General features: G+C 38.0%; 4 protein-coding genes across 11 annotated transcripts; 3 read left to right on the top strand and 1 right to left on the bottom strand.

The window, feature by feature from the left end:
* Nucleotides 1-960: 960 nt before the first annotated feature.
* LOC103719482 (aluminum-activated malate transporter 10-like) lies at nt 961-3,371 on the top strand. The gene is made up of 5 exons (XM_008808747.4): nt 961-1,511; nt 1,690-1,830; nt 1,975-2,247; nt 2,356-2,615; nt 2,693-3,371. Exons 1-5 carry the CDS (start codon nt 1,172-1,174, stop codon nt 3,152-3,154), a joined length of 1,476 nt encoding a protein of 491 aa, XP_008806969.3. The 5' UTR covers nt 961-1,171; the 3' UTR covers nt 3,155-3,371.
* A 4,477-nt stretch (nt 3,372-7,848) lies between these two features.
* Nucleotides 7,849-17,463, top strand: LOC103719459 (zinc finger HIT domain-containing protein 2). Of its 3 annotated transcripts, XR_605971.4 has the most exons (7): nt 7,850-8,011; nt 8,508-8,689; nt 9,063-9,135; nt 9,693-9,846; nt 14,675-14,716; nt 15,775-16,831; nt 16,958-17,463. XR_605971.4 is itself a non-coding variant. In XM_026809379.2 (6 exons), exons 2-6 carry the CDS (start codon nt 8,613-8,615, stop codon nt 16,638-16,640), a joined length of 1,212 nt encoding a protein of 403 aa, XP_026665180.2. In that variant the 5' UTR covers nt 7,849-8,011; nt 8,466-8,612; the 3' UTR covers nt 16,641-16,918. The 3 variants fall into 3 exon arrangements, 2 of the variants coding, with proteins under 2 accessions (XP_026665180.2, XP_008806932.2); XM_026809379.2 differs by lacking the exon at nt 16,958-17,463 and having other exon boundaries at nt 7,849-8,011; nt 8,466-8,689; nt 15,775-16,918; XM_008808710.4 differs by lacking the exon at nt 16,958-17,463 and having other exon boundaries at nt 15,775-16,918.
* Nucleotides 17,464-19,237: 1,774 nt separating this feature from the next.
* LOC103719463 (plant UBX domain-containing protein 10-like) lies at nt 19,238-37,239 on the top strand. 6 transcript variants are annotated; one of them, XR_005509694.1, is made up of 6 exons: nt 19,238-20,317; nt 30,317-30,487; nt 30,590-30,793; nt 31,765-31,826; nt 35,488-35,674; nt 36,292-36,443. XR_005509694.1 is itself a non-coding variant. In XM_039121845.1 (6 exons), the coding sequence occupies exons 1-6, from the start codon at nt 19,502-19,504 to the stop codon at nt 37,031-37,033; spliced, it is 1,605 nt and encodes a 534-aa protein (XP_038977773.1). In that variant the 5' UTR covers nt 19,244-19,501; the 3' UTR covers nt 37,034-37,239. The 6 variants fall into 6 exon arrangements, 5 of the variants coding, with proteins under 5 accessions (XP_008806940.2, XP_038977773.1, XP_038977782.1 ...); XM_039121845.1 differs by lacking the exons at nt 31,765-31,826; nt 36,292-36,443 and adding exons at nt 36,526-36,656; nt 36,938-37,239 and having other exon boundaries at nt 19,244-20,317; XM_039121847.1 differs by lacking the exon at nt 31,765-31,826 and adding an exon at nt 36,526-36,656 and having other exon boundaries at nt 19,283-20,317; nt 36,292-36,420.
* On the bottom strand, nt 36,714-51,917 carry LOC103719462 (bifunctional fucokinase/fucose pyrophosphorylase). Its single transcript, XM_039121841.1, has 7 exons — nt 51,521-51,917; nt 49,175-49,454; nt 47,391-47,758; nt 46,275-46,401; nt 43,984-45,000; nt 42,909-43,633; nt 36,714-37,576 (listed from the first exon to the last, which is right to left on the bottom strand). Exons 1-7 carry the CDS (start codon nt 51,839-51,841, stop codon nt 37,181-37,183), a joined length of 3,234 nt encoding a protein of 1,077 aa, XP_038977769.1. The 5' UTR covers nt 51,842-51,917; the 3' UTR covers nt 36,714-37,180.
* Nucleotides 51,918-52,947: the final 1,030 nt, after the last annotated feature.

The raw sequence follows: 52,947 nt of genomic DNA, 5'->3' as shown, positions 1-52,947 counted from the left end.
TATGATTTTTGTTTGTAGAAATTGTGCCACCCAGCCAGCCATCTAGTAAAAGGCAAAGGGACGCTGCAACAATTTTCTTCTAATGGATGAACCGCACTTGAATGCGCTCTCTCTCTCTCTATCTATCTATCTCCTCTCTCATATTAATGGACAATTTTAGTATTTGGATTTGCGGACTGAAATTTCAGTACCGTTTGTAACTTCTAAAATCCACTGTTATTAGGAAATCATCCATAATGCCTCCATTTCTCTCAAAGGGAACGTACTTGGAAGGCACCATCGACAAGATTTATTGGCTTCCAGAAGTCACCTTTTATACTGCACTCAATGAGGGCTTCACCATCAAACAACAGGCTATCTCGAACAAACCTCGAAGTGACTCAAGGTCCTAAGCTTGATTCCACCATGGAGACTGGACCTTCAAACGGTTCGAGGGGACCATTCTCCCATTTGCCTCTCTCCATTCTGCGTGCGTCTTTCCGCGCGCTTGCGCTCCTCGCTTTGGCGAGCGCGCCAAAGAGCAGCTGTCTCATCTACCACAGCACGCAGCTTCATGAGCTGACATGTCACATCCCTGCTGGTCCAGAAATTTGGTCCCATTCGACCAAGCAAAGGGCCCTAGCAAATGTTCATGCGACACATCAGCAGCATGGCTGCTTGCTGTACAATAGGGCACAGATGATCTTGGCTAAATGCTGAAGACGTGGAAGATCACCATGTCATGATGCCCGATTTTAGATGCCTTTTTTGTTTTTTTGTCCTCAGCGTGCCCCAGCAAAATCTATGTCCCATTGCCCATCTATTCTCCACCAATTTATGTAACATATCACTTTCCGAATATGTTATTCCATCTAGCACCCTCTCCATCATTCCCTTGGCCTCCTTACTAGTACACCCAGATATTATAAGTTCTCCTCCCCGCTTATATAAGTCTCCAGGCAGCCCCCCCACCATTAGAAGATAGGGAGGTCCCTTCAAATTGCAATCTTGAGCTCCCTCACCACGCCACTCCAATCCGCATCTCCGACTTCTCTTGTCATTTTCTCAGGGAATAGCCCCACACACGTACGAATAGGGTCGCTAAGACAAAGGATATACAGTCCTGGTGTACGGCCGACGTCTCAGCAACCGAACCTGTTTGACTACCTTGGGTGCCTGGGACAGGGTGGCAATGGCAAACGACAAAGAAGCGTCGGGTGGTTTGGAATGGCGGGTGACGGTCCCCAGTGGATCGTCGGTGAAAATGGAGTCGGAGTCTGGCGTGATCAGCAGGGCATGGACATGGTTCGCTGGTGCTGTTTTGATGGCGAAGTCAACGGTGTTCGGCTTCGGGAAGAGTGTCTGGAAGATGGGAGTGGATGACCCGAGAAAGGTCATCCATGGATTCAAGGTGGGGATCGCGCTTTCTCTGGTGTCCATCTTCTACTATACCAGGCCCTTGTATGATGGAGTTGGCGGAAATGCCATGTGGGCCGTCATGACAGTTGTAGTTGTATTCGAATACACAGTAGGTAAGCTCATAAGCATAATATACGTTAAGCATATCATCAGAGGGATGAGTCCTGCATTTTTTTTTTTACTTGTTCTTTAACAAATGTGGCATTTTTGCATCTATCATCATTTGTTAGAATCGCTACCATCACTTATATGGGTTTAAGTGACAGTTTCCACTACCATGCACTGATGCAGGTGGGTGCTTGTACAAAGGATTCAACAGAGCCGTCGCAACGCTAAGTGCCGGTGGCCTTGCGGTGGGCATCCACTGGATTGCGAGTAAGACAGGAGAGAGAGTGGAGCCCGTAATTCTTAGTGCTTCAGTCTTCCTATTAGGTATGTAAGAAGCATTTTTATATACTATATATGCCATTACTGAAATGATCAAGCATAAGCTTTAACATAGCGGTAAGAAATGACCTTTTTATGTCACACCAGCACTACTAGTTGAATACTGACGTATGACTTTGCGGACATCAGGTGCAGCTGCAACCTTTTCCCGGTTCATACCGACCATAAAAGCCCGATTTGATTATGGTATAACGATATTCATCCTCACCTTCAGCTTGGTCGCTGTCTCTGGCTACCGTGTGGATGAAGTGCTCGATTTGGCACAGCAGCGTTTGTCCACCATCGCCATCGGGATCTTCATTTGCCTACTCGTGTGCATTCTGATCTGCCCCGTTTGGGCCAGCGAAGAGCTTCACCTCCTCATCACCAGAAATATGGAAAAGCTTGCAGAATCCTTGGAGAGTATGTTCTTCCTTAACGCTCAATGCACAAATATACATGAACCAGCAAATCCCATAAATAAGCAAAATATCTATTTTTATTTGACTCTCGATACTTCAACACCTACAGGCTGCATCAAAGAATATTTCATGGAGGATGGAGACGTCGACGGAACGAATTCATGCTCCCAAAAGTCACAGGGTTACAAATGTGTTCTAAATTCGAAGGCATCCGAAGATTCACAGGCTAATCTAGCAAGATGGGAACTTGCTCATGGCCGTTTCGGCTTTCGCCATCCATGGAGCCAATACCTCAAGGTTGGAGCCGCGATGAGGTACTGCGCTTACTGTATGGAAGCCCTCAATGGTTGCATCAATTCGGAGATTCAGGTAATATTTGGACTCCAAGCCACCGAGCTTAATAAGATTGCGACACTAGTCTAAAATTAATAACTGATCAACAACAGGCACCTAAGTCCACAAAGAAGCATCTGAGAGAAGTTTGCATGAAGCTGAGCTCAGCGTCCTCAAAGGTCTTGAAGGAGTTGTCGAGCTCCATAAAGTCGATGAAAAGGTCTCAAAGCATAGATTTTTCAGTTGAAGAGATGAGTAATGCAGTGGAGGAGCTCCACGATGCTTTAAGATCATTTCCTAACCAATTTACACAAGAAGCAGACGAACCGGCCGTAGAAGCAACTGAAGAGAAAAAGCACTCCATCTCGGTGACTACTACCTTGCCAGCGATAGAACTGTTGCCGTTAATCACAGTAGCATCTCTGCTGATTGAGATATCAGCTAGGATTGAAGGGGTTGTCGATGCTGTCCACACCTTGGCAGATCTTGCAGGCTTTGATTCTGTCGAGAAAGAGAAGCCCCTGTCTCCAACACATCAAGAACAACAAGACATGAAAGCCATTCAAGAGGTCTGAGGACTCGTTAAACTAGAAGCGAACCAGATGAGTCTCTGGTTGGCTTAAGGGGAATATAGGAAGAAAGATGACGTGCTCTTTTTCTTTAAAACCTCTCAGCTGTTAACTAACTGTTTTATCCTGGCACCCTGTCCTTTTACACGTTCTTCTTTTTCCGTGAAGTAAAAGGAGGCCAAGCTATCATTATTATTAATGAAATGAAAACCTGTACGTGTTATGAAATGGATGTCAGGAGAGAGTGCCTGCGAGTCTAGGCGAAAGAAAGAGAAGTTGGTCCGGATGCATTTGTCCCAGCCCCTCATATAATAATATCAGTGCTTCCTTTTAGTTTGTACGACTTGTTACGATTTATTGGATTACAGCAAGCAAAGCACTCCGGAAAGAACAGCTAATGTTGGTGGCTCCCCCTCATGGATACCGAGTTTTTTCTTTTATTATTATTAATAAAGAACCGGTAATGAGAGTCGCTATCATGTTCATTCCTCTAAGGTGCCGCTTGAATACATGCAACTCTGAACTTTCCAGTAATTAGGTTCACAAAAATACGAGACTACTGGATTTGGAGTCTACTGCTTTTTTATTTGTGGGAATTGCACTAATAGCAACTGGCTTTCCATCGTTTTGTTTACCTGGAGCTGGAAGTTGCAGCTGCAGCCGAGATAATGTGCAGAACTGACTTTGTTGCAATTTGTTTTCAAATACATCGATTGTTATACAAAATTTCAGAACCCAAACACTAAAAAAAGGCCATCTTATACAATTAGATTCACTAGCATCCAATTACAAGTATCCGTTAGAGTATAAAAAGTGATAAAACGCTCAAACAGAGCACTCAAGGCTGAGGAGTCTCTGCAACCTTCACGCACAAACAGAGCACTCTGTACAACCAAGAACATAAAAACAAAACAAGACGTCTTCAATTCAGAGTACGCCAGTCCGACAACCTCTGCACGCCCGGAGAAAAACCATAGATGGTGATGGTTTTCGGTGTTCGTACTTTAATATAATACCCAAAGTAAAAGGGCCTTTTAATGGTGATGCATGATGGCCGTATCACTAGATTTGTTCGGACGCAAGTTTATATGTACTATGACATGCTGAAATATTATGATGCAAGAGGTATAAATGAAACCTCTAGAAGTTTGAACGAACTTACGATGCTGACATCACTTGCTTGGCTGCATGTGTACGACTTATAAACTATTAAATTTTTTAATGATTTAAGGAGTGACATTTTTCCCAGTGGTTGGTGATTGTACTACTGTGGGCAGGAGAAACTACTGCAGGTTTCCTTTACGGCAGAGATGGCACTAGGTTTTAAACACGAGAAAGAAATACAAGAAAAGGTACGTAGAAGAAACAAGTATAATATAATCGTGATTGGTGATGGACACGAGACATTCCTCAAGGAGCAAGGATAAGTATACTTTTTCCTGAATCTGTTGGTGGTGGTCAACTTAATTGCGAGACTAATCGCCACTTAAGTCCATCCTCACCTTTCTTGTGAGACGCACCAAAATAGCCACTTGATAAAGCCACCAGCATTGCTCTAAAAAAGAGCACGGTCAAAAATTATGTGCAGAAGCATGAAGAAGAATTCGAATCAGAAAAAAATGCTTCGAGGCCGGCATGTTGCATGGCTCAGCGGGTTGGTGGTTTTTTTCTTTTTATTATTCTCCTTTCGAGTATATTTGTAAGGGTTGGTGGTTTATACCACCAATTCTACGTGAATTGTGCCAGTCCTACCAATCTGTTCATGCCACAGGGAATGCTAGAAATTTGTAGAGATGGATCCCTATTGCTCTAAATTTTAGTATACATCAAACTACTCTAAATTATTCCTTGTTTATATTTTGTTTAAACTTGTTGGCATGAAAAGGTTTATTCCATGCCGTATTTCTTGTTTATGTTTTTTTTAAACTTGTTGGCATGAAAAGGTTTATTCCATGCCTTACTTCTTGTTTATATTTTTTTAAAAACTTGTTGGCATGAAAAGGTTTATTCCATGCCTTACCTCTCTGTGTGTGTGTGTGTGTGTGTGTGTATTAGATAGGGGAGAAGACTCTTAAAAACCAAGAAAAAGGATGGAATAGCTACAATCTAAAAAACTCATATCCGGCCATCTGGTAGCCTATTTATTTTAAAATTCTGGGATATAGAAGAAGTGCAAGCCCAAAATATACTAATTTTTTTCTTTTTTTTTTAAAGTATAGAGAGTGAGTAAGCACTACCATGAGTGAAAGAAATGCTGCAGCTCTTATTAGGTGAGCCAGTGATAACAGATAGTCTTCAGTCCAACATGCATCGACTCGGCTAGTACTCAGTCATATTTGCCAAATGATTGGCAACCTAATTTGCCTCCGCTAGAATATAGACACCTGAGAACTGTGTCTTGGAGTTTTAATTAAAAAATAATTAATTTTTTTAATTTTTAAATTGTAATTGTTTTAAATGCTTTAAATTATTTTTTTGTGAGATATCTTTTTTAGAAGAGTAGTGATCCTTCGAAAAAAGATACGGTATTTTCGTGATGTATCTTTGGAACCTTTAGAACCATCGCGTCTTTTATGTCTTCTGGATAGAGTCTATAAATGGACTCTTATAAGATTAATTCAAAAATAATTCGAACTATCTCTTTTTTACTAGTATTCTGTCTTCTAAGAGTTTCTTCTGTAGACAGAATTTTTCCACCCTTCAATTATCTACTTCCTATTTTTTTAATTTTTTAAACATCTAAAGAAGTCGGTCGGATCAAACCTCCACAACGATCGTGCTTGTCAGAGGATGAGCCAGATTGTTGTATCTTAGGGACAAGATTGCCGCAAACCTGCACGTATGAGGCGAATCACATTATATATCACACTTCTCGATCCAGACAAGCTCTTTTCAATCTTTTATTTTTTTAGTAGATTATTTCTTTATGATACTTTTATATAATAAAGATAAAGTAGTTTTTAGCTAAAATATTTTTCTAAGACTGTGGAAGTGAAGAATTCTTTCTTTGGGTATTTCTCAAAGCTAGGTGAAGAGAAGTATCCTTTCCATCTATGTTTCAGAATCCCCTTCTTGCAAAATTTTATCTATGTGAAATCTGTCCAAACCGGGTCGTTAAAACTGGGTCTATCGAATTTGATGAAGTTTCTGGGTCCAAATTTCCTGAGATCTGATATCAGACCCATGTCCAGCCCATGGGATTTGATGTTGGATATGGGCCAAGTCTAAGGCAGGTCAGGTTTGGGTTGGATGCTGCTCTTACTTGGCCTATGTGCACCTTCTCGAACTGATGCGAATGCGAAATCTGATCACCGGAAACTATCATGGAGAAGGAGCGGGAAGCGACCTTCTCCGCTTTGCCCTCCTTCGTCTTCTTTCTTTCCTCCTCAATTCTAGGGCTCGGCTTATTGCCCTAGCTTCAGCTCCAAGGTACGCGATTCCGCCCGCTTCATTTTTTTTTGAATCAGGAGTGAAATAGAGAAAATACGCTAGTTTGCATTTGTTTTTTTGATGAATTCTATAAATATATATAGTAATCTTGCTGGTAGCCTATTTATTTTAAAATCCAAAATATACCATTTTTTTTTCAAAAAATAGAGAGCGACTAAGCACTACCATGAATGAAAGAAATGCCGTAGCTTTTATTAGGTGAGCTAGAGATAGCAGATCGTCTTCAGTCCAACATGCATCGACTCGGCTGGTACTTAGCCATATTTGCCATATGATCGGCAACCTGATTTGCCTCCACTAGGATATAGATACAAGAGAATTGTGTCTTGGAGTTTTAATTAAAATAATAATTATTATTTTATTTTTAAAATTTTAGTTGTTTTTAAATGCTTTAAATTTTTTTTTTGTGAGATATTTTATTTAGAGGAGCGGTGACTCTTCGAAAGAGAATGTAAAAGATACGGTATTTTCGAAACAGACGTATCTTTGGAACCTTCGGAACCATCACGTCTTTTCCGTCTTCTGGATAAAGTCTATAATTGAACTTTTTTGAGATTAATTCAAAAATAATTCAAATTCTCTCTTTCTCACTAATATTTTGTCTCTCAAGAGTTTTTTCTACAGATATAGAGTTCTTCCACCCTTTAACTATTTACTTTTTATTTTTTTTATTTTCTGAGCATCTGAAGAAGTCGATTGGGTCAAGCCTCCACAGCGATCGTGCTCGTTAGAGGAGGATCAAGCTGAGCTGGGTTGTCATATCTTAGGGACGAGATCGCCGCAAATATATACGTATGGGGCAAATCACATTATAGATCATCCTCCTTAATTCAGACAAGCTCTTTTTAATTTTCTAATTTTTTCTAGTAGATTATTTTTTTATGATACTTTTATAAAATAAAGATAAAACAATTTTTAAGTAAAATAATTTTCTAAGACCGAAGTGAATAATTCATTCTATGGGTATTTCTTAAAGCTAGGTGAAAAGAAGTATCCTTTCCGTTTATGTTTCAGAACCCCTTCTTGCAAAATTTTATCCATGTGAAATATGTTCCAAACCGGGTCTTTAAAACTGGGTCTATCGAATTTGATGAAGTTTCTGGGTCCGATTTCCTGAGATCTAATATCAGACCCATGTCCAGCCCATGGGCTTTGATGTTGGATATGGGCCAAGTCTAAGGCAGGTCAGGTTTGGGTTGGATGCTGCTCTTACTTGGCCCATGTGCACCTTCTCGAACTGATTCGAATGTGAAATCTGATCATCGTCCTCCGCGAAGCTCCTATATCCTCTCACCGGAAACTATCATGGAGAAGGAGCGAGAAGCGACCTTCTCCGCCTCGCCGTCCTTCGTCTTCTCTCTCTTTCCTCCTCCATTCTAGGGCTCGGCTTATTGCCCTAGCTTCAGTTCAAAGGTGCGCGATTCCGCCCGCTTCTCCTCTTCTAGGGTTTTCGCTGCTTTTTTCCGCACTATTATTTCCATAAATGATGAAATTTCGCAGCTGGGATATTTTTTTTTTTTTTGATAATTTCGGACCTTTTGGTTTCTTAGCTTTTTGGATTTGGTTTGGTTTTGGTTTCTGTTTCTGTTCTATAGTAAACTGAATTCTTGAGACTTCTTTGTTTGATTCTTTGCTTATAGAAAGAATTTGAAAGATTAGGTATTGTTGAGTTATAAATTTGGTATAGCCTTAAGTTGTTTTCTAAATTCTTCTCTAAATTAAGCTTTATAGTTAAAAATATTGCAAGAATGTCATTAAAGATGACCCATTCACCTGGTAAACAGGAAACCAAGGATCAACGCTGATTTTAATTTGGATAGCTAAAAACATATATTTTTATTATTTCGTACTGGCTGCATATATTTAGGTATCGAGAAATAATGAATCGAATAAACTTTGTCACTTCCAGAAGCCCGACCAGAGTTCCAGGAGCACCGAAGCCCTGGAGACAACCCTAACCTTATCGAGTGGCAGCCTCAGGAAGCGAAGTTGTTGTAGCGGTGGAAGTCAAAAGATGGAGGACGTGGTGATATCCGAAGCTACTCCATCTACATCATCATCCTTATCCGATGCCAGGATAGTTTGCCGAGTGTAAGCTCTCCTTTTCGCTTGATTTCAATCACATTTTCACTCTCATCAATAAGGGCTCTTGAGATCATTAATTGGATACATGTTCTGGAATTTCTCCCAATTTTGACAGTTTTTTTGATGTTTCTTTCTCCAAATAGGTTCCTTTTCCTCCCAACATCATAGCAAGAAAATAAAGAGACGTCTAGAGACTTTTTTTTTTGGCATTCTTGAATATTTGTAGTTTATGAGCTATCATGAATTACCTGAGTTATTTAAAGTCTAAATGGTTTTCTTGGCATAGCCAAGATGGACATTTATGAAGAAATTGACTGATTTTGGATGCTTGGACATGCAAGTTGACTTTGAGGTTGTATCCCTTGTGTTGTTCATACAGATGCCAGAAGCAGTTTGCACAGTATACTTGCCCTCGATGCAACTCACGTTATTGCTCTCTTCCGTGCTACAAGGTGAGATGATGCGGATTGTTGATCATATCGTGATTTTGTTTATGTTTGCTGCATTGCTTTGTTTTCTAGGGCGCTAAGTTTGTGTTTTCCCACTTTGATGTTATAGAGGCATTGCAAATTTTTGTACACATTAAGCATCTCGAGTATGTAATACTTATTTGTAATGCATGTTTCATATAAATTTCACATGCAAAGTTCTTATTGACACACACATGCATACGTACATACGTACATGCATATGTATGTGTGTACGTACATAAATAATACTTACATATCTGTGTATGTATAGATCTTGCAGATCGTTGTGCAAGGTAGCAGTGTTTGAGTGACCTCAAGCCTTTAGGAAACCTAGAATTCATGTACTTGACTTTCTAAGTGTATGCAACTAAGGAATAATGCTCTTAGATTTCCCTAAAGTTGGGGAAGATTTTTGAAGAGGGTAAAATACAATGTTTGACATTCATAAAGGCATTCAACTCTAGGCATATTTTGTGTTAACTATATGACATAATTCTAGACTATATATTTGTGTGACTTCTTCTGTTTCTGTACGGCAGAGGCATAGCCTTCAGTGCACAGAATCTTTCATGCGTGAAAATGTCATGGAGGAGCTGCAGCAAATACAGCCAGAAGATGAGACTAAGACGAAAATGCTAGATATTCTTAAACGGTTCCACTCAGAAGAAGAGATGAATTCTGATGATGAAGATGGTATGTTCATTCGAATGTAATTTCCCCTCTTGTAGGTTTCTAGTTATTGTTTCTAGAGCATGAAGTATGTTTTGGTCCCATTATCCTACTTTTATTAATGTGGTCTTGTCATTCTAAGCATCTTCTTATTTTTATGCCCACTAACACGATCTAGATCTTCCAAATATTTAATTTATTACTGTGTCTTCTACCATCTAATTCTTTTGGATTGAGCTAAAAGATTAGGTTGCGTTTGGCATTGCTGTCACTTTGTTTTAAAAAGAAATTAAAAATAAGAGTTATGTTTTCATTTTTTTCAGATTTCTGATAACAGAAATATGTTTAGTTGCCACTATTTTTTTAACAACATAAAAAAGAAATAGCATACGAAGGAAGGAGCAGTTGGAGAGCATGGAGGGTATGGGGCCTTGGAGGCGGTTCTCAACAAGGGAGAGGTAGCGGAGGGAGGAGCATGTGGCGGTGGAGAAGAGGGAGCTAGGGATGGGGCCAAAGAAGGAGTTAGAAGAGAGGTCGAGGGAGTGGAGGGAGGAAATGTTGCTGAGATCTTCCGGTAAGTGGCTGGAGAAGGCATTCCGGCTGAGGTCAAGGGAGTGGAGGCAGGGGAGGAGGGAGAGGCTGACAGGGAGGAGGCGGAGAAGTTGTTGTTGGAGATGCTGAGGGAATGGAAGAAGGGAAGGCGAACTTAGGGAAGGAGACGAGTCGGGAAGAGTTGGGATGCCTGGGGACTTCTTCCCAACCTAACAAGTCACTTTTTAAAAAAAAAGTGGAAGTGAAAATTTTTCACTTCCACTTTTCCAGAAATAATGGAAGTTACTTCTATAAAAAAATAGAAACAGTGAACCCAAACAACTTTTTTTTGCATCAGATTCTGTATTTCTACTTTAGAAAAAAAGAAACAGGATAAAATGATACAAACAGGCCCTTTGTATATGATACTGATAGATGTTATAGTTTTGCTTGGTCAAAATCAAGAAAAATGGCATTGTTTATCGGGTATTACCTCTGGAATACATGATTTCAAACATAGTGTTACTCTCTGTTATATGCAGATCTGAAGTTTATCCCAGATGTAGAAGTGTTTTTGCCTTATTATTTTTAAAATTCAAGCAATGTGAACTTTATTTTACAAACCATTTCACATATCTGAAAGAAACAAAAGAGTACCGCTGACTTTGGTCACAAAGCTCAGATGAAAAGGAGGGTTCAATTTAGGATGATGTGATGGAGTAGAAGAATGGATGTTCAACTTTTATTGTTTAGGAAGCAGAGCAGTAACGTGTCTATCAATTTATGGTATTTTAGCAAATTAAGGAACTATTAACTTAATTGAGCAAAGCAATCTGGAGAAAAAGAAGGGTAATGGTAGAGAAAAGACATGAAGTTTGTTAACTTTTTGCCCAGGGGAAAAATCACTCATCAGCCTTGGAACTGTGAGTTTTTCATAGCTATATCTATACTACTATATAAAGTGAATTCTTGCAATGTGTGAGGTGTGTCTAACTGTCTGCATTTCCCCCACTCTTTTTTCTATCCTGTGCATCTCCCCACTCTACTTTTCCCGCAGCATGTGTTTCCTGCCCTAGCCTCTCCCTTTTCCATGTTTTAACCATAAAGGTTTGAGTCCCTCTGCTAGCATTTATTACTTTCTTTATATTAATTTTGTATTTTAGTTAAATTTAAAAATGACATATGCAAGCATGTGCCACATTCTAGTTCTCCATAATGCTATATTGGTCTTCTTGTGACACTTCTATGGAGAACATGGAAAATGCTTCTTAAGTCTACAAATAGATGATATAGTTGTCTAAAGAAGTATATGGGAAAATGCTCTTCACTATAAAATGACAGTATAAATTTCTGGAGGAAATGAAGATGGTCTTTGGAGCACAGACTTAGAATTAATGACATGTCGAGGTTCTATGAGTCTGCTTACTGGTAATTTGAATGTGCTCAAATAATCACAAGTCTCTGAATAGTTTGGTCTTTTAATATCACTACGTTATTCTGTTCCTGTGACTAATCTCCCTTCATCATAAGTTTCAATGCAGGTTATGGTTCTGAGTTATTTCCTTATGTTAGATAAGAGGTATAATCATGTGCTTTTATCATGACTATACCAGAGAATGGGGTCATACTTTTTTGTGCTACTAAAGGCATGCTCTGAATATTGGTTTTGGTCTTTTATGGTCTTTTGGCAACCAGAGAGTCCAGGGAAGCAATATGTTAGAATGACAAGCCTGTGTTACCTAGACACATGGCGTTGTACCAAGTGTGCAGGTTTCCCAAATTTTCCAACACATCAAGCTCCAAAAATCTAACTCTTGGAGTATTCCACATTTATGATACTTCAAGCTTCAAAGGAAAGCTGACATTGTACAGTATAAATTTTATAACCAATTCAATATTTAAATTTAAAGAAAAGTTGAATAGTAGACCAAGTTGACTAGTCAGTGGTACTATTTATGACAAATTAAGTTTAATGCTTGTATTATATTTAAAGAGAAGAAGGAAAAATGTGTAAGACTTTGCGGCAGTTGTCTTGATACTTGAAACTAATGCTATTTACTATTTGAAACTGATAAGATCTAATGTGCCATGACTTACACTCCATTGTCTTTTTATAAGATGCTCTATGAAGTTGTGCCAAGTGCTGACGGTTCCAGCCATCTAAGGAAGTACTCTGTTTCTGCAATGCCAAGTTTATGGAAGTGTTGCCCACTAAAATTTTTGAAATTTGAGTTGTTTTCGTAATGCTGTGACCAAGGATTGCCAACTGGTACCGGTCTGCGTCGGTACCGGTTCAGACCAGTTTGAACCGGTACCGAACCAGCCACAGTGCACGCGCGGCATGCTCCGCTATGGCATTTAATGCCGCAGCATACTGTGACATTGGCATTTAATGCCGCAGCACACTGTGACATTGGCATTTAATAATGCCACTATAGCTACAATGGCATTAAAAGTCACAGCGCGCCGCGCACTCTGAAAACTGGACTTGGTGCGGATTTGCACCGAGTTTTGGCCGAACTGGACGGAATTGGTCCCGAACCGGTTCCGCCTTGTACTGGTCGGTTGCGGCCCCATAGGGGCCGGAACTATTTTCTGTGGGATCGGTCGGCGCCGGTACCGGTTCGGTACGAGCTGAATCGGCCGAACTTGTTCAAGTATAAGGACACTGCAGTTGTCTTGATACTTAAAACTAATGCTATTTACTATTTGAAAGTGACAAGATCTAATGTGTCGTGACTTACACTCCAGTGTCCTTATATAAGATACTCCATGAAGTTGTGCCAAGTGCTGATGGTTCCAGCCATCTAAAGAAGTCCTCTGTTTCTGCGGTGCCAAGTTTATGGAAGTGTTGCCCACTAAAATTCTTGAAATCTGACTTGTTTTTGTAATTCTGTGACATACTTTTTGCAAGATTAAGGGATTGAAGAAAAAGGTCATTGAATTTCAATATGAAAATTCTATTGTTTCATATTTAATGAATTTGAAAGACTATATATGTTTGTTTTAGAAAGTAGCAAAAAACTATACTAGGCAAATTTCTGAGTGCAATATATGAATATAATTTGAAAGTTAATAATAATAAAATCCTTTACAGATGTTCTCATTAGGGGAATGTCTGCATGAACCGGTGAACTTTGATTTTTTCTTTTTGCTATACTAAAAGCTTGAGTAAATGCTCAAATATGCAAAAATGCGTATTTAAAATAAGACAAATTCTACTATATTCTTGCATTCAAAGCATGAACAAGGGCTACATGTGATTGTTAGGAACAGTTGTCAGTTTATTTATGCATGGGTAATGCTAGAAACCTAGAACTATTGGAAGATTGCCATGCTCGGTAAAATATGTATGTTACTACTTCCTACCAAGGATTCACAGATTACATGTCGCTAGCATGGGATGTGCTGCCCATGGTTTGTGTCGCTTTGAGTTGAAAAATAATAAAAAATAAAATAAATGACTTTTGGCTTGGTGCTGAGCCCACATCTACTTGTGCCAAACGAAAAGGTCGCTAAGGGATGGCATGCTCGTAACCTGGTATTAACCCAGTGATTGTACTAGTTTGTCATAGGCCAGAACACCATGTGGTCACTACAATGAACTTGGCCTGTTCTTATGACTATTCTATGTCATTAGTTTCAGAATAGCATCTTGACTACTATTATCTAAATATGAGAGTTTAAGAGCTTGATGCTTCCTTCTGTCTATCTGTGTTTTTGTGGGCACTCGTGGTGGTAATTAAGGGATTAATTATATCAATGGCATAAGAAGATTGATCATTGCTTTTGTGCCTTGGCCATATATTAGATATCTTTTTTTTTTTATTTAGCAACTGATTCTATCCTTGGCTGGCCAGGAAGGAACCCTATAACTAGGTCTGGAGTTTTGTATGAGCAATTCACTTTGCGGTGTTCATAGATGTGTATGCTTGTACGTAGCAGTTCACTCACTTAGTGGAGTTTATTAAGATTTTCATTCTTCAATTTCACTCTTTTTTTTACATTTATTGTATATAATGGAGTTATATGCTAGGGTTTATGATGTACCTTGCAATGTGGTCCAATGTGGTCTCTTGTACATACGTTGCGAATGAAATTAATTGCTCCTCACTTTTCATTGTTTAACACACCATCAGCACATTACATTGAACAATATGGGCACACTGCACTATAAGTATTATCTTATTTTTTTGTGTGACTATTTCCTTGCATATGGAATTGTTACAAATGCAAGAAATAGAGTTGGTTAGAATGACAGTACTCTTGAAATTCTAGAAACTTTAGGATTGAGTTCTGACCATGTTTGGTCTGTTTTCAGAATCCATGCTATCTGAGGAGACTATTCAGAAAGTTGTGTCTGGTATGTTGCAATTTCCTTTCTCATGATTAATTTGTAGTTCATAATTGCAAAGTTTCCATCATTTTTCTTGTGACTGCCTATTCTTCAAAATGAAAAGTTGTGTATGTCAGAAGCAAAAAGTATGCCACTGATATGATTGGTGACCAATAACAGTTTGCTTATAACAAGATATAACAGCTGGGATATGCTAGAGAAATTCATAGTCAGATTTTTTGACTAGATTGGGCAGATGAGTTACTGTAATTTGAAGGGAGCACCATATTTGTTAGTTTGTGTCAGTTCTTATCTCAATCTTTCTGGAGCTCTACTGTGGATCTGCACCTTTTCCCTTGGGTTGGTTTCTGAAATACAGAATTCCTAGTGTAAACCAAAAATCTAGTTCATCCTTTATTTCACCATGCTTACAAACCTACGGGGTCTAAAACTTTACACGTAATTCATAATTTGTAGAAAGTGATGAACTCATAAATTCAATGAAGGAACAAATAGAGGTTAAGCTGGGGATGGAACACAGAAGAAAGGAAGAAAAGAAAAGACATGGCATTCCAAAATCAATAAAAAAATTTAACAGAAAATATGAACAACTGGCTCAAGTCTCAAGCACTGGTACTCCTTAAAGAGATACAATATATATGAATCACCATCTTTTTCTGTTAATCTCAGAACTCAAGCGAAAAGAAACTTATACTTTTATATGAAATTCTAAGATGCCTATCATTAACTAGAGAATGTAATGTATAGCTAGAAAGTTTCTCCACAATACAAGATCTGGGGCTTAGTCTCTGTGTCCTATGCCAGGTGTTGGCTATCTTGATTCATGTCCACATGTTTACTGCATTGGTTGCTGAGAAGCTTTCAAGAAATCCTCTTGTTTAATTTCATTTTTGATCCTTCAATATGGACAGTATATTTTATTGCTAATTCTTCAAATGATGGAAGAATGACACCATTAACATGGGATTAATCAACTATAAGTCTGCTGAGTGGTGACTATTTTCTATCAACATATTTCAAAAGGAAAACCAAATTTAACTCATTTTCTTATTTTAATTTTTCAGGCAATGAAATCAGACTAGAAGATCTTTCTGCTGATGAAATCAAGCACTTTCGAAAAGCCCTAGCATCTGGGGAGCTCAGCAGACTGATTGAGCCATGGACCCCATGGTGGACAAAGCCTTCTGCAAGATCCATTTCTCTTAGCCCAGAGGGAAGCCAGCTTGTCAAGCCACTTCATGAGCATGAAGGAACTATTGCACAACTCTCTACTACTCCAGAGCCTAATCTTAGAGAGGTTCCAGCTGGGCCAGAAAATCCTTTGCCACCGCTCAGGCAGCTGACGCACACGGACCCATCTCCTCTTCTAGCTGTTCACTTGGTTGATGTTCTATATAGCTATTGCTTTACCCTGCGCCTTTACAATGGGGATTGGCACTCCGACCCTTTTGGTGCTGCCACTACAATCTTGAGCGTGTCAAAGGTCTTGGGTGATGATGCGCGGCCCGAGACTGTGGCGGAGGCACTCGGGGCTTGTTTGGAGCAGACATGCTCAGCGGTTTACAGGCATACTGGAGGCTTTAGGTTTCGCATTGGACTTCTTGATGATATCATCAGCCTGCTGCATCTAGGATGCAGTGCGCTCATCTGTTCTCTCTGTGATCTCCAGAGGCTTATTCAAGCAGGTGAAAGAATGCTTAAATCTGAGAAAATGGGGAAGGCAGAGAGAAGCAAGAGCAGCCGGAAGCTCCACTCTGCTGAGAGGAAGGTGTATTTTTTGATGTGTTGGGTTCATGATCAGCCAGGAGAGGCCTGGTCATCATTGGCAGGAATTGTGGAAGTGGAGAAAGCTTCTCTCTCAGAGTCAGGTTACAGAGGTAAACCTGTCAAAGGTGAAAGGAAGGCAATGCCTCATATCGAGGAGGTTTAGCGTGCCCTTGAAGTGTTGTAGTTCTCAAGAGATTGATGTTCCATTAGTGGACCCACTTTTGTTCTGTCTGGATGCTAACCTCAGCAACAGAATGATATATTACCGTAACTTTAAATATTAAGTCATACGACGGCAGCAGGTGGATCCAAGGTCAAGAAAAGTTGCATACTTCCACCTAGTCTTTCTGTTGGGTATGGCGGTTCTGTTCAAAGATGATGAATGTACTTATCACTGATGCACTTGATTAACTATGATAGATGATAGATGGTTTTTCAATATGGGTAAACTACTTACAAAAATTCTGCTTACTTTTACAGCATAAATAGGACACAGGAATTGCTCTAAAATTCGCAACAAATTATGTCAGTTCTTATGAGTAGCATGCAAAATTATCAATGGGTGCTTTTGGTACTGAGGGTTGGGAGCAGCTCGGCTGTTGCAGTGAGCAGTGCATGCAGAGTCGACGGCAATTTGGTGCCACAGCTGGAGTCCATGTGCCCCATTAGCTTAAATTTCTGCATAAGTAGGTTGTAGATGTTTGAGATTTGTTCAATTTATTTGCTGTAAGGTTGTAGATATGAGTTCTGATCTTTCCCTTAGTGAAGCCTTGATGGCAGAGTTGGATGGAGAAATTTCTGTGGAACAAGATCCAATGGTAGTTCAAGCAATTGTTGTCCCTAAGGGGGGACGGAGATTCCCATTGAACCAGTGATTGTTGGGTTTCAATTTGGAACTTGAGGGCCAGCGTCCAGCTTGTATATTAGATATTGTTTTTAAAGAGAAGTGCTCTTTAGTTGCATATCTGAAGCAATTATTATGCGGCCGTCTTGAGTTTCTCTGTCCTTTTATTTTGGAAATAGAGAAGAAGTTTGCAAAATAATTGTCTTGCCTAAGGTCAATGTAATTGCAAAAAAGGTCTATTCCTACAAAAGAAAGCCATAAGACTGCTGACAAATGGTGCCATTTTTTCTTGATCTGGCAAGAAAAGGGAAAGAATGGTGTCACTTCTGGAAAACTTCACTGCTCCACCTTTATTTTCTCTCTGATATGTTTAAGATATTGAAGGGTCTCCATTGAATAACTAGATGGGAGAGTAATTCTCCTACCTGCAAAAGCAGCTCAGGTTTCTTGTCATCCATGTTATCTGACAAACTAAACAGCACTAGATGTCTTGCAAGGCAACTTAATAGGATTTCCAGAGAATATAACAGTGGCTGATTTTTCCTTTCCTTTTTCTTTAAAAAAAAGAAAACTTCAGATAGGATCTTACTGCATTCAGTCTCCAACTACTTGATGAATTTGTCATGCTATAGTATCATCTGCTTGTGGTGTGGTGCTAGATTGGTGTTAACATGGAGGTCTTTGGAAGTTCTTGTTACTCACACCAACCCTCTAGCGGATGGCACCAATCCCCTCTTGCCATGCTGGACAGGTAACTAAGCAGGTAAAAAATTGGTGCATGATGACACTACTCTTATTGTAACTATTTTTCGCTTAGTCTGGAGAATGAGTTGTCTATGGCCTTTCCAACGGAATCGTTGCTTGAAAGTGTCGCCTTTTCTACCCTCTCCTCGATTTCTTGCTCCCTGACGTCTAACGTCCCATAAATGTTCATGAGAACCTTCTGGAAAAGAATAAATAGATGAGAGAAGTTCGGCTATCCTACATTGACTAAACATCCGCTGCATCAGTGGGGTATGAACCATTGATGAGAAGAGCTTTGGTTTTGTTTTAGATTAGTTTGGTTATGACATGGAAAATTGCATGCAAGGTGTATCCATATTATATAACATTCTTTTTCAGAATCTAGAAAGAAAATTATTTATTGGACATTAAAACTTCGATCATTAAAATCAATTTCTGGTCGGGTAGCTTCACGATAATTCTGTAAAGTTTCTACATAATTTTCTCCTGATTGAGTGAACATATGTTACAATTGTTCATTCTCTTCGAAGAATCTTTGTTGTAGAACCTTATGTGAGATTTTCATCTCATATAGCCCTTTCCTTTTGTGCATAGTATTAAAAAATAATTTATAAAATAAAATTTTGATTATTTTTATGATGAACTAAGAGGAGACGGTATTTTTATAGCATGCATATCTATTTAGCTAGGAGAGATTATTCTTTCACCAATAGAAAGAGCCATATCATCTGACTCGACCACCATAGTAGTATTATTACTCAAGAACGCCTAAAGATTTAGCGTTCATGGTGAAAATATAGAAAACCTTTTTGAAGCTACAAAACATTAATTTCAATGATACCCTCCAATTTAAATAAAAATTATTTATCTACTGGGGTTAAGCTAGGCAAAGTTGCTCCTTCGGATGCCAAACATGCTGGAGTACTAAGCTCAAGGCACTCAGCTTAGAAGTTCAATTTGAACAGGATTGTGCCTTTTATAGGAAAAGAAAGAGCCACCTTTCTTAGTAGGAAAGCACCATTGGATTTAAAGGGGGAAGCGCTATTCTTCAAAATCATATCCAAAGCTCTGCACATCATTATGAAATTTAGTATTACAAAGGATGACTTTTGAATACGATTCAACTCAGTTGGAGCCCAAGATAAATGAGAATTAGAGCACGGCAATCCAGCCTAATTAAGCACCCTATCAGCCTATCTAAATTCTAGAACTTGGAATTCATATATGTATCGAACAGGACAAATTATATATATCAGACCATCAGGGAGCCTGGCCCTGTGTTTGGCACTGGTCTTCTCTCTCCCCTCGTAACTCCCTTCATTCCCTCTCCTTTTCTTTTCGCTTTCGCCAAGAAGAGTCTTCCCTCTTTGTCCTGCTTGACCAAACCCTAACCCCCGGGGACCCGGGGATCGTCGCCGAGGGATCGAGAACCGGCCATGGCGGAGGGCCTCGAGAACAAATTGGCCTATTTCCAGGCCATCACTGGCCTCGACGACCCCGATCTCTGCACCGAGATTCTCTCCGCCCACAACTGGGATCTCGAGCTCGCCATCTCCGATTTCACCTCCTCCTCTATCAATCCCTACCCCAATTCCTCCTCCTCCGCCCCCGCCGCCGTCGGCGGCTTCGGCGACGGCGTCGGCGGCGGTGGTCCCAATCTGGCCGAGTCCTCCCTCGCCCGCCATGATTCCGGCGAACCCGACCCGCCCGGCCTCGCCTGGAAGCTCATCACCCTCCCCTTGTACGTCGTCTCCGGCGGCATCGGCCTTATCACTGGAGCCGTCGGCCTCGGCGTCTGGATCGCCGGCGGCATCGTCTCCCGCTCCCTCAACCTCCTTGGCCTCGCCGCCCCCCGTGGGCCCGAGGCCGACCGGTTGGTCCCCCTCTCAGCGTCCGCGGCCGAGGCCGCGGAGTTCGTCGCGGCGTTTGAGAGGGACTTTGGAGCGGCCGGCGCTGGGGTTCGGTTCGTGGTGGAGGGTTTCATGGACGCCCTCCAGCGATCGCAACGGGAGTATAAGCTTTTGTTCGTGTACCTGCACTCGCCGGACCACCCGGACGTGCCGGCCTTCTGCTCGGGATGCCTGTGCTCGGCTCCGGTCGCGGCGTTTGTGAACGAGAACTTTGTGGCTTGGGGCGGGAGCATAAGGAGGACGGAAGGGTTCAAGATGAGCAACAGCCTCAAGGCATTTCGTTTCCCTTTCTGTGCTGTTGTCGTGCCCTCTACCAACCAGCGCATTGTGCTCCTTCAACAGGTACTTTCCTTTTCCTTGTTGGAAATTATGGAATTTGAAGATTGGTTTGCTTTGATCTTGCTAGATTTGTACATTTAAATTATCTTCCTTGATGCTCTGGACCACGGATTTGGTTGTATTTCCTTGGATTGTTACGTAGAGTGAAGAGGAGATGGCAGAATTTGATGAAAACAGGCACAACCATCAACTATGGGCAACATGAATTTGAGGGTTCTTCGACAAAATTGTTGGAATAGGTGTTTTGAACCACTTACACATAATGTAACATATGTGAGAAGCTCTGTATGTGTGAAATATTTTTTATGTTATGATCGTAGCGACTGTTCTACAACACTTGCCAGGATTTATGAATTATGATATAATTTTTATATTAAAAGGCAGTCAATATATTTGCAGAATGTTCATATTTACGTTCACTCTTGTATTGCTCTTCTAAATCCTTATAATGGTTAAGGCTTTTGTAGTTATTATGACATTTGTAATGGCTATGAGTGCATGTTTTAGACATTCTATTGGGGAATACTCTTTCTAGGTAACCTTTTCCACCACCTGTCAGCGTTGTGATGTCCAAAGGAATGGGGATCTAAATGGGTAGATATATTTTTCGTCTTTTAAAATTATGCTTGCCACCATCTTGCAATTTTCTTACTAAATTTCATATCTACTTTTCTAGGGGTTTTTTGGTTCCTACTGCAAGTAGGAGTATTATCTAAATATGGAAATGCGTACAATCTGGATGGATGCAGATTTATAAGGCTTTTATATCTACCCTCTGTATTATATGCAGGCCAAAGTATAGAAATAAAAAAATAAATTGCCATGTATCCCAATTGTAGGAATTTCCTACAACTAGGGCTTTAGAGAATTTGAACTCAGTGTAGATTGGGTTAAGAAGAGGTTTAGGTTACTATTATTTTTGTTTAAAAGTGGTTTTAAGCCTTTCCATATAGGGTTTCATTAGAAAATAAATTTTACATTATCAATAAGTGCTTAGTTATTCTTTTTAAAAATAAGCGAATTTTAGGATGATGGTTATAAATTAAAGAAAATGCTGAGGGATTGAACACTGTTACTGATATTTCTTCCACAGGTAGTTTGCCATGTGGATTGAAGGGATTGGTGCTTTCTATTGCAACCCCTTGAAGGATCGCACTAACTCCATAGGTATTAACGATCCCTTCATGTTCCATGGTCCAGCTATATAGAGAATATTATTGGTAACACAATTGGGCACTGTAACATTACTCTCTGTTAATTATGCACCTAGTTCTTTTTTTTTAACGTTCATTGTAGGTAATTTTTTGGTCTTTTTTTCTGAGTTGGCAACATTCTTGTAGTTTGTTTAAGGGTCCATAAATAGATGTCTATAAAGAGCGACGAATTTCTTATGAGCTATGAAGGATTTTTCCTTGGATAATGCTTTGGGATGCTCATTCACTGCACGTGAAAAGTTCCTTTGGCAGGAGTATTGGCAACCTAATACTCCACCACCCCACGTGTATCACACCAATTCCTGCAAGTTACACAAGTCCTCTCATTCCACATGGTATAGTGAACTCTTTGTGTGCCTAAAACAGGCACCCATAGCATTATACTTTTTCCTCAAACCTTACCTCTCTTTTCTCTATACTTCTTATCCTCTTTTCCAACCTAATTTTTTACCCTCCTTTTACTCTCTTTCCCATAGGCTTGTTTGCCACTAAAGAAAAATATTCAGTCTGTGACAAAATGATTTAGCAAAATGGTCTCATGTGATATTGTTTTTATTTGGTGCAATGATCAAATATAAGAGTGTGAAGGAGCAATATGATTTGTTGCAGAGGATTTTAGAGTTGGTTTCTCATGCATCTAGGGTTAAAAGCTACTAATTGTTGATTGAGGATCATGCGATGCTAAACCATGGTTTAGACTTTAGACATGCCATTTTTTAACTCTTCTTGTCACAATTACAGTCAGAAATTTAGTCAGGGCCTCACCTATTGAAATGAGAGAGATTTGAATGATCCTTATAACTTTTAGTCAGCAAATGAAAGGAGTGGACAAACACAAGGAGAGGGTTGGCATAGGGCTTTTAAGGAGAAAACTTTGGAAGAGTGTTTTTATCTGGGAAATAAAAGAAGAGTACTTTTATTAGTACAAGTGTTGATGGGTGCTTAGGGTTTTAAAGTGGGCTTGATTGTAATTACATTAATATTTCATATATCTGGAGTTTTTAATCTATTGCCTCTAATCTTTTTACTTTAAAGGTTGAGATAACAGAGATTTTGTTCATCTCGAACTTATTTTAAGATTTGAGATTTTTCTCCTCTAATCCTTTATTGTTGGTGCAATATTTGAATTTGGTTTCTTTGTGAAGCTAATGTTGAGTGGTGCTAAGGGGGATTCATCACAGAGAAAACCAGTTTTGTTTTCCTATTTTAAATATGGTGACAAACATGGATAACAAAAGAGATGCTTTATGGTTGAATTTGCCAGCGGTGTGAAAGGAATAGGCTTTGAATCTTGAGAATGAGAATGTAGGTATTGTTGTCTTTGGTAGTGGTACCGTAATATGAGGTTTGATTGACTTGATCATACTATTATAAAAATGTGACCGGATATCTGTAAGAACTCATAAAAGCTAAGTTAGGTAAATAATTTGAAAGTAATTTTGAATTTTGGAATATGCCATCAAGATTCCATTCCATTTTTCTGCATTACATATCCTTGACCAAAAAGGGAAGTCTCTTGAGCAATTTCCTTATGCACTCTCTCACTCCCCTACTCCACCCTCATATCACGAACATTAATATTACAATAAAAAAGATATGCTGCGAAATTTTAGGTGTCTAATCAAGGTTCCATACACTATTTTATCGTTAATATAGATAATTTTTATTTTGGCATGGGGCGGCTCGAGAATGAGCAGCATGGCATGTGCCGTGCAGGCTATTGGCTGTTGTGCCATTGACACTTCTTATCGTAAACATAAAGGCCTTCCTCTATTGTTATCAACTTGTCTTCGTAAATTTATAAACATAGATTACTCTCTTCTATTCCTTCCAAGTGTTGTACCCATCTATTAAGGTCACATAATATACAGCCCTTTTCTCTGTACATCTTCTGTGTCTTGATTTTCTTTCATAGGTAAAGAGAAACAAAAGAGTTAAATCATAAAAAAAACATAATGTAGTTAATAGTTCACTTTGACAAATAGGTAAATGAATTATACCAAGTACATACTGCTTTTTTGATCACTTCCATCCATCAAAAATTTTCTCATTTTTATTTTATTTTATTTGTACTTTATTTATTTATGTGTTTGATGTACTCTCTGTTATATTATCAGTTAATTCAATATTTTTTTACACTAAGTTTTTAATTCTTATGTTTATTTTTTTTTTCAATCATTTCCTCTGTTGTGCCTTGCACATGTCGGTTTGCTAGTAAACAGAAAAGGTAGTTTTGAATAACCCATCTAATGTTGTCAAAGATAAAATTGGAAATTTTTATTACTTACAAGACATTCACCCAAGAGGTGAATTATTTACACTAAACAACAGTTCTGAATATCAAGATAGTAGTATGCTGGTTTGCAATGTGTGTACAATTGTGTACTAAGTTCTGTAGTTGTGGAAGGCAAAAGTGAGTTTTACAGTTGTTTGCTAGTTGACTAGTAGTTTTTGGCAACAGCAAAACCTCTAGTGATTTGAGTAAAGGGAAGATTTCACCAAAGGAATTGCTGTTGCTGAAAACTTGTGCAGCAGTCAGGTATAGGACAGGATTTATGGTTAAAAACTCATGCAACAATCAAGTTCGCTAGAAAGTCCTCACGTCATGGGTCATCAACAGATTATAAGTTTTATGATGAAGGAACCCTAAGTTTAAAAATTGTTTAAACTAAGTATTTGAAAAGTCATTATTTCAAGAAGAACTATGAACCTAATCTCTGATAGTTTGGTCTGGTATCGAAATATGTTATTTTCTTTGTCATGATTTTTCAGAGAGTTTCCCCATAAAAATAATTAGTCTCAGACTTGTAAGATGATACATTGTAGAGGCATATATTTTTCTGCTTGCTGAAGTTGTTGTTTGTTCTTGCTTGTGTTCAAATCCTGATCTGGTTGAGCTTGTTTTGGATTGAAAAACTCTGATTCCATGCCCAGTCTATTTATAATCATGTAGAAAAAATGTAAACTCATACTGAACCCATTTTATTTTACATGAACCTGTACCCACCCATCAACCCATTTAAGGTTTCACTCATCAATCATACATATAACTAAAAAGTAAAGCAAAACATGATATGCGAAGATCACAAATAACAAAGTCAAATTTACTTTAAAGATATCATTATAATCCCGTTAAATTTAGGAACTTAGGATATATGGCAGTTACAAATGTATTAAGGATGAAATTAGCTAAAATGCAATCCCACATCCCAGTACCCATGGCCTGCCCTATCCATCACTCTTTTCTTCAAGGGAACTGAACTACGTAGAACAATTAGAGATATAACTATGTCTGGTTTGAGAGATGGTAGCTTTGGCAAAGCCAGGTTTTTTGATCAAGGGGGGCAATAATAATAACTTATAATCATTTATATGTTAAAGTTAAAAAAAATCTAAATAGTTATTTGAAGTAGCCAAAAAAATGAAATTTTACTAAATATTTACTCATTGCAAGGATGGTCCAGGGTGGTTAGAGTCCAGAAACATATTAAGATCAGATGAGGTATTAGAACAATGGCAAGTTGCATGCTTGACGTCAAAAGAGGAGGAAGAAAATTTACCTTTCTATAGTTTCTGCTTCTGCTGCTTGAGAAATCTCATATGCCTATTCAAATGCAGATCTCTATATGGTTTTTTAATGTAAGAAACAAGCCCCATATTCTCTTTTACTTCTGAATTTGGAGGAGAATCTCCCATCAGGACATGGAGTAATGAGGAACATGGACTAGTAGGGCCATGAAAAATGGAGATTCAAGCTGTGAGCAGCAGACTTGGATTTCCCACTTAATCATTCTTAATATAGAAACTTCAATACACAGGTAGTTTCAAAAAAAATACTTCTCTTTAGTAACTCACCACAAGATTTTACAAAGGTCAATCTTATCTAGATTCACTGTGCAATAGGCCATATATAAGCAAATCCCAAAGTTTTGAGTTTGGGGTAGGACTAGAAATGGGCTCGGGTCAACTCAAGGGCCATTAGACTGAGCCTAATTCGGGTCGGCCCAAGGGCTAGGCCAGAAAAAGTTCAGTCTGGGTTTGGACTTAAATGTAGAGCTCATTTATTTTTTCAGGCCGGGCTCTGGCATGTCATTGGCCCGACTTGGGCTCGGCCTGGGCCCGAACAAGGCCCGAAATAGAGCCCGAATTCAAGCCATGACATGCCTGAGGCCGAGCCCGATCAAGGCCCGAAATGGAGCCCGAATTTAGGCTCGGATCCATTTATTTTTGTATGCTGTTATTTGGAGAGAACGATGAGGAAGTAAAGAACAAATTATAATGAGTTTACTTGAGAAGAATGTATCATGTATCATTTACTTGTATTATAGGAGAGAGATCAGTTTTTGGCTAGCCCATTTACTTGTGAAGCAATAGTATGAAATATTAAACTTCAATCAAGTTCGGGTGAGCTCTATTTTTTGCCCAAATGGATAATTCGGGCCGGTCTAATCGGGTTCCAGTCGGGCTTGGGCTTGGATTATCCACAAATTTTGGGTCTAAGCCTAGCCTAAAGCCTAAAAAAATTTCGGTTTTAGTTCAAGTAGGGGCATGGCCTAGCCTAGCCCGACCAACTTCCAGCCCTAGTTATTTATTTATTTATTTATTTTTATTTTTTTTTGGGGGGTGGGACCACCCCTACTTATCTCCCCTGGCTCTACTCGTGGATATTAGGTCCCCAACCAGTTCACTCCTCAAGACCCATCAGGTTGAGGGGGCTCAACTCGAACATACCCTTTATGATCAGGTTGGACCTAGAACCTACTTGGCTTTAGAAAACCCCACCCAAACTCATTTACTTTAGGTGGGTTGTTGGCACAGGTTAGATTTTGCCACCCCTAACTCTAATGGAGCATGGACATTTAAATTTTTGACTTACAGGTTGGATGGTAATATTCCTACCATGGTTTATGTGTACTTTTGACAGCTTATTGATAGAAATCCCCCGTCCCCCTTCCAAAAAAGTGCTTTAACTAGGATAACATCCAGCTTATGTTGCAAGCTATGGTGCCCAGTCTTGGCAACTTGGTCTGATGTATTTGTGTTGACAAGATACATCATGAATACTGATGTAGGATCCATGTTTGACATGCCAATATAACCCTCAAATGCATTTGGAATTTTTTTAAAAGGAGATGTAAAAAAGGAGTTTATCACCAAACATAAGAAAATAATAAAAAAATCAGATGATTCACCTCAGAGAGAGAGAGAGAGAGAGAGAGAGAGAGAGAGAGAAGCAGATAATTCAAACAACTGGATTAAGAATTTACCTTTGTTTTATCCTTTGTTTTTATCCTAACTAATTTCTTCGTGAATCATGTACTTGTCATTCTAGATGATTTCTTCTTTCTGGATTGCCACCAGATTTTTCTTGTTCTTGGCTTGTCATAACAATTAGAAGAGAAGTAGCATGGACAAAATTTCACCTAAACAAGTAAGATCATTGTTTTGTAACTTTTATTGGTGCTTCCACAGGTGCAGCAGTATAGTTGCGAATGGTTTACATATCAGCTGTCAGACTTTTTTGGGAATTCTTTTGTTAGCTAAGTATTCCCCTAACCGGGAATATCCTTAGTTAGAAAGAGAAAAGAGTTCCTATCAACCCTATATTAGCCATACGTCATAACCTGTCTACCGTCACTGCGATGTTGAAAAGGAAGCTGCTCCTTTATACAAAAGAATTGGGTTCCCATACAAAAGCAACTGATTACTTTTATTTTCATCTTGTTTTCTATAATTTATAATAAACACTGGAACGAAATATCTTTTCAGATACTGTATTTTTCTTGATACATTATTTCCTTCATCTGTCTAAATTTTTCTCCCTCATCAGCTTGCCCTAGTAATTTGTATATGCCATATATGTCCTGACTTTTTAATCTCTTCATCAGCCATGCCCTCCAAACTTTATAAAATGCTGCAGATGTCCTAAGTGAAGGCTTTAAAAGATATGACTCCCATTTAGATAAAGACATTTATGATAATTGTTCTATAAAGGAATTGTGAGTGACCTTTTCAACTGATTGTTCAATTATGCTATGTATGTGCACATGCACATAATGACTTCTTGGATGTTCACCTTTGGTTATTGTTTCTGACTTTCCGTAGTATGTGTTTCACGCATACTATTTCTTGTACAGCATGTCTGCATGCCCACACTCGATTTTTTGGGTCCATTGGGGCCAAGTCCTTGGATCATAAATGTGAGGATTGATGGATCTCACTCCTAGGGTGATGTCCTCACCTGACACCAATACCTGAATCCATGTAGCATAAGTTGCCAGTATGAAATAATGGGAGGTAGTTGCTAGTGCAACAAAAGTTATGCAGTATGCTTGTGTTACAAAATCATGAAAAGCAAAGAGAGAGAGAGGCATACAAACTTGAGGTTCATATAATTGGGAATCTGTTATTGAAGATACATGTTTCCTAAAGGTGTTAGCTTTGAATCAGAGGATTGTGATCTGGTTGGCAATTACAGCAAAGACGGAGCGGACCAAGAACCAAATGATAGCATATCTAGTGGAAGCTGGTATATTTTTTTTTTCACTTGAGAAACATCACCTGAAAAGAATTGTATTGTTCGTATGTTCAAATCATATTCCCTTTAGGTACTTATTGGCATAATATATATTCTTTTGTAATTTACTAATTGTTAATGTACCTTTTAATTTACTGCATTCCCTGCCCTAACACACACACAAAAAAAAAAAAAAAAACAAAGGTGTCCAACTTTGCTCTTGGCTAATTGAGACCTGTACAAATGACTATATTGGGGATATTGGATCGGGCAGTTGAATGGACTGATTCATCATGTTACTGGAGTTAGCCAGGTATGCATTACACAGGTTTATTATTCTGAAATTACAAAATGCTTTTTGTGTAGATGAATTTGAGGTTGCAGGGATTAAGAAGATTATATATGGAAAAGAATCTTCAGTAAACATTGTTTAGGATGCTAATCTTGTCGATTGAGGTATGTATACAAGATAAAAGATTTTGAGAAGTTGGATGAACCCGTTATCATGTGCATAAGTATGCGATAAATGTTTCATTTGGCGGCATACTTTTCCCTGAAGATTTTCCCTATATTATTTACTTTACCTAATATTGCTGGTCTATGTTGCTGATTTTGCAGCAGAAATGAATAGCATTGCAATGCCAAGTTGCCATTGCTAATGTTGTGTTTAGAAGCAAAGGAAGGTATAAGCAAAGAGTTTACTGTTTAAATATTTTTCCTATCAATATTTGATACAACTGAACTCAACTCAGCTAAGCCTTAGTCTCAAAGTAGTTGGGTCGGCTGCATGGATCGTTTTCCTCGATTCCACTTAGTTTAGGGCCATATTTTCTATTAAATGTTTAGATATCAAGTGCTTCCTTACTAGCTCATCCCATCTGATTTTTCCATCAATATTTGATGCTGGAATTTATTATGATGTTCACAAGAGGATTGAAAATCAAAAAAATTTCATTGTGGTGCTTCGAAAGGCTTAAAGTAAGGTTTGAAGCTCTGCCTTAGAGGTAAGACATAATAAGCTTTCAAAAATTACAGATGATGTCTCTGGTTCTTGGTGTTATTCTTATAGGTTTCTCCCCACCATCATGCACTTTTCCAAGTGTTAGTGATATGGAGCCTAAGCTTAGGGTTTGGTTTGTTAAATCTTCAGACTTAAGGGTTTTTTAAATCTTCAGACTTAAGAAAAAGAAAAATGAGGAAAGGAGTTGAGCTAGACAATTTATTTAGTTTTTCTACAGTTATTTTTTTTCTTTAGTTTTATAGTACAAAACAGATCACTTCTTTGCTTTGTTTGAGGTGTACGCTTATAAGAAGCATAAGCCATGAACAGGGGCTCTGATATGGATGCCTCTGGATCTTCTTTCCTTGCCTCGTTGTAAGTTTTATCAAGTTTCGGACATGTTTCTATAACATGGTTTGATTAAAAGATATGCTTTTTTCGTATGATTAACTTTTTGAAAGAACTTGTAATATAATGATCTTTAACAAAACGATGGATGCTACCATCTAAGGTGACAGTGACAAATTAAATTGTAAATAAGACCTACTATAACAATTCAGTAAAATGGGGAATTTTACTGGGTTGAGTTAAAAGGATCTTGTTCCTTTGTTTAGAATTATCTTCTTGTATTGAAGCCAAGGGCCTAACCAGAAGGTGGAAGCACATTTTTCATATTACCTGGTGGACGTTATGGTTTGAAGGCAATAGGATAATTGGGGTCAGCTGGGGTGAGTGCTCGTCACTACCTAGCTGCAAAATACCTTTCTAGTTATGGAAGGTCCTCAAGAGGAATATCATATATTCGTAATTATATTTAAGTGATGTTACTATCGCTATTATTTTAGTAAGTTTCACTTATCATGGGGTACAGAAATCATATACTTTAGTAGATAGAAAGTAGTCACACATCCTGACTGGATGAGATCATCATTCAGCTTCTTTGATGTGATCATCAAACTAGTGATTGGATGCAGTATTTTGATTTCTTTCCTTTTCTGGCTTTATTATTGATGCTCGTAAGATGTTTCCTTTAAGTTTGGCTGGTGGACTAGTTTGCATTGCATGTAATATACATCTACATGATAGGTGATTCTCAACCAAGTTGATGATATTGAAAATAAATTCGTATTGCACAATCTATTTTAGTGATTTTCATAAAAAAGTTGTAAGCGCTGCATCTTTGCCTGTTATGCATAACAAAATTCCATACTTCTATCCTAATAACTTCCCCCCCCAAAAAACAAGATCGTCTCATATCTTATGTTATTCAGATTGAGGGACCCATGTCTTCTGAAGAAATGCTTGCAATCCTTCAGCGAGTCGTAGAAGAGTGTACACAATCTCTGGTTGCAGCAAGGCTTGAGGCAGAAGAAAGGAGAAACAACCAGCGTCTGAGAGAGGAGCAAGATGCTGCATATAGAGCAGCACTTGAAGCTGATCAAGTATTTTGTTTTTCCAGATTTAACCTTTTAAATTTTGTTTATTGTGTTTGTTTGTCCAGATCGCTAACATCCTAAATTGGATGAACCTGTCTGGTAAATTAGGCTAGAGAGCGTCAGAGAAAAGAAGAACAAGAGAGGTTGGAAAGAGAAGCTGCAGAAGCTGAGAGGAAGCGTAAGGAGGAAGAAGAGACTCGGGAAAGAGCAGCTTGTGAAGCTGCTGAAAAAGAAGCTGCTTTAGCTAGAAGGCGGCAAGAGAAAGCAATGTCACTGGGTGTTGAGCCTGAAAAAGGGCTGGATGTTACGCAAGTAAGCCTTTTTATATATTTTTTGTTCATTCTTATGCTTTCATTGACTAATTGAAATCTTGATCTTCCTCAAATTTGGGTAAGTTTAGCAATGATAACTTATTAAATTCCTATCTACCTGAAAAGAAAAAAAACCAGGACGTCTCTTATCTTCTGTAATGGATTTATCTCAAGCTGATATGTTCTTTAAGTATCTGCCAATATAACTATTAGTCCATGCTTGTTTTATTTTGTACACACACACACAGACACACACATACAGACATACATACAGACATACAGACACACACATACACACACACATACATACATATGTGTGTGTGTGTGTGTATGTATGTGTGTGTGTGTGTATGTGTGTATGTATGTGTGTGTATGTGTGTATGTATGTATGTATGTATATGTACAAAATAAAACAAGCATATATATATATATTATGTGTGTGTGTATAAGTGCTTGCAAATTCTTTGTAATTTTGCTCTATGCTCTTACAGATTTCATTCTTTATAAATTAAATTATAGGTGTTATGCTCATGCGACTGTTACCTTTTTTTTATTGATCAATCCATGATAATCAAAGTAAAAAAAAGTAGTTTACGGTGAAAAAGTGAAAATGTAAAGATAAACCCTGATGCTTAGGGCTTATCAAAGTGCTACAGAACATCATATTTGGGTAGTTTAGTTGACTTGATTTCACCTCTAATAAAGTAAATGCTAATTTTCTTCTGCACATAATTACATTAAAATAAAAGTATTATATTATTTCTGGTGGCTGAGTTGTAAAAGAGAGAAATCTGATATCATTGTTAATATCCATAATTATGCTTGCTTCATGCAGGCCTCAAATGAGATTTTGTTGCTCGTAAGTAGCCAATGGTCATGTATGTTGGCGAAATATATTGCTAGCTAAATAGCAATGCTTGTTGTTTTGGTGCTGATTATCACCTCTCCTTTTTTCCCCTCCTTTTTTGACAGAAATGGGAGAACCTGCCAGTGGAATTGCCCAGGAATCAGTGCCTAGGGCAGACTCTCACAAGGTTCAAACTCAGAACCTCTGCCACTTGGAGGGCTATTAGGCTATTACCCAGTTAGCTAGTTGTCAATTAAAAGGCAAAGCATAAAGAAATTTAATTATGTTTTCATGCCATTGGTGGTAATAACCTGGAAAATGGTAATTGTTATAAAAGTTGTCATCGGATACTAAATTAGGTAAATGTACTAGTATACCCAATGATTTTAACGAGACCGTTGATCAGCCCAAAAATATGACTGAGTTGTGGGTCACCGGTTCTACTGTTAGGTTAACTAGGAACAAACTGTGACATCATAATGACGTTATAAATTATAAAATGATTAGTTATAAGAATAAATTTATATATATAAAGTACCTAAATTATTTTGATTTTTTTCAAAAAAAAGCATTTCCTACTAAAAAAATTCAGCACTGTATTTCGAAAGATTGCAGAGCAATGATGTACATGTTCATAATAATTTCACATTATTCAAGTTTCCATCAAATAACAACTAACAAACTAAGTTAAAAATATATAATAACAATTCAACTAAGTAAAAACATGGCCTGATAATATCATGAATTCAGATATACGCTTTATGGACCAATCATACTCTTTAAAGGTAAAGTAACGAAATTATGCAATTATTTTTCATATTTACATCCCTAGTTAAGTAATGAAGGTTTTCTCTAAACAGGTTTGACAGCATTTTCTCAAAAAAGAACATAAATATAGAAATTCAGGAAGAAATATACCAATTTGGACTGATTAAAATACTAATAAATTTATTATAAAAATCTAATGAATTTGTTCCTTGAGCTAGTCCTTTCCACATAACAACATGGGGAAATTGAACCCCTTGCATTCCCGTATATTCCACTCTTGCTCGTTCTTCCCTCCTTATCTAAAGTTCCGAAAGAAAGGTAACCTAATCAAATCTTTTTACACAAACATCTAAAAATCCTCTTAAGAAAAATCTCAAGTTGTAATGTTATCTGCCCTCTTGGATGCCCAAGATCCATCTTTGTTGTCTTGCTGCCCGGACTAGGTTTACTTAAGAAGTCAAGTGGTTGGGGGTGGGAGCACATCAGGTCTTGGAGGTTGTTGAATAATGCTTAAGACTGTGGATGGAGGCCTGGAGCTGTTGGAGGCTGGAGGGAGAAGGTGGGGCTGGAGAGAGGGGGGGAGAAGGGGGGGTGGAGAGAAGGGGGGGTGGAGAGAGAGAAAGGATGGTACCTGAAGGCTGCTGTTGTGGAACCATGTCAGCCATGTGTGGAGAGTCAAGGGAGAGAAGGGATTCTGATTCACTTCAGAAAAATACTAATCTTCTGAACCAATGGTTCAGTCTGAAAAGATTCTAAAACCAGCCAGCTTCATAAACCCAGGATGGTTCAAATGGTTCACCTGTTTAGCCATCGGTTTGAGCAGTTTTTGATTAAAAGGGCAGTTTTTCCTTAAAACAGTTTCAGTGCTTGATCCAGAATGTAGACCTGACTAGCTGACAGTTTAACCGGCTCAACTGGCTGGTCTAGTCTGGTTTTAAAACATGAGATATACCAGCAAATGAACGGAATATAACTTTAACCTCCAGAGGGAGCTTGTGCCGTATTTGAATTGCTGATACATTCTGTGCCTACTGGATCGGCATGGTATAGTGGTGCCAACCACTCTATTTGGTTTACCGGTCTTTTCTGGTTCTTTGTTCTTTGTTTGGCCTACTAGTTGAAATGTATGGATAACGGATAAGGGATAAGTAATGCTCATAATAGCCACACAGGCATGTTTTCCTTCTTTTTCCTTTCTTGATGAAAGGTGGGTGGGGTGGGAGGGAGGCTATATGAGCTTGTTTTGGCCGATATTTGAATGTTGATCTCTAGATCGGATAAATTAGTGATACAAAGTGGCTATTCTACTATGATCAAAGGTATTTAAATTATCATTCTATCTTTTGAAGACAATTAGGAATCTTTGGTTGAAGAGGACATAGCTATTTCCAAATGAACACTACCATTTATTGTGATTGTTGTTTGTGTGCATGCGTGTGTATATATGTATATGTATCTAACATATATATATATATATGTGTGTGTGTGTGTGTGTGTGTGTGTGTGTGTGTGTGTATGTATCTAATATATATATATATATATATGTGTGTGTGTGTGTGTGTGTGTGTGTGTATCTAATATATATATATATATGTGTGCATGCATGTGTATATATGTATATGTATCTAATATATATATATATATATATATATGTGCATGCATGTGTATATATGTATATGTATCTAATATATGTATGTATGTATGTACCTAAGCAGGTCAGTTTTCTAAACAGACGCATATCCCTCCCGCCCCCCCTCCCGCCCCCCTAATGTGTAAAAATAGTTCTACAGAATTTGTTTATTTGATTAATTACTTGATATGCATTGCTTAAGTTGAATATCAATCAATTGTGTGTATGGGGATAATTTATGATTTTGAATAGGAGGTTACTTTAAGTTATGCTACTTGTTTAAATTTTATGCATATACGCTAGTGAATAATTTAAAACTAATCTAAGTTGTAGAACAAGGTTTAAAGCAGTCTCTCGATTATCAAAGCATACTAGATGCATGTCTGTTAGTGTGACTCTGCATATCTTCTTGTACTAATGGATGGCAAGTATCATTCGTACATATCCTTATCGTTTATAGTTCTATCATTTGTCAAATCATTAATTATTTTTCTTGTGAATGCAATAGCAAAGTTGTTTCTGCATAACAAAGTTGTTACCACTAACCTGTATGGCTAAGAACTTGAAACCATGCAATATACCTGGCAAATAACAACTAATACAGTCCGCTTTATGATGCTAGGTTAACATAGTTCAAAGCTATGCTGTTTTTTTGGAAAAAATAGAGCTCAGATGCAAGTATAAATTAAGTTTAAGTTGGTCTAAGTTTACTGTATTTAAGTCTGCCAAACCGTGTATTTTTACTTGAACTGATGGGCTGGTTGTAGGTTACCTATATGTTAAAATTGATCCCAATTATGACTTCTTGGGATAATCACCTGCCCCCCTCCCCTCTCTCTCTCTCACTTGCTCACTCGATGTTGTGTTTGTTCTTTATCCTTGTGTTATTTATCTTATATATATTTGAGGGAACCTGTATTTTTTTTTTTTTTTTTGTTTTTGGTGTATCCTGAGGGAAGTTGTGTCAAGAGTTCTACCGTTAGGATCTCGAGTCCTCATCATTAGGATGTAATCCAGGTTATCGACAAGTAATATTTCACTTTTGTGCCTTTCAATTGAAGTACTTCGCTTTTATATGTTATGATTTTAGTAACTATTATGTAGACTGTGGAATTTACATTCTTGAGAACTATTGAGGACTGCCTTGTGTAATCCTGAACTATGATTGGAAGAAGTGGAGTTACAATAAGTAAAATATTTTTTTCCAATTACCAGAAAATCCAAATCTACATTCAGTACTTATGCTCAAAAAAAAAATGTCACTGTTGTCTGTGTTTAGGACATTTCCTTTTTGGCGTTTCTTTTGTCTCAAATTTCAACATTGCTCTGGTATCGGTAGCATTTTTAAAATCTATTTCATTAGTATTATGATTAATGGTTATAACTTTTTACATTGCAAATTTTACATGTTAACACTTGAAACTGGTGCAAACGTTGAAATTGCTATCAGGTCCTTGTCCGATTTCCTTCTGGAGAGCGCAAGGAAAGAAAGTTCCACAGTTCAGCTACGGTCAGCTCCCTCTATGACTATGTTGATTCGTTGGATTGCTTAAAAGCTGAGAAATACACCATGGTTTCAAACTTCCCCCGCATCTCATATGGTCCAGAAAAGCATTCCCTGACATTAAAAGAAGCAGGTTTGCATCCACAAGCAAGCTTATTTGTTGAGGTGGACTCATGAATCATGATCTGAATTATCAAGGGATGATGTCCTGGTGGTTAAACATGAAAATTTGATCCCCAATGTAGATATTTCTTTTACTAACTTTTAATACAAGGAAAGTAGAGGAAAGTACGTTACCGTGTGAGCATTTCCCTTATATACTGCCCTCTGTACCTTTAGGTTATCATGACAATACATTATAATACTTTGGTGAAGATCAGTTCGCTCGGTTCGCTTGGAGTACCTAGGATCACATTCTCAGTTTGGTCGGCAGTGAATTAATAACATAAAATTGACATTTCGTAGAGGCAGCTTCTCTTGCTCTATTTTGCTACTGTCAAATCTTGGTAATGGTACATTACACTTTGAGAAATATCATCTTATAAGAAAATTTGATTTCAGAGCGGCTATTCAGAAGAGTTCTGTTTTAATTTAGTGTAACATCCTAACCTGTTGTCTTAGATTACTATTGATCGCACTTGAGAATCAAGAACAGATTTATGTTTTAATTACGATTTATTATTTATCTTCAACTTTCTTTCTTTATGAATCGAATTCTCTTCCACATGATGAAAAATATTTGAAATCAAGGCAAAACAGTGGTGGATGGCTGCCCACCAATCCCAGGCTTATCCTTGTCCTTACATGATTTTTGGACTCGGCCGCCTGCCTTGTAATATTACTGTCGCTTGGCACTCTGCCATGTACATGGAACAGCTGGTGAGCGGCGACCAGTTCTTTGGCACATGAAACAGAATGCAAGTACAGCTGGTCCAAATGCATGCCCCCCCTTATTATTATTATTCTTTTCTTCTCTCTTTTCAGGGGAAAGGCACGCCTCCTGTAATGAACTAGGTTTTCGGTTGCACGTCGTGGACAGGGTATGGCGGCTGGTCCCCTGGCCTTTTGAGAAGAAGCTCCAGAAAAGCTCATGTTACCAACATCGCCTTCCCGAGGCAAGTATATATGCTTCGTTCTTTTCAAGAACCACTAGAAAGACAGGTTTCCAAGTCTTGAATGAAATATGTGCACCTACAATTCAAGTATTGGATTTATTTGATGCCAAACATATGAACACTAACACCAAAGGACCATTTCTATCAGTATTGTCAATGCTTACATAATTTAAAGAGTTGAATAGATCAATATTCATATCTGGCCTCATTTGATATAGACTAGTATCCTCTAACAGTTTTTTCATAAACTACGGCAATGACTGGGTCTGAAAAATGTGTAGGGTAACGTCGCGTACGGTAATCATAACTACCAGCATTTACCAGCAACTCCTGTTAACCCCTGGGTGCCTGCAGACACGAAAATGGGCAAGAAGTGAGTTTCTGCTGGGATCTTGCAAATTGACAGTTCTACGGAGCATCACGTCTTATTCTGCTGGGAGCTTGCAAGTTTCATTCTCTGGGCTACAAATGCACATACTTCCAGCGAAACAAATAAATGAATACACGATACTGAGAAGCTGATACTAGGATAAATTGATGCTCCATTTGTACACCTTCACATCAAGATCTGAAGAGTTTTCAAGTGCCTGTGCTAGCTCTTGTGCACAATGACGGTCCTTGGCGAGTAGCAATGCGAAACCACCTCCACCCGCACCCACCAGCTTGTAGCCACTGCAGTAGGGTTCGGCAAAGGCAAAGAGCTTGTCCACAAACTCATTGCTGCAGAAAGGGTCCAATTCCTGGTGCAGCCTCCAAGCCTCTAGCATTATGTCACCCAGTTCATCTATCTCACCATTCATCAGAGCTTCCCTCCCAATCTTGGACAATTCTACAAGACGCTTGATGCTGGATATTAACAGATTATCTCTGCGGAGATACCGAGCTACCACCTTCTGCAAAACTTGGTGAGCAAGCCTCACCTGCATATTGGCTCAACGGATTGTGATAAAAAGAACATTATACGTCAGGTGAAATATTGCTGTTCGACCAACTTTGGTAAAAGAAAAATTATAAAGAAGTGAAACAGAAAAAATCTGCGATAAATATAAAGACTACACAATGTCTATATACCCATTTTCTCCTAGACGTGTTAAGATATTATGACAAAAATAAATTTCAAGATTATAGGAGAAACCTACCAGATCAAAGGAGAGTTAGTGGAATACCGAAATGCTTCTATGGAAATCCATGCAATCACCACCCCATCTCCACCACATTACCATTTCATTAAAATGTTTACAGTTGGAGTTTCACATTTGTCATAATAAGATCAACAAGCTATACTTTGTTCTCAAACTACTAATTTTTCTCCCCATCTAAATCCACCAGAACGTAACACAAGAATGCAATTTTGACAGAAGTGTGCAAAACTTGTGCATGCACATACATGATGTGGGTGGATGCCCAAATAAAGCATGTACTGTTCCTCCCCTGATTTATAATACAAAGAGGTATCTAACCTTAATCTATGACGCCACACTGTTATTATAAATAGTATACTTTTGATTGTGACTGCGAATCTAATAAAGCTGACATCCTAAAACTCATCATCATTAGTATATACATAAACATCAGACTAATTGATACATATATGTATCCCAACACAAAGCCAATTTTCCTAACATTGTAAAGTATATATAGTGCCATCTGATTTGAAAATTCACACCATTAACCATGATCTACAACATTGAAAATACCAGTAATCAGAAATTTGTAGCCTTTTTTTTTTGATACATCAAGTAATTGACAAATTTTAATAACCACCTAATCTGATTTAAGCATGACTATATGTACTTTAACACACATACATCATGAATAATAATGAAGATTTTTGTCAGCCACCATGAATCACAATACACCTGCTTTATTGTTGCCATTTGTTTGGCATACACTTGGTGCTTCAGTAACAAAACACCAACTATTTGGTTTTTCTTTCATGGCAAAGTTTTCCCGTCCAATCAGATTGGATGCGGAACCCTACTCCAACCACTTTGACCAACCAATTCATTCTAAGGACTACCTTACAAATGTTATATATCCTTATACCACACACCTGGCATTAAGTTTTAAGCTGTTGACGTGCAACAAAAATAATGCCTATATTAGCTTTAAGATTGGTGCATCTTCCATAGTTATCATTCTATTGGAATACCAATTAGTTATCAGTCTATTGGAATACAACCTCATAACAACTAATGTCGATGCACATCAACAGCCATTAAGTAATTGACTTTATTGCAGCAGAATTAACTTGAAGAATGTAATCTAGCTCCACTACTACACTATCAATAGACAGAGACTGTTGTGATCAAACAGATCTGAGGGCAAGACCTGTAGGATAAAATTTAAAGATGGGGTAGCAGAATATAACTCCAGACCATCGAACAAAACCCAAAAGCATCTGTCGCCCACAAATAGGGCTGAAAGCAGATCGGATTGTATCCGACCTATCCCTTTCTGTATCCAATTCGGGTCGGATTCGGATACTTTTTTTTGGTCCAATCGGATCCAGATAGTTAGTTCAAAAATCTCCTTGATACAGATACGAATGCGGATGCCCCTGATTTTTCTAGATCCGGATCCGGATATCCATATAACAAGAAAACCAATGAAGTGATTAACCAAACATAAACTAAAAGAAACCCGGATATCGGATGACTGCCACTTAAGACAGTAACCCAAATATAGCATACTTGATTCGAATAAAATCCTTCAAATCATCCTGTATGCCTGAAAGGCTCAAACCTCTCGTTCGTCCGTTTCGTCCCTCTTTCCTCTTCGTCATCTTCAAGCAACTAAGATTTCAAAGGTTTCATCCACTTCCTAGTTTCCACCGAGAGATTGCAACCAGCGATGGCTTTGAGATGTCTTGGAGGCACCATAGATCCCGTCTACTTTGGTGACAAGCAACTTTGAGCAGTATCCTCTATGAAATTGTTAGTTTTTATTATTGATAAATGCTTATTAAAATTATATTTTTTTAATTGAACCTTTTCTTTATGATCATATCTTTATTGCTAGTTTTCATCATTGAATTTTGCCCAAAATTTAATTAATATCCAAAAAAAATATTCGATTTATATCTGTATTTCGATTAAAAAAATAGATATGTTTAATATCTGATTCATATCTGTATCAATTTATAACAAATATGGATACGCTTAATATCCGATTCATATCCGTATCCATTTAGAATAAATATAGATATTAATTTTGATATCTATTTAATATCTGTATCCGTATTCGTTGAAAAATATGGATACAAATATGGAGATATCAATATCCAATCCGTTTTCAGCCCTACCCACAAACCAAAAATAATGTCCACAGCCCTAACCAATGAATCAAGTTGTCCCAAGATGGACGATGCAAATAGAGCTAGTGCTCTAAAATGAGTTGTAAGCAATAAAACTTTAGAACTAAAAAACAGACACTGGTTTAGGCATCCTAAAACATATAAAAACCAAAATCCAACTTGTCACAGATTGATGCACAGGCAAGAGGCCTTCAAAAGACAATTTTTGCTCTAGGAATTTTGGAAATTCTAAATCACATCAGTAGCATAGATTTTCATTTTGCAGCCCAATCTGTTAATTCAAGTTAATGTCCAATATCTTATGTGGATTATTGAAAGTTATGGGCTTGTTTGGCATCGCCGCCAGTTTCCGGTTTTGGGTTTCATTTCTGAGAACATGGAAACCAAGACTAGGAACTCATTTGGTTACCTGCTTTTTGATTTTTTGGAAATGCTTTACCAAATTTATGAAAGAAGTGAAAGTCCTTAGGACAATGGGTGGCATTTTCCTGAAAAAACCAGTTTCCACTTATTTAGAAAAATGGAACCATCCATAACCACCACTGCCGCCTCCATCGTCATTGCCTCCACCATTACTGTTAGCCCCAGCCAGCAGTCGCCGCCACTCAGCTGGCCGTCCACTACCACCACAGCCCAAGTGACTACGAAACAAGTTTTGGGTTTCGATTTTCGAGAAAAAGGAAATGGTTTTGGTTTTCATGAAAAATAAAATCTGGAAGTGATGCCAAATGGAACCTATATTGTGAGCAGTTTCTGTAATTAAGTGATACCAAAATAGGCATCTAACATAGTCATAAGGATTGTTTGATGACCAAGCAGCCCATACTGGCACATTTGAATTCAATAGATCCCCTAGCTTTATAATGATATTATCTAAATAATTACACAAATTTTTCAAGGAAAAGTAGCATTGCCTCATGAAAGATACATTTGTGTTTAATGTTTTGCCAGACTCTTGCATCTAGCTCAAATATCCATGCTGACACATACTGCTGAGTTGGATAAGCACTGAACAGTAAATGCTAATCAACTTCTTTCATGCATTCTAAATATTAGTCCAACTCGACCCATGGAATACCTATAACTACTTTTAAATGATCTATATAGTGTTACCTTCCAATATATACAGAAAAAAATCAATAGAGTGCTTAATACGAAGGCCACATTGTTAATTAATCAACCACTAATAAGATAGCACTCAACGATAAAGAAGCAATTTGTCAATTTTTTTATAGAAGGTAAGATGCTTTAACAAGAGTTATCTTTTGAAGTTTTCAATTTTACAATATTAAAAATTAACACAATTATGATTAATAGACATTATTTTTTCCAATATATCCCCATGCATACTTTTTTTATTGCTAAATCAACACTTAGTAATGTAGGACAGCCAAGGGAAAGAGATAAATTAAGGTTTTAGATAGGGCTGAAACCTAAAAGGTGCTGGAAAATTGGGTTCAGACCTGAGTTTTGATCTACACTGAACTATGAAATTTGGATTTTCAATAAAAATTGAGAGCAAATGCTCCAAAGAAAATGAAACTAATGGTTTGTTGGCCGTTCAGAAATCAGATCTGATTTTTTTGGAGATTAAGGTTTAATAGGAAGGATTGATAGCAATGAAATGAGATTTGATGCTAGGTAGAGAAACAGAACGAAAATAGAATCTAAGGTATAAAAATTGAACTAAAGAAGAAATACTGAAAACACAAGAAAGACTTGGCAGATAAACACAGGACAGAAAAATGATAGAGCGGGAGGCACTCTGGGACTGAGCAAGCACACCTAGGGCCTGGTCTCACACCGGATCCATGCATCACGCAGAGGTAGCAACTTCAGCAGCCATTAATTTCTGCATAACTTTTCATTCCACCAAGCATACAGCACTTAAGACCCTTGTCACAACAAAATAGAAACCCTAATTCAATTATACATTAAATTCTCAAAACCACCCTGGGAGAGGCATGGAACCGTTCACAGTTACTGTAGCATGAAAAGTACCATGTGAACAGTACTGTGAGCAATTTGGAACCAAAAATAAGACATATCAAGTGGTTAATAAGGATGTAAAATCATGTAATCTTAGCCCTTGGTTCCAAACAAACAAATAACTAAAAAAAGGAAAAATGCAAAAAACACAGAAAATCGACCACTAAAATTAATCTAAAGATTATGTTGTGTTGCATTTTGAGGTGATTTTGGATCTCATTACTTAGATATGCATCTTAGTCTGACTTTAGTGTCCATCTCAATAGAACATTGGTAACAGGCACATTTAAATACCTCTTGCAGTTCTAAGCTACATTATGAGGATAATTTTCTCTTAGTAACCCAAACTTTAGATAGACTCAATCACAAATATCCTTGAACTGCAAAATTAAAACTAGTTATCATTAACGAGATGCTCCTCGGATTAGAATTGTATATTCCAAGGCTCTACCATGTAACTTCAAGTCCTCAAGAAAAGATAATTAACCATGAAAAAATAATGCAGCAAGAAATTTTTTTAGTACCGAATGAAAGAAAGCATAATTACAATTATTAATCCTTCAGATATTGATCAAAATACAGTAGAAGATGACACTCCTGAAACTTTATGTTACTTAAAATTCTGTATAAGCAAAAATTTAAGAAATTGATTAAATCAGATATTATGAAAAGATATTTGCCAGGGATTGGATTATGGTTCAGTAAACCAAGCTGATAGACTAAAAGATTCGATGATCAATTTAAACTGCATGGTTTTTTAAAGACTGTTGCTACATTTTAAGGGCAAGAGAACAGAGAGGTGCTGAGCTCATTTTTTGAAGTAGCCTGATCAGGTTTGGAGAAGATATCTGATAGCTAAACTAATATAATATATGAAGGCAAAAATCAAAAAAGAAAATAAAAAGTCTAATTCTGAGCTGAAAATAAATAAGAAAGCAATGCCTTACTTGGCCACTGAAAACAACCAAAAGACGCTGCTCTAACTCCATCACTAATTTTGGTGAAGCTACAAGGGGAATCACTTGCAACCGCAATGGCTCTCCTGGAAAACTGTAAGTGCATTTAATGCCAGGGTACAGGCCTCCAATTTGATCTTGCCATCCTCCTCCTGTGCCCATTATTTGTTCTAACACCAAAACGATTCTAGCGACATTCTCATTACTTTCATCTTCTTCCATGAGATGCAGAAGTCCCTTAACCACAGCTGCAGCCAATATGCTGGAAGTTCCCAGACCACTTCCACGTGGAACATTTGCCCATGTCCTGATTCGTAAGCCTGAGTTTGACAAAATTTTGTGATAAATGATGCCACTCACGTGAAGTGCAGATTTTACAAGTCGGAATGGATCCTCTTTATTGAATGGTGGAGAAATTGAGATAGGATTCTCAGTATAAACATGATTTCCAGCATCATCCTCAATTAGAATGCCAAAGTTTTCTGTTGTCTCTATGACAGTTCTAATTGGAAGGGATCCTTCCAAATTAATTGCCATATTCAAAACACAACCTGAACGCTCCAAGCTCCATGGAGGTGTATCACTCCAACCACCTACAAAATCAACCCGCACTGGTAATTCAACGGATGCTCTTTTTGGCTGAAAAGGGACTCCCTCAAGACTTTTGGAAAGCTTTGATGAAGTAATCAATCCACCAGTTGAGCCAACCACATGATCTACAAGTAGATGTCAGGCAAGTGAAACAGAACTGTAAGAATAAAGGATCCTATAATAGATCATTAGTATCATTATGTATTTCAATTGCTTCATAATGATGGAAGAAATCGGATCAATAACAGCCCCCAAAAAATAAGGAGGTTAAGAATCAATAATACTATCTTAACCTCCAATTAATTAAACTTTTTTATCTAATTAATTGATAAAAGATATCCTTAAACATCATAAACTAAACATTTTTTTCCCTTCCCGATTTCACGACCTTTAGAATTATTCCTTCTAAGCTTTAATAGAACATGTGTCAAGTTTGATCTTTTGGAAATAAAAATAAGGTGTTTGACGCATGTACCTGCAGTTCCATAATTTACTGCTGATGCAGTCTCACTAGCAACTGCATCCCATACTTTCTGCTCCACCATGCAAGCAGCTGGATCATCTCCACATGCCCTAAGAAGATCGACTTGCACCTGGTATGCTCTGCTTTGAGGAAGAACCCCATGATTCTGATCCTGGAGGCTGGCACAGAGTGCAAGAAATTCTTTGCATATCTCAAGTCCTAAAATATCCTTCTGTAAAATTTCCTCACACAACTGAGACAAGTTGCGTCCAAGCAAACCATAGTTAATGCAAGCTCTAGCAATTCCAGCTGCAAGATCTGCTTGATGATTACTAGAGCCAATGCACATCTGAGGAAAATCTATGGACCGGTGCAACTCCTCTAAACTGACACGATTTGAAGTTCTCCACGTGAAGAGCAAGTTTTCGCAGTTGTTATTGGTTGAACCCATAAGCCACATTCCTAGATTAAGCATTTCAGATGGAGACAGGATGGGGAATAACTTTGCATTCCACAAGCATTTCTCTTGGGTGGCTGAGAAACCCCATAAATCAGTTTCTTGAATTTTTAGATCATGCAAGACCTTTCTCCATGGTTTCCCACAAAATGTCCCACCCTTTTCAATTGAATTTTTTGGGTTATCCTGGAGCCCACAATAGATATTAATTCTACCCATGCACCCTACTAAGGGAACTTGCCAAAGACAATGACGATCGGGCAAAAGAAACCAAAATGAATTGCCTGTTCGCTCAAATTCACTTAATCCATCAATGTTAACTCCAACAACAATGGATTGGGAACCAATTTGTACTCTACCCGATAGTGATGAGTCATAAACCAAAGAATCCTCTCCAATCGAAACTCCTGGTGAAATTTTGCTGGAAAGAATAACAGCAGATGCTGCAATATCACAAACAGTAGTTTCCGGTATAGAACACAGGTGCCTTCGACCAACTAATCCTGAATTAGAGCCCCCTAAATGATCCAGAACTTCAATAGATGTCCCAAAATGTAAGAAGGACAAATCATCTGAAAATGGGATTAAGGAGTAAATACTGATACATTGGAGATGCAGCACCAACTGCCCATGAACAGACGACAATTATCAAAACAACAACTCCTGAAACTATAAACAAGCAAAACTCGGTCCAATATGTATGATAATATATATATATATATATATATATATATATATATATATATATATGAAAGAAAGGCTAATGAAAACTAAATGAGTTAGCTGCAAATGGCCTTTTCAGCCTGAAACATTCCTCCATGGTTTCCCACAAGCTAGACAGAGGTAAACCTGGAACAGCTTATTGCAACCGCGACTATAGCAAGTTTCAGCTTCTGCTCTTGTTTTATAAGTCTAATAAAACAACAGAAGTAGGCTAGAGGAAATCTGGAAATTTGGAAATGTTATTTAAATTCTTTTATTCGATATAGCAAGCAATGAGGGGGAAGTACCTTATAACTTGTCAGTTGAAATCAATCATGTTATTTTTTTTATTTTTCTTTTGATTCACAAAAATAATCTTAGCTTCTGCTTCAAAGGAAAAGGAAAATGATGCCAGCTTCAGCATGAAAAAGAGCATCCGTTTTCACAATCTTATACGATCCAGACATGGATCCAATCCAATCCAGAATAGGTCCTGTTGACTGAACCATAATATCCAGATTTGGCATGTCTGCTCCTGGTTACTGAAAAATAACAAATATATCATATTGATGTTTCTCCAGTTTATTTATATTCTATTTCCAGTGCCAGCACTCACTTCAATGTTAGAAAGAGCTAAAAGGTAACAATCGGTGGCTCGATGATAATGAAAGAACTGACAGAAACTGGCCATTGTAGGTCCGGAGGAAAGAGTAAATGTGGCATGGGCATGATAATGCAAAAGATATAGATGAATACAAAAGCATTTTATCATGATCTCAGACAAAGTAAAAGAAATATAATGATCAGATTTCAGCATATAATTCAAAAGAGGCACCAGAATAAACAAGCGAGAAAATCACTATAAAATAATGCTTGTAACCAAGGTTCACTATTTCAGTATCGGACCTCGCACCAGTGCCATCTGGTACAGTATTGGTATGCCTGGTATAGGGGTTGGTTCGACATATCGACATTTGGTACGCCCTCTGTACCAAACTAATACGATAGGTATGCCCAATATCTATCGGTACCAATCGGTACGGCATACCATGGTTGCAACATTTGACTGTAGATTAAATTTTAACTAAGATGATGTAATAAGAAAAAAAAATCAAGCTGGTAATTCGAGTCAAATGGGACATACAAGCACAAAAGCTGAACATCTTCTGACTTCCCAATGCACTGGTCAGTTCTTTTCCCAAAGGATGCAGCTTCAACCATTCATGTTTTGCAGGCACAAATGCTGCAACTAGATCTTCATATAAACTCATCTGCAATAATTCTGAAATGTTTTAGTTTCCTGTTAGAAGCTCATAAGGCTAATATGGAGATAAATTATAGACCTAACGAGAATGTCATGATGCATGAAATACATGTTTGCACATATAAGTTAATGCATGCCCGGTATTTTAGCCTAGATTCTCGAGAGGAACAAGAACGTACTATAGGATTCCAGGAAAAAAAGTTTTACCCAATTCATTAAATGATCATTCAATATATTCAAAAGCTTATAGAATATTTATAAATATGGGAACTAAGACATGAAGAGCCTTTAGATAACTCCTATGCACTACACTTCTAATTGCAAGAACCACTTTTTGCTGTACAGGGCCATATCACCCAATATGGATCATACCATACCATATCAGTAGGGTATCAAAAATCGCTAGACCCCCATACCGAGTGTTTGTACTAAGTTATGTATTGTACCAACACTCGGTATGGGGTGTACACGTTGGGTACTAGCATGGGGTCTGGTATTGAGACTGTAAAACTTAGCAAGAACCATGGTCTTTCTTTAGGACTTCATACGTAAATATATTTGTGCTGTCTATTTTGCTAATCATAGAAAGCTCATTCTACAACCCAAAGTATATAATACAACATAAGTAAGATGGTGCTTCCTATCAGATGCATCAGAGCTAACACAAAATCACACTAGCAGATATCTGTGACCATAACATTTAGCTGATCAGAAGCCAAAAAAACTCCTCAGATAACAAGAAAGATTATCAGAAAATTTCAAAATAATAATTGATCATTGCATCATGTACATTCATTTCTAGGGGAAGGGTATACCAAGTAAAATTGCATTATAGAAAAAAAAATGCCATCAACTTTATTTTGTTAGATGCAGTGTGCCCTAATGGAAAGATCATTGTCTATTTACTAAACCAAGAAAGAAGTGTCAAGTAAGAAGACAACAAAATTGTTATACATGTTATTGCTGGCAAATCTATGTTGATTGATGATAGCTTGCCTCTTTTCTGCTATTGATAAGCTCCAGCATCATTGTTTGACTTGAAGAACATGCAAGCTTAACTAGCTCCACCCATGCTTTGCCTCTCATTGCTATTATTCCCGTATCTAGTAGTGCTCTACCATCATGTTGGATGGCCTGGCCCTTCAAAAGCTCTTCCATTGTTGGTTTTTGTAGAAGATTATCAACCAAACAAAGAGAATACTTCTCACTCACAATTCCCTCTTTTGCTGCTACAACAACGCCGTGATTAGTAGCTATATCCAGGGTAATTGGGACAGTGATAATGCAGCAAGCATTGTCAGGAAGAATCATGCTGGAGGCATCAAAGCAAGGGAGAACATCTCCAGTCATTATGAAGATCCCACCTGCAAGAAAAGGATCCAAATCCAGTAAGATAAACTAACTGATGAGAGAAAAAGTTGATCACACAAAATGCAATTACAGCTTTATTATGGCACACAAGATCAAAAGCAAATCTTTTGTTATTCAAACAGATATACTTTAGGAATAACTCTTCATTCAACTTATCTTGTAAACAAAGTCCGGGAAACAATATGAACAAGGAATTGACATTAGAGCTATTTGCCCGCACTTTATCACTTCTGAAAAAAGCATGAAGTAGACCAAGTTCTATGTTACCTTTCTATGGGTATTAGAATCTTGAATTCTGAAATTAGATGGAGACTAAATTATTGCACAAAGTACAAACCAAATCCCCATTCAAATTTTCCAAGTGTGGAGGTTGCAGATATTATAGTAAACAAAAGGAAAAGCAATCTAAACCAGCCTTACTAACAAGATAAACTGGACGAAACCTTCAAGAACCCATGCTTGATATGTGAATTCTCTAGACATTCTCGTATGATATTATGAAATATTTCTTTTTCATCATTAAATATTATTAAATAAAACCAGTGAATCTCCTCCCAAGCAATTTTGTACATCTTTTATTGCACTAGATATCCTCTTTATAGCTTATTATAGTTCCTACAATATCCTCAATAAAATGCACTGTTGAAGTAGTCTGCACCTAAAATTGACTCGTGGCCTCCAGTTTTTAATGTCTGGAACTTTGCTTATTTCCTTTTGACTTTTTTTTTTAAAGATCGTTGCTTTAATAGCAAACTGTAGTAAGGTTTGCTATGTACCACCCTGTATCGGATGCACCATACCGTATCAGTGCTGAACCAAGACTCGGTACAAGAGGAGTACCAAGTCTCGGTACATCGAATCGGCCCTCGTACCGAGTATACTGACACTATCCTGGCATAGTACTAGTATGCGGTTTGATACCGAAATGACAGATATTGGACTGTATAGATAGATGCACAAACACATGTCAACACAAATATTATCACCCTGCCGATATTCCAGTTGAAAACAGCATAGAAGGGATTTAGGTCTGTGATACAGGCTTTAGCAAAGCATTCAAACTTGAGGTTTAAAGATTCTGCTTGGTGGAGCAACCACTTAAGAAGATAAGGTCCAATATGGATACTTATCGGAAAAGATTGAATTCCAGATTGGAAGTGCTGATGTTATTATTAGACTTTAGCTGATGAGATTACTTCATCTACACTACCAAATTCAAATTTATAAGTGGACTAAACATGGAAATACATGATCAATGTGCAGGCACATAAGACAAGGAATGCCACCTTTCACAATTCTCGACATGCAAAAAAGCAAATAACAGTACAAAATAATAGTAGGCTCTGTTTTTAATGAAATATTAGGGTCAATTTCATTTAATGTTAAATACGGATAATTGGTCTATTAACCTTCATTCTCAAAAGCTTGTCTTGCACAAGAAGAAATTGCCAGTATATGGTCAAAAAGCAATGGAACAGGCCCATCCGGGTTATCTGCTGCCAAATATGGCAGTGGTAGGAACACTTTCCCCATTGGGTTTGCCCACGGAACCCTTTTAGAATCGCCTCCAGCATGAAGTAATAGTATATGCCTTTTGGCCATAAGGTTTACCATAGATGTGAAAGAGCTGTCATCGCTGGACTGGCCATTTACTGAAGATGGTAAACTCCCTCTGTTGTCATTTGGCACCTGAAGAAGATACACATATCTAATTTAACAAACTAACTGAAATTAACTCATTCAAAAAGATTCAACATAAAGCCAAAGGAGGAAGAACTGTCAAAACTTGTCTAGCATTTACAAAAATGGAAAAATACTAAGAACAAGCATACCAATAAGAAAAAGAAATTTTTACCAATGTTGGCAACATGAAAAAAAAAAACTCCACGACATCAAATAAAGGATGCACCATTCAGTTACAAAGGAATAGCATAGATGTAATCAGAAGACTTACTATAAGATAGCTATCATATGATAGGATTGGATGTAATCAGAAGACTTATTATTACTAAATGGACTAAGCAACAGGCTTCTTTCTTCTATTTGAAGCAAAAGGCTGAATCCAATAAACAGAATGACCATGAAACTTTAATTTTTGCAGATCATAGATAATACAAGTCAATGCTACTAAAATCTCTTCTGAGATGCATGACTGATGACCAACACATCTAAGGATTATTCCCCCATAATTGAGATCTAAAATTCTAGTTCGTGCATATGGTATCTTACAAGCCATATGGTAGCCTAGTCAGCATGATGCAAGCCCTCAAACTTTTAGGGGCTACTGACCAAATAATACCAATCCACATCAGTTAATATCAATGCATACTAGACTGGCAGTAATTTGCCATCTATATCAGCATCATTTGGCATGCCCACCATATAAGCAAAAAGACCTACTCAAACCTTTATATATTAACAGATAGGGTCTAACTTCAAAATAATCACATCAAGCTAGAGCTACCCCACTACTCTCAGATTGATCAAGAATTATACGACGACATTTGAACTTTTTATTTGATGTCAAATGACAATTTGCAATATGAAACATGTTTTATCCTAAGATTGAGCCCCTGAAAAAGGGAGGAAAAAAGAAAGATATACTTCAAAAAGAGATCAAAGTAAGGACAAATGAACCCTTAAAATAACCAGGTTTCTTATGGTGTTTATTGGTGTTTATCAGTTTGTATCAGTTTGTGCCAGACTGTATTAGACCAACATAAGCCAATAGACACTGGCACAGACTATCCCTAGTTCATGCTACTGAATCGTGCTAAAATCTAGCTAAATTCCACTAATGCAGCAACCCCTTTTCTTTCATGGTTTCATTTCTGTTTTCCTCTTTAACAGATCTCCTCTATAATTTATTTCTTGTGAAATAATAATCATCAATTTTACAAGACATATGTCCAGATGTCACATTAACATGATTGTCAGTGCTAGCTTCAACTAGTCTTGACCACCTCCAAAAGCCAGCTGAAGCCCACCTATCTACTTTCTTCAAAAAGCTTTCCCAGCATCCAATGCACAGCGGATGACACTGGAAAGAGACTAATCCTTCACAATCCACACTTCCAGAACAAAGAAGCCTTTGAAGCGGTATCACAAGAACTCAAGGAGAAAGCATGCCTCTCTCTCTTAAATGGTAGATCAACCAAAAGGTCTCCAAGGCCACAAAATCTCCAAAACGGTAATCTAAGCAGGACCATAACTATGTCTCTTGTAAAACTAAATTAACCACAAGTCTTTCTTGAATCTTGATTTGTCATCAGGCTTTGATTCTCTTTTTATGAAGGAGGGAAGAAGCCAAGCGGCAAAAAGCAGGTTCCATACCAAAAAAGCATCCATAAAGGGAAAAAGAAAAGCCCCTGCGTTATACATCATGGGCCCTCAAATGTCAGATTCCTTAACTAACTGTTGAAAAAAACATAAAAACACCAAATAATCAAGACATCATCAGAGAATCGACCGTACCTCCCAGAAAGACATATCCAATCCATAATACTGTACCCAAAAATATAACATTCATGTTACTTGAACAATAATAAGAAGAAAATATCCGTCAAATGACGAAGCCGAAATATTAATGCACAAACAGCTAATCGAAGGCAATCAAACCCATCAATACAACCAAACCCTACTTCAGGATGTACAATCAAGAAAATCCCACCAGCATTTGCTCCGGGGAGTGCATTAAAAAAAGAAAGGAAAACACAGAAAAGAATCTCGAGAATAATGAGGAGAAGGCATGAAACCTCGTGGAGGAGGTGGCGGGCGAGGGTGGAGATGGCGTGGAGAGTGGCGGCGCCGGAGCCGATGCGGGCGCCGTCGGGGTCGGGGACGGCAAGGGTGATGGTGGAGGGGGCGATGCGGCCCATGCGCTTGGCCCGTCGGAGCTGCCAGTCGTAGAGGGCGGCCTGCTCGGGGCTGGCGGCCGTGAGGACTATGGCGTCCCAGGTGGGCACCCGCGCGGGGTCGCGCACCGACAGCCGCAGCCGGTACCATGATTTCCGGAGAACCGCCGCCAGATGCTCGGCTCTGTGGCACCTCCTCCTCTCCCACCTCCTCCTCTCCATCCCTCACACCCTCTCTATTCTCTGTGTCTCCGTAATTGCGGAGGGTAGATCTATCGCTATTCAAGGGAGCGGTCGAGCCAAGGACGCGGAAATGGAGAAAAATGAAAGGGTTGAAAAGAATATATATTATACATTAAAAGAAAAACCGAAAAATAGAAAAATACCGTCGCTGTTGAAGGGTTCGGTCAAGCCGAGGTAAAGAAGGGGAAATTAAACTGATTGAAAAGAATATAGTTTAAACTAGCGCGCGATGTGGGGTACTTTTTTTTTTCCAAGCTATTTTTAGAATACAACCATACAATATAGCAATATAATAAATATAATAAATAAGAAAGTTTTAATCAATAAATTTCTATGAATATATAACCACCTTCACCAGGACACCAACACTGCCTTATGTTGAGAATCAAGATACTCCGTCTAGTAAAATACAAAGAATAGTGGAGAATATACTACTAATTTGTTTGATAATGGACTCCCAAGTTTTTTTTTTTTTTTTTTAAGACACGGACGGGTAATATACATCTCTATTCAACAAAAACAAAAAATAAAATAGCATAGAGCGAAACTAAGATGGATGATGCATAGGTCCACAAGACTTTATTAGAATGCTATGCAACATAAGAAATAAGTCAGTCCGTCGCCCAATTAGCTTCTTTATAGACTTATCTGGCTTCTAGAAACACACTTTCTTAAGCTCCTCCGGATGTCATTAAAGAGAAAGTGGGCAATTGCTATCCCCACCTAACTCTGGATCTATCCAACAATTGTGGTTGAGTGACCTTTGACAATATTGAAGTCTACCCTCAGAACCTGCCTCGCATAGGTAATGCCAACCCAAGCCGTCCTCAACTCCGCACTAGAAACAAAAAATATCAAAGATCAGAGTTCCACTAGTAGCCGCTAATCTAGAGTCCAAGCCTAAGATGACGAAACCAGCTCTCCCTACAACTACCATCCATTATACTACTATCAAAGTTGATCTTGAGGAAGCTCGAGGATAGAAGCTTCCATATGATAAAAACCATCCGAATCACTACAAAAGCAGAAAAGAAATCTCAGATATTTCGAACTATCGCAGTCCCTTCAGTAATAGACAAGTGAAT

This window comes from Phoenix dactylifera, chromosome 2, assembly GCF_009389715.1.
Source record: "Phoenix dactylifera cultivar Barhee BC4 chromosome 2, palm_55x_up_171113_PBpolish2nd_filt_p, whole genome shotgun sequence".
Taxonomy (NCBI): Eukaryota; Viridiplantae; Streptophyta; class Magnoliopsida; order Arecales; family Arecaceae; genus Phoenix; species Phoenix dactylifera.
This window is presented reverse-complemented; position numbering and strand designations above follow the sequence as displayed.

Coding starts and splice junctions, on each gene's coding strand:
- LOC103719459 (XM_026809379.2), top strand. CDS start 8,613: ATGGAGGACGTGGTGATATCCGAAGCTACTCCATCTACATCATCATCC. Junction 8,690..9,062: donor GCCAGGATAGTTTGCCGAGT/GTAAGCTCTCCT, acceptor TTGTTCATACAG/ATGCCAGAAGCAGTTTGCAC. Junction 9,847..14,674: donor GAATTCTGATGATGAAGATG/GTATGTTCATTC, acceptor GTCTGTTTTCAG/AATCCATGCTATCTGAGGAG.
- LOC103719482 (XM_008808747.4), top strand. CDS start 1,172: ATGGCAAACGACAAAGAAGCGTCGGGTGGTTTGGAATGGCGGGTGACG. Junction 1,512..1,689: donor TGTATTCGAATACACAGTAG/GTAAGCTCATAA, acceptor GCACTGATGCAG/GTGGGTGCTTGTACAAAGGA. Junction 2,616..2,692: donor GCATCAATTCGGAGATTCAG/GTAATATTTGGA, acceptor GATCAACAACAG/GCACCTAAGTCCACAAAGAA.
- LOC103719462 (XM_039121841.1), bottom strand. CDS start 51,841: ATGGAGAGGAGGAGGTGGGAGAGGAGGAGGTGCCACAGAGCCGAGCAT. Junction 47,759..49,174: donor ACAAGCTTTTGAGAATGAAG/GTTAATAGACCA, acceptor CTTTTCTTGCAG/GTGGGATCTTCATAATGACT. Junction 45,001..46,274: donor GATGTTCAGCTTTTGTGCTT/GTATGTCCCATT, acceptor TCCCATTTTCAG/ATGATTTGTCCTTCTTACAT.
- LOC103719463 (XM_039121845.1), top strand. CDS start 19,502: ATGGCGGAGGGCCTCGAGAACAAATTGGCCTATTTCCAGGCCATCACT. Junction 30,488..30,589: donor CAGCACTTGAAGCTGATCAA/GTATTTTGTTTT, acceptor CTGGTAAATTAG/GCTAGAGAGCGTCAGAGAAA. Junction 36,657..36,937: donor ACCAACATCGCCTTCCCGAG/GCAAGTATATAT, acceptor AAAAATGTGTAG/GGTAACGTCGCGTACGGTAA.